Source organism: Macrosteles quadrilineatus, unplaced genomic scaffold, assembly GCF_028750875.1.
Source record: "Macrosteles quadrilineatus isolate MER2022 unplaced genomic scaffold, UCM_ALF_1.0 Scaffold_1__1_contigs__length_201487025, whole genome shotgun sequence".
NCBI lineage: Eukaryota > Metazoa > Arthropoda > Insecta > Hemiptera > Cicadellidae > Macrosteles > Macrosteles quadrilineatus.
In genome coordinates, this window is record NW_026542594.1 from 198,832,951 (window position 1) to 198,905,039 (window position 72,089).

The following is a 72,089-nucleotide window of genomic DNA, read 5'->3' on the forward strand; positions in this document are numbered from 1 at the left end:
TATATGGGTGTATATCAAATATATAAAATTCTCGTGTCACAGTGTTTGTCTGCAAACTCCTCCGGAACGACTTCACCGATCGTTTTGAAATTTGGTGTGTAAATTCTGTAGGTATGCGAATCGGACGTAAACTATTTCCCGTTTCGAAATTCTTAAAAGGGCTCCGCCCCAGTGGCTCTGGAGTTTCCCATGTTAACCTTATGAGAAATGGAATTAATGAATCTTAACAGCTGTTTCAATTAAACAAGTTGGTTCTGTTCTATGATGTTCAATAGCATTAAAGTTACAAGGATTACCAACAGGGTGCAGCACTATTATTTCTTTTACGTTTATGACAACAGCTAATTTGCAACCAAAAGGTGAGTGAGCGTAGTGAACGAACTTCAACCTGGATGCGAGTGAGCGTAGCGAACGAGCTCCAACCCAAAGGTGAGTGAGCGTAGCGAACGAACTTCAACCTGGAGGCGAGTTAGCGTAGCGAACGAGCTAACCTGAAGGCAAGTGAGCGCAGCGAACGAGCTCCAACCTAAAGGTGAGTGAGCGTAGCGAACGAGCTCCAACCCAAAGGTGAGTGAGTGTAGCGAACGAACTTCAACCAGGACGTGATTGAGCGATGCGAACGAGATCATCTAGAAAATTAAACGTAACGGTACTTTCGTTCCATCGGTCTGTCTTAGGGGAAACCTATAACTTAGGCGATACGAAGTTCGCCGGGTCAGCTAGTAAATATATAAATATATATATATATGAATTTGAACAGATGGTGTTTTTGGCCTCTAGGAACCTCAAAATGAAAAAAAAATTCGTCCCGCGTCCAGGTCTTACCATGAGTACTACGGTAATAGCTTATTCCCTATATGGGAAATTAGCTAAAAAGTTGGGAAAAGGTGAAAAAGATTAGGGATAAAGGGAAAAAATTATTGGGAAAATGGGATGAATGGAAATAGGGTTGGGAAAAAGGGAAAAAGTGAAAAAGATTTGGGATAAAGGGGAAAAAAATTGGAAAACGGGATGAAGGGTAATAAAATTGAAAAACGGGATGAAGGGTAAAAAAGTTGGGGAAAGGTGAAAACGATTAAGGATATAGGGAAAAAGTAATTGAAAAAAAAAAAACGGGATAAAAGGAAAAATGATTCGGAAAAGGGGATAAAGGGAAGTAGAGTCGGGAAAAAGGGAAAACGATTTGGGATAAAAAGAAAAAGAGTTGGGAAATCCCCAAGGGGGAAAAGAGTTGGGAAAGGGGGATAAAGGGAAAAAGTGAAAACGATTTGGGATAAAGAGAAAAAATAATTGGAAAAAGGAATTAAGGGAAAAATAGTTGGAACAAATGGAATAAAGGGAAAAGAGTTGGGAAAGGGGGAAAACGATTTGGGATTTAGTCCCCTTTCCCAAATCGTTTTCCCTTCTATCCAGTTTTCCTAATAATTTTTTCTCTTTATCCCAAATTGTTTTCACTTTTTCCCTTTTTATCAACTTCATTTCCCTTTATCCCGGTTTTCCTTTTATATTTTTCCTTTATCCCAAATCGTTTTCACTTTTTTCCCTTTTTCCCAACCCTATTTCCCTTCATCCCGTTTTCCCAATTATTTTTTCCCTTTATCCAAAATCGTTTTTACCTTTTCCCAACTTTTTTACCCTCCATCCCGTTTTTCAAAACTTTTCCCCTCTATCCCAAATCGTTTTCACTTTTTCCCTTTTTCCCGACTCTACTTCCCTTTACCCCCTTTTCCGAATCATTTTTCCTTTTATCCCGTTTTTTTTTCAATTACTTTTTCCCTATATCCTTAATCGTTTTCACCTTTCCCCAACTTTTTTACCCTTCATCCCGTTTTTCAATTTTATTACCCTTCATCCCGTTTTCCCGGGAATAAAGGGCAAAAGAGTTGGGAAAGGGGGATAAAGGGAAAAAGAGTTGGAAAAAATGGAATAAAGGGCAAGGAAAACGGGATAAATGGAAAAAGAATTCGGAAAATGGGATAAAGGGAAGTAGAGTTGGGAAAAAGGGAAAAAGTGAAAACGATTTGGTATAAAGTGGGAAAATATTGAAAACGGGATGAAGGGTAAAATAATTCGGAAAATAGGATGAAGGGAAGTAGAGTTGGGAAAAAGGGATAAAGTGAAAACGATTTGGGCAAAGGGGAAAAAGTTGAAAAACGGGATGAAGGGTAAAAAGTTGGGAAAAGGTGAAAACGATTCGGGATAAAGGGGAAAAAATAATTGGGAAAAGGAATAAAGGAAAAAGAGTTGGGAAAGAGGGAAAACGATTTGGGATAAAAAGAAAAAGAGTTGGGAAATCCCCAAGGGGGAAAAGAGTTGGGAAAGGGGGATAAAGGGAAAAAGTGAAAACGATTTGGGATAAAGAGAAAAAATAATTGGAAAAAGGAATTAAGGGAAAAATAGTTGGAACAAATGGAATAAAGGGAAAAGAGTTGGCAAAGGGGGAAAACGATTTGGGATAAAGGGAAAAAAATATTGAAAAACGGGGTAAAGGGAATCAAGGTTTTAAAAAGGGAGTGATTTGAAAAACGGGATGGAGGAAAAAAATAATTAGGAAAAGGGATAATGGGAAAAAGAGTTGAGAAAAAGGGAAAAAAATAATTGGAAAATCAAGATTAAAGGGAAAAATAACTAAAAAAAAAGAAAAAAAAAAAACGGGATAAAGGGATAAAAAACGGGATAAAGGGAAAATTAATTGGAAAACGGGATAAAGGGAAATAAAGTTGGGAAAAAGGGACAAAGTGAAAACAATTTATCCCGTTTTTCCAACAATTTTTTGCTCTATCCCAACTCGTTTCACTTTCCCTTTATCCCCCTTTACCAACTCTTTTTCCCATTATCCCCATTTCCTCACCTGACCTGACCTGACCCGACCTGACCCAACCCGACCATACCTAACCCAACCTGACCCGACCCGACCTGACCTAAACTGACCTGACCTGAAATGACCTGACCTGACTTGAACTGACCTGACCTTTACCTGACCTGACCTGAACTGACCTGACCTTACCTGACCTGACCTGAACTGACCTGACGTGACCTGAATTTACCTGAACTTACATGACATGACCTGAAATGTCCTAACCTAAACTGACCTAATCTTACCTGACCTGACCTGAAATGTCCTAACCAAAACTGACCTAATCTTACCTGACCTGACCTGAAATGTCCTAACCTGAACTGACCTGACCTGACCTGACCCGACCTGACTAAACATGACCCGGCCTGACCCGACCTGAAATGTCCTGACCTGACCTGACCTGGACCTGACCTCACCTGACCTGATCTAACCTCACCTGACCTGACCTGACCCGACCTGACCCAACCCGACCTTACCTAACCCAACCTGACCCGACCCGACCTGACCTAAACTGACCTGACCTGACTTGACCTGACCTTACCTGGCCTGACCTCACCTGACCTGATCTAACCTCACCTGACCTGACCTGACCCGACCTTACCTAACCCAACCTGACCCGACCCGACCTGACCTACCCCAACCCGACCTTACCTAACCCAACCTGACCCGACCCGACCTGACCTAAACTGACCTGACCTGAAATGACCTGACCTGACTTGACCTGACCTTACCTGATCTGGACCTGACCTCACCTGACCTGATCTAACCTCACCTGACCTGACCTGACCCGACCTGACCTAACCCGACCTTACCTAACCCAACCTGACCCGACCCGACCTGACCTAAACTGACCTGACCTGAAATGACCTGACCTGACTTGACCTGACCTTACCTGACCTGACCTGACTTGACCTGACCTTACCTGACCTGACCTGACCTGAACTGACCTGACCTGTCCTTAACTTACCTCAACTTACCTGACCTGAACTGACCTGAACTGACCTGACGTGACCTTACCTGAACTTAACTGACCTGACCTGACCTGACCTGTAATGACCTGACCCGACCTGACCCGCGCTGACCAGACCTGAACTGACCTGACCTGACATGAACTGACCTGACCTGACCTAACCTGACCTGACCTAACCTAACCCGACCTGACCTGAAATGTCCTAGCCTAAACTGACCTGACCAGACCTGACCTGACCTGACCCGACCTGACCTGAAATGTCCTAGCCTAAACTTACCTGACCTGACCCGACCTGAACAGACATGACCCGACCTGACCCGACCTGGAATGTGCTGATCTGATCCGACCCGACCTGACCTATACTGTCCTGACCTGAAATGACCTGACCTGACTTGAACTGACCTGACCTGGACCTGACCTGACCTGAACTGACCTGACCTTACCTGACCTGTCCTGAACTTACCTGAACTGACCTGACGTGACCTGAAATTACCTGAACTTACATGACCTGACCTGAAATGTCCTAACCTAAACTGACCTAATCTTACCTGACCTGACCTGAAATGTCCTAACCTGAACTTACCTGACCTGACCTGACCCGACCTGACCAAACATGACCCGGCCTGACCTAACCTGAAATGTCCTGACCTGACCTGACCTGGACTTGACCTCACCTGACCTGACCTCACCTGACCTGATCTAACCTCACCTGACCTGACCTGACCCGACCTGACCTAACCCGACCTTACCTAACCCAACCTGACCCGACCCGACCTGACCTACCCCAACCCGACCTTACCTAACCCAACCTGACCCGACCCGACCTGACCTAAACTGACCTGACCTGAAATGACCTGACCTGACTTGACCTGACCTTACCTGACCTGGACCTGACCTGACCTGGACCTGACCTCACCTGACCTGACTTAACCTCACCTGACCTGACCTGACCCGACCTGACCTAACCCGACCTTACCTAACCCAACCTGACCCGACCCGACCTGACCTAAACTGACCTGACCTGAAATGACCTGACCTGACTTGACCTGACCTTACCTGACCTGACCTGGACCTGATCTGACCTGAACTGACCTGACCTGTCCTTAACTTACCTCAACTTACCTGACCTGACCTGACCTGAACTGACCTGACGTGACCTTACCTGGTTAAAATGTAACATATTAAAATGTAACATATTAAAATGTAACATGCTAAAATGTAACAGTTTATCATGTAAAAATGCAACATAATAAGATGTAGAATATTAAGATGTAACATTTTAAAATGTTACATTTTATCATGTTAAAATGCAACATGTTAAAATGTAACATATTAAAATGTAACATGTTAAAATGTAACATGTTAAAATGTAATATGCTAAAATGTAACATGCTAAAATGTAACATCGTAAAATGTAACATTTTAAAATAAAACATGTTAAAATGTAACATTTTATCATGTTAAAATGCAACATGTTATAATGTAACATATTAAAATGTAACATGTTAAAATGTAACATTTTATCATGTTAAAATGTAACATGTAAAAACGTAATATGCTAAAATATACCATGTTAAAATGTAACATCGTAAAATGTAACATTTTTAAATGTAACGTGTTAAAATGTAACATTTTATTATGTTAAAATGCAACATGTTAAAATGTAACATTTTATCATGTTAAAATGTAACATGTTAAAATGTAACATTTTATCATGTTAAAATGCAACATGTTTAAATGTAACATATTAAAATGTAACATGTTAAAATGTAACATGTTAAAATGTAATATGTTAAAATGTTACATGTTAAAATGTAACGTCGTAAAATGTAACATGTTAAAATGTAACATGTTAAAATGTAACATTTTAAAATGTAACATGTTAAAATGTAACATTTTAAAATGTAACATGTTAAATTTAACATTTTAAAATGTAACATGTTAAAATGTAACATTTTAAAATGAAACATGTTAAAATGTAACATTTTAAAATGTAACATGTTTAAATGTAACATTTTAAAATGTAACATGTTAAAATGTAACATTTTAAAATGTAACATGTTTAAATGTAACATTTTAAAATGTAACATGTTAAATGTAACATTTTATCATGTTAAAATGCAACATGTTAAAATGTAACATATTAAAATGTAACATGTTAAAATGTAACATATTAAAATGTATTATGTTAAAATGTAACATGTTAAAATGTAACATGTTAAAATGTAATATGTTAAAATGTAACATGTTAAAATGTAACATCCTAAAATGTAACATTTTTAAATGTAACGTGTTAAAATGTAACATTTTATTATGTTAAAATGCAACATGTTAAAATGTAACATTTTATCATGTTAAAATGCAACATGTTAAAATGTAACATATTAAAATTTAACATGTTAAAATGTAACATGTTAAAATGTAATATGTTAAAATGTTACATGTTAAAATGTAACGTCGTAAAATGTAACATTTTAAAATGTAACATGTTAAAATGTAACATTTTAAAATGTAACATGTTAAAATGTAACATTTTAAAATGTAACATGTTAAAATGTAACATTTTAAAATGTAACATGTTAAATGTAACATGTTAAATGTAACATTTTATCATGTTAAAATGCAACATGTTAAAATGTAACATATTAAAATGTAACACGTTAAAATGTAACTTTTTATCATGTTAAAATGTAATATGCTAAAATGTAACATGTTAAAATGTAACATTTTAAAATGTAACATGTTAAAATGTAACATTTTAAAATGTAACATGTTAAAATGTAACATTTTAAAATGTAACATGATAAAATGTAACATTTTATCATGTTAAAATGCAACATGTTAAAATGTAACATATTAAAATGTAACATGTTAAAATGTAATATATTAAAATTTAACATGTTAAAATTTCACATTTTATCATGTTAAAATGCAACATGTTAAAATGTAACATATTAAAATGTAACATGTTAAAATGTAACACGTTAAAATGTAATATGCTAAAATGTAACATGTTAAAATGTAACATCGTAAAATGTAACATTTTTAAATGTAACGTGTTAAAATGTAACATTTTATTATGTTAAAATGCAACATGTTAAAATGTAACATTTTATCATGTTAAAATGCAACATGTTAAAATGTAACATGTTAAAATGTAACATATTAAAATGTAACACGTTAAAATGTAACATTTTATCATGTTAAAATGTAATATGCTAAAATGTAACATGTTAAAATGTAACACATTAAAATGTAACATGTTAAAATGTAACATTTTATCATGTTAAAATGCAACATGTTGAAATGTAACATATTAAAATGTATTATGTTAAAATGTAACATGTTAAAATGTAATATGTTAAAATGTAACATGTTAAAATGTAACATCCTAAAATGTAACATTTTAAAATGTAACATGGTAAAATGTAACATTTTATCATGTTAAAATGCAACATGTTAAAATGTAACATCCTAAAATGTAACATTTTATCATGTTAAAAAGCAACATTTTAAAATGTAACATATTAAAATATAACATGTTAAAATGTAACATATTAAAATGTATTATGTTAAAAAGTAACATGTTAAAATGCAACATGTTAAAATGTAACATATTAAAATGTAACTAGTTAAAATGTAACTTTTTATCATGTTAAAATGTAATATGCTAAAATGTAACATGTTAAAATGTAACATTTTAAAATGTAACATGTTAAAATGTAACATATTAAAATGTAACATGTTAAAATGTAATATATTAAAATGTAACTAGTTAAAATGTAACATTTTATCATGTTAAAATGCAACATGTTAAAATGTAACATATTAAAATGTAACATGTTAAAATGTAATATATTAAAATGTAACATGTTAAAATTTCACATTTTATCATGTTAAAATGCAACATGTTAAAATGTAACATATTAAAATGTAACATGTTAAAATGTAACACGTTAAAATGTAATATGCTAAAATGTAACATGTTAAAATGTAACATCGTAAAATGTAACATTTTTAAATGTAACGTGTTAAAATGTAACATTTTATTATGTTAAAATGCAACATGTTAAAATGTAACATTTTATCATGTTAAAATGCAACATGTTAAAATGTAACATATTAAAATTTAACATGTTAAAATGTAACATGTTAAAATGTAACATATTAAAATGTAACACGTTAAAATGTAACATTTTATCATGTTAAAATGTAATATGCTAAAATGTAACATGTTAAAATGTAACACATTAAAATGTAACATGTTAAAATGTAACATTTTATCATGTTAAAATGCAACATGTTAAAATGTAACATATTAAAATGTATTATGTTAAAATGTAACATGTTAAAATGTAATATGTTAAAATGTAACATGTTAAAATGTAACATCCTAAAATGTAACATTTTAAAATGTAACATGGTAAAATGTAACATTTTATCATGTTAAAAAGCAACATTTTAAAATGTAACATATTAAAATATAACATGTTAAAATGTAACATATTAAAATGTATTATGTTAAAAAGTAACATGTTAAAATGTAATATGTTAAAATGTAACATGATAAAATGTAACATCGTAAAATGTAACATTTTAAAATGTAACATGTTAAAATGTAACATTTTATCTTGTTAAAATATAACATATTAAAATGTAACATATTAAAATGTAACATATTAAAATGTAACAAGTTAAAATGTAACATGTTAAAATGTAATATGTTAAAATGTAACATGTTAAAATGTAACGTCGTAAAATGTAACATGTTAAAATGTAACATGTTAAAATTGTAACATGTTAAAATGTAACATTTTAAAATAAAAAATGTTAAAATGTAACATTTTAAAATGTAACAAGTTAAAATGTAACATTTTAAAATGTAACATGTTAAAATGTAACATATTAAAATGTAACACGTAAAATGTAACATTTTATCATGTTAAAATGTAATATGCTAAAATGTAACATGTTAAAATGTAACACATTAAAATGTAACATGTTAAAATGTAACATTTTATCATGTTAAAATGCAACATGTTAAAATGTAACATATTAAAATGTATTATGTTAAAATGTAACATGTTAAAATGTAATATGTTAAAATGTAACATGTTAAAATGTAACATCCTAAAATGTAACATTTTAAAATGTAACATGGTAAAAATTTTATCATGTTAAAAAGCAACATTTTAAAATGTAACATATTAAAATATAACATGTTAAAATGTAACATATTAAAATGTATTATGTTAAAAAGTAACATGTTAAAATGTAATATGTTAAAATGTAACATGATAAAATGTAACATCGTAAAATGTAACATTTTAAAATGTAACATGTTAAAATGTAACATTTTATCTTGTTAAAATGTAACATATTAAAATGTAACATATTAAAATGTAACAAGTTAAAATGTAACATGTTAAAATGTAATATGTTAAAATGTTACATGTTAAAATGTAACGTCGTAAAATGTAACATGTTAAAATGTAACATGTTAAAATTGTAACATGTTAAAATGTAACATTTTAAAATAAAAAATGTTAAAATGTAACATTTTAAAATGTAACAAGTTAAAATGTAACATTTTAAAATGTAACATGTTAAAATGTAACATTTTAAAATGTATCATGTTAAAATGTAACATTTTTAAATGTAACATGTTAAAATGTAACTTGTTAAAATGTAACATATTAAAATGTAACATGTTAAAATGAAACATTTGATCATGTTAAAATGCAACATGTTAAAATGTAACATATTAAAATGTATTATGTTAAAATGTAACATGTTAAAATGTAACATGTTAAAATGTAATATGTTAAAATGTAACATGTTAAAATGTAACATTTTAAAATGTAACATTTTATCATGTTAAAAAGCAACATTTTAAAATGTAACATATTAAAATATAACATGTTAAAATGTAACATATTAAAATGTATTATGTTAAAAAGTAACATGTTAAAATGTAATATGTTAAAATGTAACATGATAAAATGTAACATCGTAAAATGTAACATTTTAAAATGTAACATGTTAAAATGTAACATTTTATCTTGTTAAAATGTAACATATTAAAATGTAACATATTAAAATGTAACAAGTTAAAATGTAACATGTTAAAATGTAATATGTTAAAATGTAACATGTTAAAATGTAACGTCGTAAAATGTAACATGTTAAAATGTAACATGTAAAAAATTGTAACATGTTAAAATGTAACATTTTAAAATAAAAAATGTTAAAATGTAACATTTTAAAATGTAACAAGTTAAAATGTAACATTTTAAAATGTAACATGTTAAAATGTAACATATTAAAATGTAACACGTTAAAATGTAACATTTTATCATGTTAAAATGTAATATGCTAAAATGTAACATGTTAAAATGTAACACATTAAAATGTAACATGTTAAAATGTAACATTTTATCATGTTAAAATGCAACATGTTAAAATGTAACATATTAAAATGTATTATGTTAAAATGTAACATTTTAAAATGTAATATGTTAAAATGTAACATGTTAAAATGTAACATCCTAAAATGTAACATTTTAAAATGTAACATGGTAAAATGTAACATTTTATCATGTTAAAAAGCAACATTTTAAAATGTAACATATTAAAATATAACATATTAAAATATAACATGTTAAAATGTAACATATTAAAATGTATTATGTTAAAAAGTAACATGTTAAAATGTAATATGTTAAAATGTAACATGATAAAATGTAACATCGTAAAATGTAACATTTTAAAATGTAACATGTTAAAATGTAACATTTTATCTTGTTAAAATGTAACATATTAAAATGTAACATATTAAAATGTAACAAGTTAAAATGTAACATGTTAAAATGTAATATGTTAAAATGTTACATGTTAAAATGTAACGTCGTAAAATGTAACATGTTAAAATGTAACATGTTAAAATTGTAACATGTTAAAATGTAACATTTTAAAATAAAAAATGTTAAAATGTAACATTTTAAAATGTAACAAGTTAAAATGTAACATTTTAAAATGTAACATGTTAAAATGTAACATTTTAAAATGTATCATGTTAAAATGTAACATTTTTAAATGTAACATGTTAAAATGTAACTTGTTAAAATGTAACATATTAAAATGTAACATGTTAAAATGAAACATTTGATCATGTTAAAATGCAACATGTTAAAATGTAACATATTAAAATGTATTATGTTAAAATATAACATGTTAAAATGTAATATGTTAAAATGTAACATGTTAAAATGTAACATCCTAAAATGTAACATTTTAAAATGTAACATGGTAAAATGTAACATTTTATCATGTTAAAAAGCAACATTTTAAAATGTAACATATTAAAATATAACATGTTAAAATGTAACATATTAAAATGTATTATGTTAAAAAGTAACATGTTAAAATGTAATATGTTAAAATGTAACATGATAAAATGTAACATCGTAAAATGTAACATTTTAAAATGTAACATGTTAAAATGTAACATTTTAGGGTTAGGTTAGGTTAGGTTAGGTTAGGTTAGGTTAGGTTAGGTTAGGTTAGGTTAGGTTAGGTTAGGTAACCTAACCTAACCTAACCTAACCTAACCCTAAAATGCTACATTTTAACATGTTACATTTTAAAATGTTACATTTTACGATGTTACATTTTATCATGTTACATTTTAACATATTACATTTTAACATGTTACTTTTTAACATAATACATTTTAATATGTTACATTTTAACATGTTATATTTTAATATGTTACATTTTAAAATGTTGCTTTTTAACATGATAAAATGTTACATTTTACCATGTTACATTTTAAAATGTTACATTTTAGGATGTTACATTTTAACATGTTACATTTTAACATAATACATTTTAACATGTTATATTTTAACATAATACATTTTAATATGTTACATTTTAACATGTTGCATTTAAACATGATCAAATGTTTCATTTTAACATGTTACATTTTAATATGTTACATTTTAACAAGTTACATTTTAACATGTTACATTTAAAAATGTTACATTTTAACATGATACATTTTAAAATGTTACATTTTAACATGTTACATTTTAAAATGTTACATTTTAACTTGTTACATTTTAAAATGTTACATTTTAACATTTTTTATTTTAAAATGTTACATTTTAACATGTTACAATTTTAACATGTTACATTTTAACATGTTACATTTTACGACGTTACATTTTAACATGTAACATTTTAACATATTACATTTTAACATGTTACATTTGAACTTGTTACATTTTAATATGTTACATTTTAATATGTTACATTTTAACAAGATAAAATGTTACATTTTAACATGTTACATTTTAAAATGTTACATTTTACGATGTTACATTTTATCATGTTACATTTTAACATATTACATTTTAACATGTTACTTTTTAACATAATACATTTTAATATGTTACATTTTAACATGTTATATTTTAATATGTTACATTTTAAAATGTTGCTTTTTAACATGATAAAATGTTACATTTTACCATGTTACATTTTAAAATGTTACATTTTAGGATGTTACATTTTAACATGTTACATTTTAACATATTACATTTTAAAATGTTACATTTTAACATAATACATTTTAATATGTTACATTTTAACATGTTGCATTTTAACATGATAAAATGTTACATTTTAACATGTTACATTTTAATGTGTTACATTTTAACATGTTACATTTTAGCATATTACATTTTAACATGATAAAATGTTACATTTTAACGTGTTAAATTTTAATATGTTACATTTTAACATGTTACATTTTAAAATGTTACATTTTAAGTTGTTACATTTTAAAATGTTACATTTTAACATTTTTTATTTTAAAATGTTACATTTTAACATGTTACAATTTTTTACATGTTACATTTTAACATGTTACATTTTACGACGTTACATTTTAACATGTTACATTTTAACATATTACATTTTAACATGTTACATTTTAACTTGTTACATTTTAATATGTTACATTTTAATATGTTACATTTTAACAAGATAAAATGTTACATTTTAACATGTTACATTTTAAAATGTTACATTTTACGATGTTACATTTTATCATGTTACATTTTAACATATTACATTTTAACATGTTACTTTTTAACATAATACATTTTAATATGTTACATTTTAACATGTTATATTTTAATATGTTACATTTTAAAATGTTGCTTTTTAACATGATAAAATTTTTACCATGTTACATTTTAAAATGTTACATTTTAGGATGTTACATTTTAACATGTTACATTTTAACATATTACATTTTAACATGTTACATTTTAACATAATACATTTTAATATGTTACATTTTAACATGTTGCATTTTAACATGATAAAATGTTACATTTTAACATGTTACATTTTAATGTGTTACATTTTAACATGTTACATTTTAGCATATTACATTTTAACATGATAAAATGTTACATTTTAACGTGTTACATTTTAATATGTTACATTTTAACATGTTACATTTTAAAATGTTACATTTTAACTTGTTACATTTTAAAATGTTACATTTTAACATTTTTTATTTTAAAATGTTACATTTTAACATGTTACAATTTTAACATGTTACATTTTAACATGTTACATTTTACGACGTTACATTTTAACATGTTACATTTTAACATATTACATTTTAACATGTTACATTTTAACTTGTTACATTTTAATATGTTACATTTTAATATGTTATATTTTAACAAGATAAAATGTTACATTTTAACATGTTACATTTTAAAATGTTACATTTTACGATGTTACATTTTATCATGCTACATTTTAACATATTACATTTTAACATGTTACTTTTTAACATAATACATTTTAATATGTTACATTTTAACATGTTATATTTTAATATGTTACATTTTAAAATGTTGCTTTTTAACATGATAAAATGTTTCATTTTAAAATGTTACATTTTAGGATGTTACATTTTAACATGTTACATTTTAACATATTACATTTTGACATGTTACATTTTAACATAATACATTTTAATATGTTACATTTTAACATGTTGCATTTTAACATGATAAAATGTTACATTTTAACATGTTACATTTTAATGTGTTACATTTTAACATGTTACATTTTAGCATATTACATTTTAACATGATAAAATGTTACATTTTAACGTGTTACATTTTAATATGTTACATTTTAACATGTTACATTTTAACATGTTAAATTTTAATATGTTACATTTTAACATGTTGCATTTTAACATGATAAAATGTTACATTTTAACATGTTGCATTTTAACATAATAAAATGTTACATTTTAACACGTTACATTTAAAAATGTTACATTTTACGATGTTACATTTTAACATGTTACATTTTAGCATATTACATTTTAACGTGTTACATTTTAACATGTTACATTTTAATATGTTACATTTTAACATGTTGCATTTTAACATGATAAAATGTGAAATTTTAACATGTTACATTTTAATATATTACATTTTAACATGTTACATTTTAATATGTTACATTTTAACATGTTGCATTTTAACATGATAAAATGTTACATTTTATCATGTTACATTTTAAAATGTTACATTTTAACATGTTACATTTTAAAATGTTACATTTTAACATGTTACATTTTAGCATATTACATTTTAACATGATACAAAGTTACATTTTAACTAGTTACATTTTAATATGTTACATTTTAACATGTTGCATTTTAACATGTTACTTTTTAACATAATACATTTTAATATGTTACATTTTAACATGTTATATTTTAATATGTTACATTTTAACATGATAAAATGTTACATTTTACCATGTTACATTTTAAAATGTTACATTTTAGGATGTTACATTTTAACATGTTACATTTTAACATATTACATTTTAACATGTTACATTTTAACATAATACATTTTAATATGTTACATTTTAACATGTTGCATTTTAACATGATAAAATGTTACATTTTAGGATGTTACATTTTAACATGTTGCATTTTAACATGATAAAATGTTACATTTTACCATGTTACATTTTAAAATGTTACATTTTAGGATGTTACATTTTAACATGTTACATTTTAACATATTACATTTTAACATGTTACATTTTAACATAATACATTTTAATATGTTACATTTTAACATGTTGCATTTTAACATGATAAAATGTTACATTTTAACATGTTACATTTTAATGTGTTACATTTTAACATGTTACATTTTAGCATATTACATTTTAACATGATAAAATGTTACATTTTAACGTGTTACATTTTAATATGTTACATTTTAACATGTTACATTTTAACATGTTGCATTTTAACATAATAAAATGTTACATTTTAACACGTTACATTTAAAAATGTTACATTTTACGATGTTACATTTTAACATGTTACATTTTAGCATATTACATTTTAACGTGTTACATTTTAACATGTTACATTTTAATATGTTACATTTTAACATGTTGCATTTTAACATGATAAAATGTGAAATTTTAACATGTTACATTTTAATATATTACATTTTAACATGTTACATTTTAATATGTTACATTTTAACATGTTGCATTTTAACATGATAAAATGTTACATTTTATCATGTTACATTTTAAAATGTTACATTTTAACATGTTACATTTTAAAATGTTACATTTTAACATGTTACATTTTAGCATATTACATTTTAACATGATAAAAAGTTACATTTTAACGTGTTACATTTTAATATGTTACATTTTACTATGTTGCATTTTAACATGATAAAATGTTACATTTAACATGTTACATTTAACATGTTACATTTTAAAATGTTACATTTTAACATGTTACATTTTAAAATGTTACATTTTAACATGTTACATTTTAAAATGTTACATTTTAACATGTTACATTTTAAAATGTTACATTTTACGACGTTACATTTTAACATGTAACATTTTAACATATTACATTTTAACATGTTACATTTTAACATGTTAAATTTTAATATGTTACATTTTAACATGTTGCATTTTAACATGATAAAATGTTACATTTTAACATGTTGCATTTTAACATAATAAAATGTTACATTTTAACACGTTACATTTAAAAATGTTACATTTTAGGATGTTACATTTTAACATGTTACATTTTAACATATGACATTTTAACATGTTACATTTTAACATGTTACATTTTAACATAATACATTTTAATATGTTACATTTTAACATGTTACATTTTAATATGTTACATTTTAACATGTTGCATTTTAACATGATAAAATGTTACATTTAACATGTTACATTTTAAAATGTTACATTTAAACATGTTACATTTTAAAATGTTACATTTTAACATGTTACATTTTAAAATGTTACATTTAAACATGTTACATTTTAAAATGTTACATTTTAACATGTTACATTTTAAAATGTTACATTTTAACATGTTACATTTTAAAATGTTACATTTTAACATGTTACATTTTAAAATGTTACATTTTAACATGTTACATTTTAAAATGTTACATTTTAACATGTTACATTTTAAAATGTTACATTTTAACATGTTACATTTTAAAATGTTACATTTTAACATGTTACATTTTAAAATGTTACATTTTAACATGTTACATTTTAACATGTTACATTTTACGACGTTACATTTTAACATGTAACATTTTAACATATTACATTTTAACATGTTACATTTTAACATGTTACATTTTAATATGTTACATTTAAACATGTTGCATTTTAACATGATAAAATGTTACATTTTATCATGTTACATTTTAAAATGTTACATTTTAACATGTTACATTTTAAAATGTTACATTTTAACATGTTACATTTTAGCATATTACATTTTAACATGATAAAAAGTTACATTTTAACGTGTTACATTTTAATATGTTACATTTTACTATGTTGCATTTTAACATGATAAAATGTTACATTTAACATGTTACATTTAACATGTTACATTTTAAAATGTTAAATTTTAACATGTTACATTTTAAAATGTTACATTTTAACATGTTACATTTTAAAATGTTACATTTTAACATGTTACATTTTAAAATGTTACATTTTACGACGTTACATTTTAACATGTAACATTTTAACATATTACATTTTAACATGTTACATTTTAACATGTTAAATTTTAATATGTTACATTTTAACATGTTGCATTTTAACATGATAAAATGTTACATTTTAACATGTTGCATTTTAACATAATAAAATGTTACATTTTAACACGTTACATTTAAAAATGTTACATTTTAGGATGTTACATTTTAACATGTTACATTTTAACATATGACATTTTAACATGTTACATTTTAACATGTTACATTTTAACATAATACATTTTAATATGTTACATTTTAACATGTTACATTTTAATATGTTACATTTTAACATGTTGCATTTTAACATGATAAAATGTTACATTTAACATGTTACATTTTAAAATGTTACATTTAAACATGTTACATTTTAAAATGTTACATTTTAACATGTTACATTTTAAAATGTTACATTTAAACTTGTTACATTTTAAAATGTTACATTTTAACATGTTACATTTTAAAATGTTACATTTTAACATGTTACATTTTAAAATGTTACATTTTAACATGTTACATTTTAAAATGTTACATTTTAACATGTTACATTTTAAAATGTTACATTTTAACATGTTACATTTTAAAATGTTACATTTTAACATGTTACATTTTAAAATGTTACATTTTAACATGTTACATTTTAAAATGTTACATTTTAACATGTTACATTTTAACATGTTACATTTTACGACGTTACATTTTAACATGTAACATTTTAACATATTACATTTTAACATGTTACATTTTAACATGTTACATTTTAATATGTTACATTTAAACATGTTGCATTTTAACATGATAAAATGTTACATTTTAACATGTTACATTTTAACATGATAAAATGTTACATTTTAACATGTTGCATTTTAACATAATAAAATGTTACATTTTAACGCGTTACATTTAAAAATGTTACATTTTACGATGTTACATTTTAACATGGTATATTTTAGCATATTACGTTTTTACATGTTACATTTTAACATGATAAAATGTTACATTTTAACATGTTACATTTTAATATGTTACATTATAACATGTTGCATTTTAACATGATAAAATGTTACATTTTAACATGTTTTATTTTAAAATGTTACATTTTACGATGTTACATTTTAGCATGTTACATTTTAGCATATTACATTTTAACATGTTACATTTTAACATGTTACATTTTAATATGTTACATTTTAACATGTTGCATTTTAACATGATAAAATGTAACATTTTAAAATGTTACATCTTAATATTCTACATCTTATTATGTTGCATTTTTACATGATAAACTGTTACATTTTAGCATGTTACATTTTAATATGTTACATTTTAACATGTTATATTTTAACATGTTGCATTTTAACATGATAAAATGTTATATTTAAACATGTTACATTTAAAAATGTTACATTTTACGATGTTACATTTTAACATGTTACATTTTAGCATATTACGTTTTTACATGTTACATTTTAACATGATAAAATGTTACATTTTAACATGTTACATTTTAATATGTTACATTTTATCATGTTACATTTTAAAATGTTACATTTTAACATGTTACATTTTAAAATGTTACATTTTAACATGTTACATTTTAGCATATTACATTTTAACATGATAAAATGTTACATTTTAACGTGTTACATTTTAATATGTTACATTTTAACATGTTGCATTTTAACATGATAAAATGTTACATTTTATCATGTTACATTTTAAAATGTTACTTTTTAACATGTTACATTTTAAAATGTTACATTTTAACATGTTACATTTTAACATGTTACATTTTACGACGTTACATTTTAACATGTAACATTTTAACATATTACATTTTAACATGTTACATTTTAACATGTTAAATTTTAATATGTTACATTTTAACATGTTACATTTTAAAATGTTACATTTTAACATGTTACATTTTAAAATGTTACATTTTAACTTGTTACATTTTAAAATGTTACATTTTAACATTTTTTATTTTAAAATGTTACATTTTAACATGTTACAATTTTAACATGTTACATTTTAACATGTTACATTTTACGACGTTACATTTTAACATGTTACATTTTACAATGTTACATTTTAGGATGTTACATTTTAACATGTAACATTTTAACATATTACATTTTAACATGTTACATTTTAACTTGTTACATTTTAATATTCTACATCTTAACATGTTGCATTTTAACACGATAAACTGTTACATTTTAGCATGTTACATTTTAATATGTTACATTTTAACATGTTACATTTTAACATGTTACATTTTAACATGTTGCATTTTAACATGATAAAATGTTATATTTTAACATGTTACATTAAAAAATGTTACATTTTACGACGTTACATTTTAACATGTTACATTTTAGCATATTACGTTTTTACATGTTACATTTTAACATGATAAAATGTTACATTTTAATATGTTACATTATAACATGTTGCATTTTAACATGTTACATTTTACGATGTTAAATTTTAGCATGTTACATTTTAGCATATTACATTTTAACATGTTACATTTTAACATGTTACATTTTTAAATGTTACTTTTTAGGATGTTACATTTTAACATGTTACATTTTAACATATTACATTTTAACATGTTACATTTTAACATAATACATTTTAGCATATTACATTTTAACATGTTACATTTTTACATGTTACATTTTAAAATGTTACATTTTAAAATGTTACATTTTAGGATGTTACATTTTAACATGTTACATTTTAGGATGTTACATTTTAACATGTTACATTTTAACGTATTACATTTTAACATGTTACATTTTAACATAATACGTTTTAATATGTTACATTTTAACATGCTGCATTTTAATATGATAGAATGTTACATTTAACATGTTACATTTTAAAATGTTACATTTTAACATGTTACATTTTAAAATGTTACATTTTAACATGTTACATTTTAAAATGTTACATTTCAGGATGTTACATTTTAACATGTTATATTTTAACATGATAAAATGTTACATTTTAACATGTTACATTTTAAAATGTTACATTTTAGGATGTTACATTTTAACATGTTACATTTTATCGTATTACATTTTAACATGATACATTTTAATATCTTACATTTTAACATGTTGCATTTTAACATGATAAAATGTTACATTTAACATGTTACATTTTAAAATGTTACATTTTAACATGTTACATTTTAAAATGTTACATTTTAACATTTTACATTTTAAAATGTTACATTTTAACATTTTACATTTTAAAATGTTACATTTTAACATTTTACATTTTAAAATGTTACATTTTAACATGTTACATTTTACAATGTTACATTTTAAAATGTTACATTTTAACATGTTACATTTTACAATGTTACATTTTAAAATGTTACATTTTAGGATGTTACATTTTAACATGTAACATTTTAAAATGTTACATTTTAACATTTTACATTTTAAAATGTTACATTTTAACATTTTACATTTTAAAATGTTACATTTTAACATGTTACATTTTACAATGTTACATTTTAAAATGTTACATTTTAGGATGTTACATTTTAACATGTAACATTTTAACATATTACATTTTAACATGTTACATTTTTAACATGTTACATTTTAACATGTTACATTTTAACATGTTACATTTTGTGCCGGAAATTCACCAGAAATTTTTGAATTTTTTCCGTCACCAGTTTTTTTGGGTCATAAGAGAACTTAATCAATGATGAGAGTTTTCTCTAAAACATTCTTATAGTGCGAGAACACCGAGTTTCTGAGATTTTATTTTGCGTGTGTGGTAGAACTGGGAGCATCGGCAATGACAACCCGAAAATTGACAACGTTATAGGAAATCAAGTGGAAGTTTATTTGTTTGAGATATTTAATATTACTTTGGTTTAGAATTTAAGGCGTATTGGAAATCATGTTGGTGGACGATATTAATTTTGTGTTACTTTTTCCAGTCGTTTGACTATGTTTAAATCCGCTACTGTTGTTTAAGTTTCGGTTTTGGTTTCAGTCGTTAGTTGAGTCGGCGTCCCGGTTTCTTTTTCTCTTGCCTCGCCATCTTGCAGAGAAGTACCATGTAGTTTTTCTCACTCTAGAACTTTTACCTAAGTCTTTTGAATTTTGTTTCCTTAAATATGTTTGAGTGATATCATTTTAAATTTCATGTTTGACTGACTCACCCACAACCCCATTATAATGGTAAGTTGAATTTGTATTAACTACTAATTAAGATCTCAAAACTGACTCAGAGAAAAATGCTGATTAGTTCGTTTCGCCGGTAGGAAGTTTCATACCTGTTAAAATGTTACACATTTTTTAAGATTCAAAAGTTCTGTTAATCTCATTTTAATCCCTGACTTGTAAAATTTCTTTTCTTTTGTTTAATGAGTATAAAATAAACTGTATCATACCCACTAGCCTAGGCCTACACTTGAATTATTTGGCAGGTATATTTTTGAAAGAAATCTCTGTATTGGTATCTAGTAACGATTAATTATTGTTTATTGCATTGCTGTAACTTTGTCAGACATCCAGGAGGCTCTGTGTTTAAGATAAATTTAATTTCTGGTCTTTTAGTTAGCTGGAAGGATAGGACTAAAGATTGCAGGCTAGGCCTACCAGATCCAATGACTGGTTAACGGCACATGTGGCGATTTGGTTTTGCAGATAAAGGAAAAACACTGTTATTGTTTCACACAGGCATAAATATTTTGGTTTCTATAAATTTTGTAAATTTTAATAAAATAGTGAGTTATACTACTTAGGCCTATTATGGAAACACTTGTAAAAAAAAAGGAAACTTATCTTTGTCAGTTCAGATTTGGTTTTAGTAGGTTTTATTTCCAATTGTATGTAGCTATTTTTTTTTAAATATCAAAATGTTCTAACATGTAATGTGAACTAAATGAATCTCAAATTTTGAGTGTTAAAGATGTAACGAATTTCACTTTCATTTAAAACTTAGACCTATTGTATACAGATTACTATGTATGAAGTTTTTCGTAACAGGGGTTCGACTTCCTGGGACGAACACGCTGAGGTCATCGTAGAACTAACTTGAAGCCGCAGGCCTACTAGCCTAGACACCTGGGTATGGGAAAGCAACACCACTTAGAGGAACCTCTTGTCTACCCTGTGTTTGGAGGCGAGGACCCTTTTTGAGTCTGTCGGACCTGGAGTTTTTCAACGCTAGAGTACATCCATGGGCAACTACCTACTTCTGTCCACCTCGCCAACACACCTCAAAATTGCTCGATACTCAGGTGACTTCTAAACTTTTTGGAAATTATTTTGCTTCAGCGGATGGACTGATCTACAACTTTCAAAGTGAAATCTAAATTAGGCCTAGGCCTATTTGAACTTAGTGGGTGCACCCATGGACTCAAATTAACTTCATGTATACAACTTTATAAATTTTGGTTATTATTTCTGGCCTAACTTTAACTTGGTGATTTCCAGCGAATTTTTGGTAGAGATTCTTGTAACGTTAAACTGTTTTATCTGTTCTGAATTTTAGCTTTAACTTTAACTCATTTTATATTGAATTTTATTCTGTAAACCCATACTGGGAAGAATTAAAAGATGTTTTGATTAAATTTCACTTAACTTTAACTTTTATAAATTTTTTGGCCAAGCTTCAATAGGTTACAGCACAGACTTGGTGTCCCAGGAATTACTGTTTAGATTTATAGTTAGTTTCTTTATTGCAGGTTGTAATTTTATTTAAGTATTTGTATCTTTTAAGAGTTTTGGGCCCAAAATCTCGTCTTGTGTTAAGGTTGGCGAAACAAAGGTTTTAGTTGATAAGTAATTCAACATTTTGACTTTTCAGGTGTTAATTATTTAGGAATTTGTCTACGCTTTTATCATACTTGTAGTAAATTTGTCATTTATGGTTTGAACCAGTTTGTAAAAGGGTATTTGTTTTTCTTTTAATAAATCAGGGTGAGTCAGTTACGATGTGTTATCATTTCCCGGTCCTGCTGACCTGTTTGAGATTGTCCCACCCTTCAGGTGGTACAAATTCTGCGCCACTCTGCTAACAGGTCGAGGAACGGGCTGTGATAAAGTAAATTTTTAAAGTTTTTCCTTTTTGTAGAGGAGTGGAAAGTAAAGATGTGCTAGGTAAAAGAAAAGACGCTTTATTTAGTTTGTGTTAGGTTGTTGTTAAATTAGGGCGAACCAACATGGCTTTCAATCCGGACCTTTTGTTGAAAGAGGATCTTATTTTTGAGTTAGCGGTACGTGGACTGGATTTTGAGAAATTAGATGTGAACTCGATGAGGCGTAATTTGCGTCAAGCTTTTTCGGACAATGTTGATTCTGATGCAAAGAACCTTGAGGGTGTAAGTTATTTTAAGGTCACAGATGAGGTGAATCGTTGTTATCGCAGGTACGAAGAGTTTTCTGGTATAGTAGAGGGAATTGATGTAGAAAGTTCACACAGTGCCCTGAAACGATACAAAGCTAGACTTGAACATTTGTTGAGGCGGCTAGGGATCCTCGTAAGTTTAGGGGAGGGTATGGATGCTAAGGAAAAGAAGGCTGTACAAGGTATGCAATCTCTAACGCCTAACCTTCTTAAGGTAATCGAAGACAGATTGAGAGAATTAGAGAGGATAGAGGCAGCCTCTAATGAACCAACAACGAAGGCTGGGGAAGAAGAAAAGGAGCAGCAGGAATTAAAGATTTTGCAGCCACTGGTGGTACATCATGAACAGCATAGGCCTATAGAGAATACTGTAGAGGGGGGAAGTATTGAAAGTCCCCAGAGTAAAACCGAACCTAACCTAAACCAAGCCACATCCCACAGTCTAATAAATTTGAGTTCACCGAACCAGCATTTCAACGCTAGGGAAGAGGTAAACAGAGTAACTAGCCAGGTTAGTAAGGTATCATTGTATAGTAAATTACCCCACCCAATGGATAGATTTTTGAAGGAAATACCTGAGACTGATGGATTGTTTTTGCCTAAACTAATGGATTTCTTAAGGCGAGTTCTCAAAATGAAACAGCAACCGGGTGCTACTGACTTGGAACTATTGCACTTAATTTATCCTTTCACCCGAGGACCTCTGGCCGAGAGAACAAAATTAGCCTTAAGCGAGGGGTGGTCTTTCGATAAGTACCATGGGGACATCATTGAATTTTTTATCCCAAACCGGCAATATCAGGGAATGAAACAAGAACTTTTTCATAGGCTCCAACGGAATGGGGAACCACTGCCATGTTACATAGCTGATATAAAAGGATCCGCTGAGCTCTTACGCGTACCAGTGAATGAGGCGGAATTGGTAAATGTTATCCTTGAGGGATTAAACCCGGTCGAAAGGTCCCGCTTTGTATTTTCAACTAGGCCTACCAATCTTCAAGAACTAGACAGATTGTGCATTTACTCTCAGAACCTAGGGTATGCCGATAGACACCGTACCCCGATTCAGAACTTTTCAGGGGGAAAATTTTTGGGACAACGAAGCGCAGTCAATGCTGTCAGAGAATCAACTTCAAAGCCACCAAGTACTACTGGTCAAGAACACTTCCCAAGACAAGATGGTGCACGGGGACCACCTCGATGTTACAACTGCGGTCAAGTCGGACATATTTGGAGGTTTTGTAGGCAAGGTCGTAGTGATCCAAAAAACTAGTTGGCGTGAGGGCGTTTGGCCGGCACGTACCTCAAAACGTTTCACGGCGTCATAAACCCAAGAGAAAGTACAGGCGACAATGGACCAGGGCTAAAACAAACAAGTTGTCAGCTAACATTTCTACAGTTTCTAGGAGTAACTATGGAGTCCCCTGGGTCAGAGTAAATTTTGGAGGATTGTGTGTAAATGCTTTAATGGATTCAGGTTCTTCTAGATGTTTGATCAGCCATGACCTTTATGCTACTTTACAAAAAAGGGATCTTGTGTATGAATGGGTTTTTACAGACATAACTTGTGTCACGGCCACCAGTTCACCTATTGCAATTGAAGGATTAGCCACTGTTAAAGTAAGAATTTCAGATTTTACATGGAAACTGAAGTTTTTAGTTTCAAGAAATTTAGGAATGGGATGTATATTAGGAGCTGATTTTATAAGTAAGGCTGGGTTAGTTTTGGATATTCAATCACAATACTTGTACTTTAAGTTTAACCGCAAAGTAAAGATTCCGTTAGCCAATTGTAGTGATCCTGACTTAGTCACCCATACTTCCCAGGGCAAAGTTTCAAAAAACAATTTAATTGTGAGTGATAGCAAGACCAAGGATTTGTTAACTCCCAGTGAAAGGAAGGCTGTAGAAGATCTTTGTGCTAAATTTCCAGATGTCCTTACTAAGAAGTTAGGATTGACGCATCTAATCGAATACGACATAAAACTGAAGGAAAACGTGGTAGTTAAGTCACATCCCTATAAGTTATCCCCACCTAAGATGGAAGTTATGAGGAATCATATTGACGAATTACTATCAAAAAATATAATTGAGCCTTCTATTTCCCCTCACTCTAGTGCTGCCTTCCTGGTTCCCAAAGGGACGCAAAGTGAAAATCCTACTGAACAACAATGGCGTTGTGTTATTGACTTTCGTAAATTAAATCAATATATTGAGATTGAACAAGTTCCACTCCCCGATCTGCACTCTGCATTTCATTGGTTTAGTAAGGCTAGGTATTTCAGTTGTATCGATTTGAATCAGGCCTACCATCAAATTCCTCTCTCTGACCGATCCAAAGCATTGACGGCTTTCTGTGTGCCTTGGAACCTATACCAATTCACTAGGGTGCCTTTTGGGTTAGCAACAGGAGCTCAAGTTTTGACACGACTGTTAGACCACATTTTCAGTGACATTAAGTTCAGATATGTTTTAAATTTTTTGGATGATTGTGTGATATATTCAGAGTCTTTTGAAGACCATCTCAAACATTTAGAGGAAGTCTTTACCCGTTTAAGAACAGCAGGATTGACAGTAAATCCCAAGAAGTTAAATTTAGCTGTAAAGGAGATCTCTTTCCTTGGACACATCGTTTCTCATCGTGGCGTATCCATTGATGCTAATAGAACTCAAAGCATTAGGGACTATCAACCTCCCAAAGATGTTAAAGGTGTGTCACGCTTCGTGGGAATGGTGAATTTCTACTCTAAATTCATACCTAAGTATGCGGAAATATGTGCACCCTTGAATAAGTTGCGGAAGAAAGGAGCTATCTTCAAGTGGGGAGAAGAAGAGGACCAGGCCTTCGTAGCTCTCAAGGAAGCTCTGATGAACCCCCCAGTACTCAGGATGGTTGATTTCTCAAAGGAACTAATTCTAACAACGGACAGCAGCGGGATTGCTATCGCGGCGGTATTGCAACAAGAGACAGATGGAGTTAGACAGCCTGTGGCTTACTATTCTAGGACCCTTTCGGAAAGTGAGCGCAAGTTCTCCATTTATGAACTTGAGGGGTTAGCGGTTGTTGAAGCGATTGAAAAGTTTCGATCTTACCTGGAACATGCACCTTTTCTCTTGGAGACCGATAACCAGGCCTTGTCATGGATTTTAGCTCACCCAAAACAGATTGGAAGGATAGGGAGATGGGTTATGAGAATAATGTCTTTAAAGTTTAGGGTTCAACATATCAGGTCAACTATGAATGTGGTGGCAGATGCGCTTTCACGGATGTATGACTCATGCAATCAGGAGACGTCAAGTAGGGAAACCAAAGAGGGAGAAGTAGAAAATCTAGTGGGAGGTTTGTTGGTAGATTTTCCTTTGGCCTTTTCTGATTTGATTTCACACCAGCGTAAGGATGAGGAAATACAAAGAATTGTGGAGAAAGTAAAAGAAGGAAATGCCCCTCCAGCGTTTACGTTGAACAAGGGAATTTTGTATTGGCAAGGTGGAAAAGGCATTAAGAAAATTGAATTGCCCTTGAGTTTGGTACCTTTGGTTTTTGATTATTTTCACTGCTCGGCTGTAGGAGGACATCTTGGTAAGCACAAAACCACGTTAAAGATAGGAGAGTTCTTTCATTGGCCGAATTGGCGTGATGAGATAGCGGAACGAGTAAAAGGATGCGAAATTTGTAGTTTGAGTAAACCTGCCCAAGATTCTCACATAGGAAAGTTGGCGTCAGATGTTTCCGATTATGTAATGGAGAAGATTTATGTGGATTTTGTTGGCCCTTACCCTAGGAGTCGGCAAGGAAACCAGTACTTATTGACAGCCACAGATTCTTTCAGTAAATTTGTTTGGATTTTCCCGATTAGGCAGGCTAAAGCTGAGATTGCGTGTCGGACTCTAAAGGAGAGACTTTTCCAGCATTTCTCTTATCCAAAATGGATTGTGTCAGACAATGGCACGCCTTTCACTAGCAAGCTTTTTAAGAATTTCTGTTTCACTCATGGGATACGACATATTACTACCTCACCTTATAGGCCACATGGTAACCAAGTTGAGCGTTTTCACAGAAATTTAAGATCTGCACTAATCGCTTTCCACGCTGAAAGTCAAAACAGGTGGGATGAGAATATTCCGTGGTTGGAGTTGGCTTTCAATTCAGCCGTAAATGAAGCCAATAACGACACACCTTTCAAATTGATGTGTTTCCATAATAGGCCTAAGTAGTATAACTCACTATTTTATTAAAATTTACAAAATTTATAGAAACCAAAATATTTATGCCTGTGTGAAACAATAACAGTGTTTTTCCTTTATCTGCAAAACCAAATCGCCACATGTGCCGTTAACCAGTCATTGGATCTGGTAGGCCTAGCCTGCAATCTTTAGTCCTATCCTTCCAGCTAACTAAAAGACCAGAAATTAAATTTATCTTAAACACAGAGCCTCCTGGATGTCTGACAAAGTTACAGCAATGCAATAAACAATAATTAATCGTTACTAGATACCAATACAGAGATTTCTTTCAAAAATATATCTGCCAAATAATTAAAGTGTAGGCCTAGGCTAGTGGGTATGATACAGTTTATTTTATACTCATTAAACAAAGGAAAAGAAATTTTACAAGTCAGGGATTAAAATGAGATTAACAGAACTTTTGAATCTTAAAAAATGTGTAACATTTTAACAGGTATGACACTTCCTACCGGCGAAACGAACTAATCAGCATTTTTCTCTGAGTCAGTTTTGAGATCTTAATTAGTAGTTAATACAAATTCAACTTACCATTATAATGGGGTTGTGGGTGAGTCAGTCAAACATGAAATTTAAAATGATATCACTCAAACATATTTAAGGAAACAAAATTCAAAAGACTTAGGTAAAAGTTCTAGAGTGAGAAAAACTACATGGTACTTCTCTGCAAGATGGCGAGGCAAGAGAAAAAGAAACCGGGACGCCGACTCAACTAACGACTGAAACCAAAACCGAAACTTAAACAACAGTAGCGGATTTAAACATAGTCAAACGACTGGAAAAAGTAACACAAAATTAATATCGTCCACCAACATGATTTCCAATACGCCTTAAATTCTAAAACAAAGTAATATTAAATATCTCAAACAAATAAACTTCCACTTGATTTCCTATAACGTTGTCAATTTTCGGGTTGTCATTGCCGATGCTCCCAGTTCTACCACACACGCAAAATAAAATCTCAGAAACTCGGTGTTCTCGCACTATAAGAATGTTTTAGAGAAAACTCTCATCACTGATTAAGTTCTCTTATGACCCAAAAAAACTGGTGACGGAAAAAATTCAAAAATTTCTGGTGAATTTCCGGCACATACTCCCTCCTCCAAAACAATGAACCCCGGTTCATTGAAACCTATGAAAACTTAAATTCTAAATACTAATATCTACTGCCATGGTCTTTTATAGTTTTTCATCGATGAAATAATTTTTATTTACACATTTGTAGTACTACTTTCTTGTCTCGTTATGCCTGCATAACGGAAATTGTCTGAGCCGGGTAAATAATGAAAACAAGAAGTTGATCAGGCTTCTTATCTTACATTTAAGTCCAAATAGTAAACACTTGTTTGTACCTAACCATTGTTAGATTTATGGTAACACTTTAAATGAGAGACGTGACTTTTCCTGTAAACTCGGTTTGTTTTCATGTCCCACAGTTCCGCGGTAACTGGGGATAAGAAACGTATAATCCTAAACGGTCCCTTCCACCTATAACTGAGTTTGGCAGCTACTTTGTCCTTTCCTCTACTTTGTGGAAAATCTTTGCACCACACTAATTGTCCTACTACAAAAGGGGAATCTCTATGTTCTCTGTCATATTTTACTCTGACCCTCTCATGAGCCCTGACTAGATTTCTTTTAGCCCGAAGCCAATGCTCTTTAATTTCTCCAGTTGTTGGTCTGTCCGGTAGCAGTGTGTCGATGTTCCAGAGATTGGATAATGGGTAGTTGGGTCGGAAACCAAACATCAATTTGAAAGGTGTGTCGTTATTGGCTTCATGTACGGCTGAATTGAAAGCCAACTCCAACCACGGAATATTCTCATCCCACCTGTTTTGACTTTCAGCGTGGAAAGCGATTAGTGCAGATCTTAAATTTCTGTGAAAACGCTCAACTTGGTTACCATGTGGCCTATAAGGTGAGGTAGTAATATGTCGTATCCCATGAGTGAAACAGAAATTCTTAAAAAGCTTGCTAGTGAAAGGCGTGCCATTGTCTGACACAATCCATTTTGGATAAGAGAAATGCTGGAAAAGTCTCTCCTTTAGAGTCCGACACGCAATCTCAGCTTTAGCCTGCCTAATCGGGAAAATCCAAACAAATTTACTGAAAGAATCTGTGGCTGTCAATAAGTACTGGTTTCCTTGCCGACTCCTAGGGTAAGGGCCAACAAAATCCACATAAATCTTCTCCATTACATAATCGGAAACATCTGACGCCAACTTTCCTATGTGAGAATCTTGGGCAGGTTTACTCAAACTACAAATTTCGCATCCTTTTACTCGTTCCGCTATCTCATCACGCCAATTCGGCCAATGAAAGAACTCTCCTATCTTTAACGTGGTTTTGTGCTTACCAAGATGTCCTCCTACAGCCGAGCAGTGAAAATAATCAAAAACCAAAGGTACCAAACTCAAGGGCAATTCAATTTTCTTAATGCCTTTTCCACCTTGCCAATACAAAATTCCCTTGTTCAACGTAAACGCTGGAGGGGCATTTCCTTCTTTTACTTTCTCCACAATTCTTTGTATTTCCTCATCCTTACGCTGGTGTGAAATCAAATCAGAAAAGGCCAAAGGAAAATCTACCAACAAACCTCCCACTAGATTTTCTACTTCTCCCTCTTTGGTTTCCCTACTTGACGTCTCCTGATTGCATGAGTCATACATCCGTGAAAGCGCATCTGCCACCACATTCATAGTTGACCTGATATGTTGAACCCTAAACTTTAAAGACATTATTCTCATAACCCATCTCCCTATCCTTCCAATCTGTTTTGGGTGAGCTAAAATCCATGACAAGGCCTGGTTATCGGTCTCCAAGAGAAAAGGTGCATGTTCCAGGTAAGATCGAAACTTTTCAATCGCTTCAACAACCGCTAACCCCTCAAGTTCATAAATGGAGAACTTGCGCTCACTTTCCGAAAGGGTCCTAGAATAGTAAGCCACAGGCTGTCTAACTCCATCTGTCTCTTGTTGCAATACCGCCGCGATAGCAATCCCGCTGCTGTCCGTTGTTAGAATTAGTTCCTTTGAGAAATCAACCATCCTGAGTACTGGGGGGTTCATCAGAGCTTCCTTGAGAGCTACGAAGGCCTGGTCCTCTTCTTCTCCCCACTTGAAGATAGCTCCTTTCTTCCGCAACTTATTCAAGGGTGCACATATTTCCGCATACTTAGGTATGAATTTAGAGTAGAAATTCACCATTCCCACGAAGCGTGACACACCTTTAACATCTTTGGGAGGTTGATAGTCCCTAATGCTTTGAGTTCTATTAGCATCAATGGATACGCCACGATGAGAAACGATGTGTCCAAGGAAAGAGATCTCCTTTACAGCTAAATTTAACTTCTTGGGATTTACTGTCAATCCTGCTGTTCTTAAACGGGTAAAGACTTCCTCTAAATGTTTGAGATGGTCTTCAAAAGACTCTGAATATATCACACAATCATCCAAAAAATTTAAAACATATCTTAACTTAATGTCACTGAAAATGTGGTCTAACAGTCGTGTCAAAACTTGAGCTCCTGTTGCTAACCCAAAAGGCACCCTAGTGAATTGGTATAGGTTCCAAGGCACACAGAAAGCCGTCAATGCTTTGGATCGGTCAGAGAGAGGAATTTGATGGTAGGCCTGATTCAAATCGATACAACTGAAATACCTAGCCTTACTAAACCAATGAAATGCAGAGTGCAGATCGGGGAGTGGAACTTGTTCAATCTCAATATATTGATTTAATTTACGAAAGTCAATAACACAACGCCATTGTTGTTCAGTAGGATTTTCACTTTGCGTCCCTTTGGGAACCAGGAAGGCAGCACTAGAGTGAGGGGAAATAGAAGGCTCAATTATATTTTTTGATAGTAATTCGTCAATATGATTCCTCATAACTTCCATCTTAGGTGGGGATAACTTATAGGGATGTGACTTAACTACCACGTTTTCCTTCAGTTTTATGTCGTATTCGATTAGATGCGTCAATCCTAACTTCTTAGTAAGGACATCTGGAAATTTAGCACAAAGATCTTCTACAGCCTTCCTTTCACTGGGAGTTAACAAATCCTTGGTCTTGCTATCACTCACAATTAAATTGTTTTTTGAAACTTTGCCCTGGGAAGTATGGGTGACTAAGTCAGGATCACTACAATTGGCTAACGGAATCTTTACTTTGCGGTTAAACTTAAAGTACAAGTATTGTGATTGAATATCCAAAACTAACCCAGCCTTACTTATAAAATCAGCTCCTAATATACATCCCATTCCTAAATTTCTTGAAACTAAAAACTTCAGTTTCCATGTAAAATCTGAAATTCTTACTTTAACAGTGGCTAATCCTTCAATTGCAATAGGTGAACTGGTGGCCGTGACACAAGTTATGTCTGTAGAAACCCATTCATACACAAGATCCCTTTTTTGTAAAGTAGCATAAAGGTCATGGCTGATCAAACATCTAGAAGAACCTGAATCCATTAAAGCATTTACACACAATCCTCCAAAATTTACTCTGACCCAGGGGACTCCATAGTTACTCCTAGAAACTGTAGAAATGTTAGCTGACAACTTGTTTGTTTTAGCCCTGGTCCATTGTCGCCTGTACTTTCTCTTGGGTTTATGACGCCGTGAAACGTTTTGAGGTACGTGCCGGCCAAACGCCCTCACGCCAACTAGTTTTTTGGATCACTACGACCTTGCCTACAAAACCTCCAAATATGTCCGACTTGACCGCAGTTGTAACATCGAGGTGGTCCCCGTGCACCATCTTGTCTTGGGAAGTGTTCTTGACCAGTAGTACTTGGTGGCTTTGAAGTTGATTCTCTGACAGCATTGACTGCGCTTCGTTGTCCCAAAAATTTTCCCCCTGAAAAGTTCTGAATCGGGGTACGGTGTCTATCGGCATACCCTAGGTTCTGAGAGTAAATGCACAATCTGTCTAGTTCTTGAAGATTGGTAGGCCTAGTTGAAAATACAAAGCGGGACCTTTCGACCGGGTTTAATCCCTCAAGGATAACATTTACCAATTCCGCCTCATTCACTGGTACGCGTAAGAGCTCAGCGGATCCTTTTATATCAGCTATGTAACATGGCAGTGGTTCCCCATTCCGTTGGAGCCTATGAAAAAGTTCTTGTTTCATTCCCTGATATTGCCGGTTTGGGATAAAAAATTCAATGATGTCCCCATGGTACTTATCGAAAGACCACCCCTCGCTTAAGGCTAATTTTGTTCTCTCGGCCAGAGGTCCTCGGGTGAAAGGATAAATTAAGTGCAATAGTTCCAAGTCAGTAGCACCCGGTTGCTGTTTCATTTTGAGAACTCGCCTTAAGAAATCCATTAGTTTAGGCAAAAACAATCCATCAGTCTCAGGTATTTCCTTCAAAAATCTATCCATTGGGTGGGGTAATTTACTATACAATGATACCTTACTAACCTGGCTAGTTACTCTGTTTACCTCTTCCCTAGCGTTGAAATGCTGGTTCGGTGAACTCAAATTTATTAGACTGTGGGATGTGGCTTGGTTTAGGTTAGGTTCGGTTTTACTCTGGGGACTTTCGATACTTCCCCCCTCTACAGTATTCTCTATAGGCCTATGCTGTTCAGGATGTACCACCAGTGGCTGCAAAATCTTTAATTCCTGCTGCTCCTTTTCTTCTTCCCCAGCCTTCGTTGTTGGTTCATTAGAGGCTGCCTCTATCCTCTCTAATTCTCTCAATCTGTCTTCGATTACCTTAAGAAGGTTAGGCGTTAGAGATTGCATACCTTGTACAGCCTTCTTTTCCTTAGCATCCATACCCTCCCCTAAACTTACGAGGATCCCTAGCCGCCTCAACAAATGTTCAAGTCTAGCTTTGTATCGTTTCAGGGCACTGTGTGAACTTTCTACATCAATTCCCTCTACTATACCAGAAAACTCTTCGTACCTGCGATAACAACGATTCACCTCATCTGTGACCTTAAAATAACTTACACCCTCAAGGTTCTTTGCATCAGAATCAACATTGTCCGAAAAAGCTTGACGCAAATTACGCCTCATCGAGTTCACATCTAATTTCTCAAAATCCAGTCCACGTACCGCTAATTTAAAAAATAAGATCCTCTTTCAACAAAAGGTCCGGATTGAAAGCCATGTTGGTTCGCCCTAATTTAACAACAACCTAACACAAACTAAATAAAGCGTCTTTTCTTTTACCTAGCACATCTTTACTTTCCACTCCTCTACAAAAAGGAAAAACTTTAAAAATTTACTTTATCACAGCCCGTTCCTCGACCTGTTAGCAGAGTGGCGCAGAATTTGTACCACCTGAAGGGTGGGACAATCTCAAACAGGTCAGCAGGACCGGGAAATGATAACACATCGTAACTGACTCACCCTGATTTATTAAAAGAAAAACAAATACCCTTTTACAAACTGGTTCAAACCATAAATGACAAATTTACTACAAGTATGATAAAAGCGTAGACAAATTCCTAAATAATTAACACCTGAAAAGTCAAAATGTTGAATTACTTATCAACTAAAACCTTTGTTTCGCCAACCTTAACACAAGACGAGATTTTGGGCCCAAAACTCTTAAAAGATACAAATACTTAAATAAAATTACAACCTGCAATAAAGAAACTAACTATAAATCTAAACAGTAATTCCTGGGACACCAAGTCTGTGCTGTAACCTATTGAAGCTTGGCCAAAAAATTTATAAAAGTTAAAGTTAAGTGAAATTTAATCAACACATCTTTTAATTCTTCCCAGTATGGGTTTACAGAATAAAATTCAATATAAAATGAGTTAAAGTTAAAGCTAAAATTCAGAACAGATAAAACAGTTTAACGTTACAAGAATCTCTACCAAAAATTCGCTGGAAATCACCAAGTTAAAGTTAGGACAGAAATAATAACCAAAATTTATAAAGTTGTATACATGAAGTTAATTTGAGTCCATGGGTGCACCCACTAAGTTCAAATAGGCCTAGGCCTAATTTAGATTTCACTTTGAAAGTTGTAGATCAGTCCATCCGCTGAAGCAAAATAATTTCCAAAAAGTTTAGAAGTCACCTGAGTATCGAGCAATTTTGAGGTGTGTTGGCGAGGTGGACAGAAGTAGGTAGTTGCCCATGGATGTACTCTAGCGTTGAAAAACTCCAGGTCCGACAGACTCAAAAAGGGTCCTCGCCTCCAAACACAGGGTAGACAAGAGGTTCCTCTAAGTGGTGTTGCTTTCCCATACCCAGGTGTCTAGGCTAGTAGGCCTGCGGCTTCAAGTTAGTTCTACGATGACCTCAGCGTGTTCGTCCCAGGAAGTCGAACCCCTGTTACGAAAAACTTCATACATAGTAATCTGTATACAATAGGTCTAAGTTTTAAATGAAAGTGAAATTCGTTACATCTTTAACACTCAAAATTTGAGATTCATTTAGTTCACATTACATGTTAGAACATTTTGATATTTAAAGAAAATAGCTACATACAATTGGAAATAAAACCTACTAAAACCAAATCTGAACTGACAAAGATAAGTTTCCTTTTTTTTTTTACAAGTGTTTCCATAATAGGCCTAAGTAGTATAACTCACTATTTTATTAAAATTTACAAAATTTATAGAAACCAAAATATTTATGCCTGTGTGAAACAATAACAGTGTTTTTCCTTTATCTGCAAAACCAAATCGCCACATGTGCCGTTAACCAGTCATTGGATCTGGTAGGCCTAGCCTGCAATCTTTAGTCCTATCCTTCCAGCTAACTAAAAGACCAGAAATTAAATTTATCTTAAACACAGAGCCTCCTGGATGTCTGACAAAGTTACAGCAATGCAATAAACAATAATTAATCGTTACTAGATACCAATACAGAGATTTCTTTCAAAAATATACCTGCCAAATAATTCAAGTGTAGGCCTAGGCTAGTGGGTATGATACAGTTTATTTTATACTCATTAAACAAAGGAAAAGAAATTTTACAAGTCAGGGATTAAAATGAGATTAACAGAACTTTTGAATCTTAAAAAATGTGTAACATTTTAACAGGTATGAAACTTCCTACCGGCGAAACGAACTAATCAGCATTTTTCTCTGAGTCAGTTTTGAGATCTTAATTAGTAGTTAATACAAATTCAACTTACCATTATAATGGGGTTGTGGGTGAGTCAGTCAAACATGAAATTTAAAATGATATCACTCAAACATATTTAAGGAAACAAAATTCAAAAGACTTAGGTAAAAGTTCTAGAGTGAGAAAAACTACATGGTACTTCTCTGCAAGATGGCGAGGCAAGAGAAAAAGAAACCGGGGCGCCGACTCAACTAACGACTGAAACCAAAACCGAAACTTAAACAACAGTAGCGGATTTAAACATAGTCAAAACGACTGGAAAAAGTAACACAAAATTAATATCGTCCACCAACATGATTTCCAATACGCCTTAAATTCTAAACCAAAGTAATATTAAATATCTCAAACAAATAAACTTCCACTTGATTTCCTATAACGTTGTCAATTTTCGGGTTGTCATTGCCGATGCTCCCAGTTCTACCACACACGCAAAATAAAATCTCAGAAACTCGGTGTTCTCGCACTATAAGAATGTTTTAGAGAAAACTCTCATCATTGATTAAGTTCTCTTATGACCCAAAAAAACTGGTGACGGAAAAAATTCAAAAATTTCTGGTGAATTTCCGGCACAAAATGTAACATGTTAAAATGTAACATGTTAAAATGTAACATGTTAAAAATGTAACATGTTAAAATGTAATATGTTAAAATGTTACATGTTAAAATGTAACATCCTAAAATGTAACATTTTAAAATGTAACATTGTAAAATGTAACATGTTAAAATGTAACATTTTAAAGTGTAAAATGTTAAAATGTAACATTTTAAAATGTAAAATGTTAAAATGTAACATTTTAAAATGTAAAATGTTAAAATGTAACATTTTAAAATGTAAAATGTTAAAATGTAACATTTTAAAATGTAACATGTTAAAATGTAACATTTTAAAATGTAACATGTTAAATGTAACATTTTATCATGTTAAAATGCAACATGTTAAAATGTAACATATTAAAATGTATTATGTTAAAATGTAATACGTTAAAATGTAACATGTTAAAATGTAACATCCTAAAATGTAACATTTTAAAATGTATTATGTTAAAATGTAACATCCTGAAATGTAACATTTTAAAATGTAACATGTTAAAATGTAACATTTTAAAATGTAACATGTTAAAATGTAACATTTTAAAATGTAACATGTTAAATGTAACATTCTATCATATTAAAATGCAACATGTTAAAATGTAACATATTAAAACGTATTATGTTAAAATGTAACATGTTAAAATGTAATACGTTAAAATGTAACATGTTAAAATGTAACATCCTAAAATGTAACATGTTAAAATGTAACATCCTAAAATGTAACATTTTAAAATGTAACATTTTAAAATGTAACATGTAAAAATGTAACATGTTAAAATGTAATATGCTAAAATGTATTATGTTAAAATGTAACATGTTAAAATGTAATATGTTAAAATGTAACATGTTAAAATGTAACATCCTAAAAAGTAACATTTAAAAATGTAACATGTTAAAATGTAACATGTTAAAATGTAATATGCTAAAATGTAACATGCTAAAATTTAACATCGTAAAATGTAACATGTTAAAATGCAACATGTTATAATGTAACATATTAAAATGTAACATTTTATCATGTTAAAATGTAACATGTAAAAACGTAATATGCTAAAATGTAACATGTTAAAATGTAACGTCGTAAAATGTAACATTTTTTAATGTAACATGTTAAAATATAACATTTTATCATGTTAAAATGCAACATGTTAAAATGTAACATGTTAAAATGTAACATATTAAAATGTAACATGCTAAAATGTAACAGTTTATCGTGTTAAAATGCAACATGTTAAGATGTAGAATATTAAAATGTAACAAGTTAAAATGTAACATGTTAAAATGTAATATGTTAAAATGTTACATGTTAAAATGTAACATCCTAAAATGTAACATTTTAAAATGTAACATTGTAAAATGTAACATGTTAAAATGTAACGTCGTAAAATGTAACATGTTAAAATGTAACATGTTAAAATTGTAACATGTTAAAATGTAACATTTTAAAATAAAAAATGTTAAAATGTAACATTTTAAAATGTAACAAGTTAAAATGTAACATTTTAAAATGTAACATGTTAAAATGTAACATTTTAAAATGTAACATGTTAAAATGTAACATATTAAAATTTAACATGTTAAAATGTAACATGTTAAAATGTAATATGTTAAAATGTTACATGTTAAAATGTAACGTCGTAAAATGTAACATGTTAAAATGTAACATGTTAAAATGTAACATTTTAAAATGTAACATGTTAAAATGTAACATTTTAAAATGTAACATGATAAAATGTAACATTTTATCATGTTAAAATGCAACATGTTAAAATGTAACATATTAAAATGTAACACGTTAAAATGTAACATTTTATCATGTTAAAATGTAATATGCTAAAATGTAACATGTTAAAATATAACATTTTAAAATGTAACATGTTAAAATGTAACATTTTAAAATGTAACATGATAAAATGTAACATTTTATCATGTTAAAATGCAACATGTTAAAATGTAATATATTAAAATTTAACATGTTAAAATGTAACATGTTAAAATGTAATATGTTAAAATGTTACATGTTAAAATGTAACGTCGTAAAATGTAACATGTTAAAATGTAACATGTTAAAATGTAACATTTTAAAATGTAACATGTTAAATTGTAATATTTTAAAATAAAAAATGTTAAAATGTAACATTTTAAAATGTAACAAGTTAAAATGTAACATTTTAAAATAAAAAAAAGTTAAAATGTAACATTTTAAAATAAAAAAAAGTTAAAATGTAACATTTTAAAATGTAACATGTTAAAATGTAACTTGTTAAAATGTAACATATTAAAATGTAACATGTTAAAATGAAACATTTGATCATGTTAAAATGCAACATGTTAAAATGTAACATATTAAAATGTATTATGTTAAAATGTAACATGTTAAAATGTAATATGTTAAAATGTAACATGTTAAAATGTAACATCCTAAAATGTAACATTTTAAAATGTAACATGTTAAAATGTAACATGTTAAAATGTAATATGCTAAAATGTAACATGCTAAAATTTAACATCGTAAAATGTAACATGTTAAAATGCAACATGTTATAATGTAACATATTAAAATGTAACATGTTAAAATGTAACATTTTATCATGTTAAAATGTAACATGTAAAAACGTAATATGCTAAAATGTAACATGTTAAAATGTAACATCGTAAAATGTAACATTTTTAAATGTAACGTGTTAAAATGTAACATTTTATTATGTTAAAATGCAACATGTTAAAATGTAACATTTTATCATGTTAAAATGCAACATGTTAAAATGTAACATATTAAAATTTAACATGTTAAAATTTAACATGTTAAAATGTAATATGTTAATATGTTATATGTTAAAATGTAACGTCGTAAAATGTAACATGTTAAAATGTAACATGTTAAAATGTAACATTTTAAAATATAACATGTTAAAATGTAACATTTTAAAATGTAACATGTTAAATGTAACATTTTATCATGTTAAAATGCAACATGTTAAAATGTAACATATTAAAATGTAACACGTTAAAATGTAACTTTTTATAATGTTAAAATGTAATATGCTAAAATGTAACATGTTAAAATGTAACATTTTAAAATGTAACACGTTAAAATGTAACATTTTAAAATGTAAAATGTTAAAATGTAACATTTTAAAATGTAAAATGTTAAAATGTAACATTTTAAAATGTAACATGTTAAAATGTAACATTTTAAAATGTAACATGTTAAATGTAACATTTTATCATGTTAAAATGCAACATGTTAAAATGTAACATATTAAAATGTATTATGTTAAAATGTAACATGTTAAAATGTAATACGTTAAAATGTAACATGTTAAAATGTAACATCCTAAAATGTAACATTTTAAAATGTAACATGTTAAAATGTAACATTTTATCATGTTAAAATGTAACATGTTAAAATGTAACATCCTGAAATGTAACATTTTAAAATGTAACATGTTAAAATGTAACATTTTAAAATGTAACATTTTAAATGTAACATTCTATCATATTAAAATGCAACATGTTAAAATGTAACATATTAAAACGTATTATGTTAAAATGTAACATGTTAAAATGTAATACGTTAAAATGTAACATGTTAAAATGTAACATCCTAAAATGTAACATGTTAAAATGTAACATCCTAAAATGTAACATGTTAAAATGTAACATCCTAAAAAGTAACATTTAAAAATGTAACATGTTAAAATGTAACATGTTAAAATGTAATATGCTAAAATGTAACATGCTAAAATTTAACATCGTAAAATGTAACATGTTAAAATGCAACATGTTATAATGTAACATATTAAAATGTAACATTTTAAAATGTAACATTTTATCATGTTAAAATGTAACATGTAAAAACGTAATATGCTAAAATGTAACATGTTAAAATGTAACGTCGTAAAATGTAACATTTTTTAATGTAACATGTTAAAATATAACATTTTATCATGTTAAAATGCAACATGTTAAAATGTAACATGTTAAAATGTAACATATTAAAATGTAACATGCTAAAATGTAACAGTTTATCGTGTTAAAATGCAACATGTTAAGATGTAGAATATTAAAATGTAACAAGTTAAAATGTAACATGTTAAAATGTAATATGTTAAAATGTTACATGTTAAAATGTAACATCCTAAAATGTAACATTTTAAAATGTAACATTGTAAAATGTAACATGTTAAAATGTAACGTTGTAAAATGTAACATGTTAAAATGTAACATGTTAAAATTGTAACATGTTAAAATGTAACATTGTAAAATAAAAAATGTTAAAATGTAACAAGTTAAAATGTAACATTTTAAAATGTTACATGTTAAAATGTAACATTTTAAAATGTAACATGTTAAAATGTAACATATTAAAATTTAACATGTTAAAATGTAACATGTTAAAATGTAATATGTTAAAATGTTACATGTTAAAATGTAACGTCGTAAAATGTAACATGTTAAAATGTAACATGTTAAAATGTAACATTTTAAAATGTAACATGTTAAAATGTAACATTTTAAAATGTAACATGTTAAAATGTAACATTTTAAAATGTAACATGTTATAATGTAACATTTTAAAATGTAACATGTTAAATGTAACATTTTATCATGTTAAAATGCAACATGTTAAAATGTAACATATTAAAATGTAACACGTTAAAATGTAACATTTTATCATGTTAAAATGTAATATGCTAAAATGTAACATGTTAAAATGTAACATTTTAAAATGTAACATGTTAAAATGTAACATGTTAAAATGTAATATGTTAAAATGTTACATGTTAAAATGTAACATCCTAAAATGTAACATTTTAAAATGTAACATTGTAAAATGTAACATGTTAAAATGTAACGTCGTAAAATGTAACATGTTAAAATGTAACATGTTAAAATTGTAACATGTTAAAATGTAACATTGTAAAATAAAAAATGTTAAAATGTAACAAGTTAAAATGTAACATTTTAAAATGTTACATGTTAAAATGTAACATTTTAAAATGTAACATGTTAAAATGTAACATATTAAAATTTAACATGTTAAAATGTTACATGTTAAAATGTAACGTCGTAAAATGTAACATGTTAAAATGTAACATGTTAAAATGTAACATTTTAAAATGTAACATGTTAAAATGTAACATTTTAAAATGTAACATGTTAAAATGTAACATTTTAAAATGTAACATGTTATAATGTAACATTTTAAAATGTAACATGTTAAATGTAACATTTTATCATGTTAAAATGCAACATGTTAAAATGTAACATATTAAAATGTAACACGTTAAAATGTAACATTTTATCATGTTAAAATGTAATATGCTAAAATGTAACATGTTAAAATGTAACATTTTAAAATGTAACATGTTAAAATGTAACATGTTAAAATGTAACATTTTAAAATGTAACATGATAAAATGTAACATGTTATAATGTAACATATTAAAATGTAACATTTTAAAATGTAACATTTTATCATGTTAAAATGTAACATGTAAAAACGTAATATGCTAAAATGTAACATGTTAAAATGTAACGTCGTAAAATGTAACATTTTTTAATGTAACATGTTAAAATATAACATTTTATCATGTTAAAATGCAACATGTTAAAATGTAACATGTTAAAATGTAACATATTAAAATGTAACATGCTAAAATGTAACAGTTTATCGTGTTAAAATGCAACATGTTAAGATGTAGAATATTAAAATGTAACAAGTTAAAATGTAACATGTTAAAATGTAATATGTTAAAATGTTACATGTTAAAATGTAACATCCAAAAATGTAACATTTTAAAATGTAACATTGTAAAATGTAACATGTTAAAATGTAACGTTGTAAAATGTAACATGTTAAAATGTAACATGTTAAAATTGTAACATGTTAAAATGTAACATTGTAAAATAAAAAATGTTAAAATGTAACAAGTTAAAATGTAACATTTTAAAATGTTACATGTTAAAATGTAACATTTTAAAATGTAACATGTTAAAATGTAACATATTAAAATTTAACATGTTAAAATGTAACATGTTAAAATGTAATATGTTAAAATGTTACATGTTAAAATGTAACGTCGTAAAATGTAACATGTTAAAATGTAACATGTTAAAATGTAACATTTTAAAATGTAACATTTAAAAATGTAACATTTTAAAATGTAACATGTTAAAATGTAACATTTTAAAATGTAACATGTTATAATGTAACATTTTAAAATGTAACATGTTAAATGTAACATTTTATCATGTTAAAATGCAACATGTTAAAATGTAACATATTAAAATGTAACACGTTAAAATGTAACATTTTATCATGTTAAAATGTAATATGCTAAAATGTAACATGTTAAAATGTAACATTTTAAAATGTAACATGTTAAAATGTAACATGTTAAAATGTAATATGTTAAAATGTTACATGTTAAAATGTAACATCCTAAAATGTAACATTTTAAAATGTAACATTGTAAAATGTAACATGTTAAAATGTAACGTCGTAAAATGTAACATGTTAAAATGTAACATGTTAAAATTGTAACATGTTAAAATGTAACATTGTAAAATAAAAAATGTTAAAATGTAACAAGTTAAAATGTAACATTTTAAAATGTTACATGTTAAAATGTAACATTTTAAAATGTAACATGTTAAAATGTAACATATTAAAATTTAACATGTTAAAATGTTACATGTTAAAATGTAACGTCGTAAAATGTAACATGTTAAAATGTAACATGTTAAAATGTAACATTTTAAAATGTAACATGTTAAAATGTAACATTTTAAAATGTAACATGTTAAAATGTAACATTTTAAAATGTAACATGTTAAAATGTAACATTTTAAAATGTAACATGTTATAATGTAACATTTTAAAATGTAACATGTTAAATGTAACATTTTATCATGTTAAAATGCAACATGTTAAAATGTAACATATTAAAATGTAACACGTTAAAATGTAACATTTTATCATGTTAAAATGTAATATGCTAAAATGTAACATGTTAAAATGTAACATTTTAAAATGTAACATGTTAAAATGTAACATGTTAAAATGTAACATGTTAAAATGTAACATTTTAAAATGTAACATGATAAAATGTAACATTTTATCATGTTAAAATGCAACATGTTAAAATGTAACATATTAAAATTTTACATGTTAAAATGTAACATGTTAAAATGTAATATGTTAAAATGTTACATGTTAAAATGTAACGTCGTAAAATGTAACATGTTAAAATGTAACATGTTAAAATGTAACATTTTAAAATGTAACATGTTAAAATGTAACATTTTAAAATAAAAAATGTTAAAATGTAACATTTTAAAATGTAACAAGTTAAAATGTAACATTTTAAAATAAAAAATGTTAAAATGTAACATTTTAAAATGTAAAATGTTAAAATGTAACTTGTTAAAATGTAACATATTAAAATGTAACATGTTAAAATGAAACATTTGATCATGTTAAGATGCAACATGTTAAAATGTAACATATTAAAATGTATTATGTTAAAATGTAACATGTTAAAATGTAATATGTTAAAATGTAACATGTTAAAATGTAACATCCTAAAATGTAACATTTTAAAATGTAACATGTTAAAATGTAACATGTTAAAATGTAATATGCTAAAATGTAACATGTTAAAATGTAATATGCTAAAATGTAACATGCTAAAATTTAACATCGTAAAATGTAACATGTTAAAATGCAACATGTTATAATGTAACATATTAAAATGTAACATGTTAAAATGTAACATTTTATCATGTTAAAATGTAACATGTAAAAACGTAATATGCTAAAATGTAACATGTTAAAATGTAACATCGTAAAATGGAACATTTTTAAATGTAACGTGTTAAAATGTAACATTTTATTATGTTAAAATGCAACATGTTAAAATGTAACATTTTATCATGTTAAAATGCAACATGTTAAAATGTAACATATTAAAATTTAACATGTTAAAATGTAACATGTTAAAATGTAATATGTTAAAATGTTACATGTTAAAATGTAACGTCGTAAAATGTAAGATGTTAAAATGTAACATATTAAAATGTAACACGTTAAAATGTAACTTTTTATCATATTAAAATGTAATATGCTAAAATGTAACATGTTAAAATGTAACATTTTAAAATGTAACATGTTAAAATGTAACATTTTAAAATGTAACATGATAAAATGTAACATTTTATCATGTTAAAATGCAACATGTTAAAATGTAACATATTAAAATGTAACATGTTAAAATGTAATATATTTAAATGTAACATGTTAAAATTTCACATTTTATCATGTTAAAATGTAACATGTTAAAATGTAACACGTTAAAATGTAATATGCTAAAATGTAACATGTTAAAATGTAACATCGTAAAATGTAACATTTTTAAATGTAACGCGTTAAAATGTAACATTTTATTATGTTAAAATGCAACATGTTAAAATGTAACATTTTATCATGTTAAAATGCAACATGTTAAAATGTAACATATTAAAATTTAACATGTTAAAATGTAACATGTTAAAATGTAACATATTAAAATGTAACACGTTAAAATGTAACATTTTATCATGTTAAAATGTAATATGCTAAAATGTAACATGTTAAAATGTAACACATTAAAATGTAACATGTTAAAATGTAACATTTTATCATGTTAAAATGCAACATGTTAAAATGTAACATATTAAAATGTATTATGTTAAAATGTAACATGTTAAAATGTAATATGTTAAAATGTAACATGTTAAAAAGTAACATCCTAAAATGTAACATTTTAAAATGTAACATGTTATAATGTAACATTTTAAAATGTAACATGTTAAATGTAACATTTTATCATGTTAAAATGCAACATGTTAAAATGTAACATATTAAAATGTAACACGTTAAAATGTAACATTTTATCATGTTAAAATGTAATATGCTAAAATGTAACATGTTAAAATGTAACATTTTAAAATGTAACATGTTAAAATGTAACATGTTAAAATGTAATATGTTAAAATGTTACATGTTAAAATGTAACATCCTAAAATGTAACATTTTAAAATGTAACATTGTAAAATGTAACATGTTAAAATGTAACGTCGTAAAATGTAACATGTTAAAATGTAACATGTTAAAATTGTAACATGTTAAAATGTAACATTGTAAAATAAAAAATGTTAAAATGTAACAAGTTAAAATGTAACATTTTAAAATGTTACATGTTAAAATGTAACATTTTAAAATGTAACATGTTAAAATGTAACATATTAAAATTTAACATGTTAAAATGTTACATGTTAAAATGTAACGTCGTAAAATGTAACATGTTAAAATGTAACATGTTAAAATGTAACATTTTAAAATGTAACATGTTAAAATGTAACATTTTAAAATGTAACATGTTAAAATGTAACATTTTAAAATGTAACATGTTAAAATGTAACATTTTAAAATGTAACATGTTATAATGTAACATTTTAAAATGTAACATGTTAAATGTAACATTTTATCATGTTAAAATGCAACATGTTAAAATGTAACATATTAAAATGTAACACGTTAAAATGTAACATTTTATCATGTTAAAATGTAATATGCTAAAATGTAACATGTTAAAATGTAACATTTTAAAATGTAACATGTTAAAATGTAACATGTTAAAATGTAACATGTTAAAATGTAACATTTTAAAATGTAACATGATAAAATGTAACATTTTATCATGTTAAAATGCAACATGTTAAAATGTAACATATTAAAATTTTACATGTTAAAATGTAACATGTTAAAATGTAATATGTTAAAATGTTACATGTTAAAATGTAACGTCGTAAAATGTAACATGTTAAAATGTAACATGTTAAAATGTAACATTTTAAAATGTAACATGTTAAAATGTAACATTTTAAAATAAAAAATGTTAAAATGTAACATTTTAAAATGTAACAAGTTAAAATGTAACATTTTAAAATAAAAAATGTTAAAATGTAACATTTTAAAATGTAAAATGTTAAAATGTAACTTGTTAAAATGTAACATATTAAAATGTAACATGTTAAAATGAAACATTTGATCATGTTAAGATGCAACATGTTAAAATGTAACATATTAAAATGTATTATGTTAAAATGTAACATGTTAAAATGTAATATGTTAAAATGTAACATGTTAAAATGTAACATCCTAAAATGTAACATTTTAAAATGTAACATGTTAAAATGTAACATGTTAAAATGTAATATGCTAAAATGTAACATGTTAAAATGTAATATGCTAAAATGTAACATGCTAAAATTTAACATCGTAAAATGTAACATGTTAAAATGCAACATGTTATAATGTAACATATTAAAATGTAACATGTTAAAATGTAACATTTTATCATGTTAAAATGTAACATGTAAAAACGTAATATGCTAAAATGTAACATGTTAAAATGTAACATCGTAAAATGGAACATTTTTAAATGTAACGTGTTAAAATGTAACATTTTATTATGTTAAAATGCAACATGTTAAAATGTAACATTTTATCATGTTAAAATGCAACATGTTAAAATGTAACATATTAAAATTTAACATGTTAAAATGTAACATGTTAAAATGTAATATGTTAAAATGTTACATGTTAAAATGTAACGTCGTAAAATGTAAGATGTTAAAATGTAACATATTAAAATGTAACACGTTAAAATGTAACTTTTTATCATATTAAAATGTAATATGCTAAAATGTAACATGTTAAAATGTAACATTTTAAAATGTAACATGTTAAAATGTAACATTTTAAAATGTAACATGTTAAAATGTAATATATTTAAATGTAACATGTTAAAATTTCACATTTTATCATGTTAAAATGTAACATGTTAAAATGTAACACGTTAAAATGTAATATGCTAAAATGTAACATGTTAAAATGTAACATCGTAAAATGTAACATTTTTAAATGTAACGCGTTAAAATGTAACATTTTATTATGTTAAAATGCAACATGTTAAAATGTAACATTTTATCATGTTAAAATGCAACATGTTAAAATGTAACATATTAAAATTTAACATGTTAAAATGTAACATGTTAAAATGTAACATATTAAAATGTAACACGTTAAAATGTAACATTTTATCATGTTAAAATGTAATATGCTAAAATGTAACATGTTAAAATGTAACACATTAAAATGTAACATGTTAAAATGTAACATTTTATCATGTTAAAATGCAACATGTTAAAATGTAACATATTAAAATGTATTATGTTAAAATGTAACATGTTAAAATGTAATATGTTAAAATGTAACATGTTAAAAAGTAACATCCTAAAATGTAACATTTTAAAATGTAACATGGTAAAATGTAACATTTTATCATGTTAAAATGCAACATGTTAAAATGTAACATCCTAAAATGTAACATTTTATCATGTTAAAAAGCAACATTTTAAAATGTAACATATTAAAATATAACATGTTAAAATGTAACATATTAAAATGTATTATGTTAAAAAGTAACATGTTAAAATGCAACATGTTAAAATGTAACATCCTAAAATGTAACATTTTATCATGTTAAAAAGCAACATGTTAAAATGTAACACATTAAAATGTAACATGTTAAAATGTAACATTTTATCATGTTAAAATGCAACATGTTAAAATGTAACATATTAAAATGTATTATGTTAAAATGTAACATGTTAAAATGTAATATGTTAAAATGTAACATGTTAAAAAGTAACATCCTAAAATGTAACATTTTAAAATGTAACATGATAAAATGTAACATCGTAAAATGTAACATTTTAAAATGTAACATGTTAAAATGTAACATTTTATCATGTTAAAATGTAACATATTAAAATGTAACATATTAAAATGTAACAAGTTAAAATGTAACATGTTAAAATGTAATATGTTAAAATGTTACATGTTAAAATGTAACATCCTAAAATGTAACATTTTAAAATGTAACATTTTAAATGTAACATTCTATCATATTAAAATGCAACATGTTAAAATGTAACATATTAAAACGTATTATGTTAAAATGTAACATGTTAAAATGTAATACGTTAAAATGTAACATGTTAAAATGTAACATCCTAAAATGTAACATGTTAAAATGTAACATCCTAAAATGTAACATGTTAAAATGTAACATCCTAAAATGTAACATTTTAAAATGTAACATTTTAAAATGTAACATGTAAAAATGTAACATGTTAAAATGTAATATGCTAAAATGTATTATGTTAAAATGTAACATGTTAAAATGTAATATGCTAAAATGTAACATTTTAAAATGTAACATTGTAAAATGTAACATGTTAAAATGTAATATGTTAAAATGTTACATGTTAAAATGTAACATCCTAAAATGTAACATTTTAAAATGTAACATTGTAAAATGTAACATGTTAAAATGTAACGTTGTAAAATGTAACATGTTAAAATGTAACATGTTAAAATTGTAACATGTTAAAATGTAACATTGTAAAATAAAAAATGTTAAAATGTAACAAGTTAAAATGTAACATTTTAAAATGTTACATGTTAAAATGTAACATTTTAAAATGTAACATGTTAAAATGTAACATATTAAAATTTAACATGTTAAAATGTAACATGTTAAAATGTAATATGTTAAAATGTTACATGTTAAAATGTAACGTCGTAAAATGTAACATGTTAAAATGTAACATGTTAAAATGTAACATTTTAAAATGTAACATGTTAAAATGTAACATTTTAAAATGTAACATGTTAAAATGTAACATTTTAAAATGTAACATGTTATAATGTAACATTTTAAAATGTAACATGTTAAATGTAACATTTTATCATGTTAAAATGCAACATGTTAAAATGTAACATATTAAAATGTAACACGTTAAAATGTAACATTTTATCATGTTAAAATGTAATATGCTAAAATGTAACATGTTAAAATGTAACATTTTAAAATGTAACATGTTAAAATGTAACATGTTAAAATGTAATATGTTAAAATGTTACATGTTAAAATGTAACATCCTAAAATGTAACATTTTAAAATGTAACATTGTAAAATGTAACATGTTAAAATGTAACGTCGTAAAATGTAACATGTTAAAATGTAACATGTTAAAATTGTAACATGTTAAAATGTAACATTGTAAAATAAAAAATGTTAAAATGTAACAAGTTAAAATGTAACATTTTAAAATGTTACATGTTAAAATGTAACATTTTAAAATGTAACATGTTAAAATGTAACATATTAAAATTTAACATGTTAAAATGTTACATGTTAAAATGTAACGTCGTAAAATGTAACATGTTAAAATGTAACATGTTAAAATGTAACATTTTAAAATGTAACATGTTAAAATGTAACATTTTAAAATGTAACATGTTAAAATGTAACATTTTAAAATGTAACATGTTAAAATGTAACATTTTAAAATGTAACATGTTATAATGTAACATTTTAAAATGTAACATGTTAAATGTAACATTTTATCATGTTAAAATGCAACATGTTAAAATGTAACATATTAAAATGTAACACGTTAAAATGTAACATTTTATCATGTTAAAATGTAATATGCTAAAATGTAACATGTTAAAATGTAACATTTTAAAATGTAACATGTTAAAATGTAACATGTTAAAATGTAACATGTTAAAATGTAACATTTTAAAATGTAACATGATAAAATGTAACATTTTATCATGTTAAAATGCAACATGTTAAAATGTAACATATTAAAATTTTACATGTTAAAATGTAACATGTTAAAATGTAATATGTTAAAATGTTACATGTTAAAATGTAACGTCGTAAAATGTAACATGTTAAAATGTAACATGTTAAAATGTAACATTTTAAAATGTAACATGTTAAAATGTAACATTTTAAAATAAAAAATGTTAAAATGTAACATTTTAAAATGTAACAAGTTAAAATGTAACATTTTAAAATAAAAAATGTTAAAATGTAACATTTTAAAATGTAAAATGTTAAAATGTAACTTGTTAAAATGTAACATATTAAAATGTAACATGTTAAAATGAAACATTTGATCATGTTAAGATGCAACATGTTAAAATGTAACATATTAAAATGTATTATGTTAAAATGTAACATGTTAAAATGTAATATGTTAAAATGTAACATGTTAAAATGTAACATCCTAAAATGTAACATTTTAAAATGTAACATGTTAAAATGTAACATGTTAAAATGTAATATGCTAAAATGTAACATGTTAAAATGTAATATGCTAAAATGTAACATGCTAAAATTTAACATCGTAAAATGTAACATGTTAAAATGCAACATGTTATAATGTAACATATTAAAATGTAACATGTTAAAATGTAACATTTTATCATGTTAAAATGTAACATGTAAAAACGTAATATGCTAAAATGTAACATGTTAAAATGTAACATCGTAAAATGGAACATTTTTAAATGTAACGTGTTAAAATGTAACATTTTATTATGTTAAAATGCAACATGTTAAAATGTAACATTTTATCATGTTAAAATGCAACATGTTAAAATGTAACATATTAAAATTTAACATGTTAAAATGTAACATGTTAAAATGTAATATGTTAAAATGTTACATGTTAAAATGTAACGTCGTAAAATGTAAGATGTTAAAATGTAACATATTAAAATGTAACACGTTAAAATGTAACTTTTTATCATATTAAAATGTAATATGCTAAAATGTAACATGTTAAAATGTAACATTTTAAAATGTAACATGTTAAAATGTAACATTTTAAAATGTAACATGTTAAAATGTAATATATTTAAATGTAACATGTTAAAATTTCACATTTTATCATGTTAAAATGTAACATGTTAAAATGTAACACGTTAAAATGTAATATGCTAAAATGTAACATGTTAAAATGTAACATCGTAAAATGTAACATTTTTAAATGTAACGCGTTAAAATGTAACATTTTATTATGTTAAAATGCAACATGTTAAAATGTAACATTTTATCATGTTAAAATGCAACATGTTAAAATGTAACATATTAAAATTTAACATGTTAAAATGTAACATGTTAAAATGTAACATATTAAAATGTAACACGTTAAAATGTAACATTTTATCATGTTAAAATGTAATATGCTAAAATGTAACATGTTAAAATGTAACACATTAAAATGTAACATGTTAAAATGTAACATTTTATCATGTTAAAATGCAACATGTTAAAATGTAACATATTAAAATGTATTATGTTAAAATGTAACATGTTAAAATGTAATATGTTAAAATGTAACATGTTAAAAAGTAACATCCTAAAATGTAACATTTTAAAATGTAACATGGTAAAATGTAACATTTTATCATGTTAAAATGCAACATGTTAAAATGTAACATCCTAAAATGTAACATTTTATCATGTTAAAAAGCAACATTTTAAAATGTAACATATTAAAATATAACATGTTAAAATGTAACATATTAAAATGTATTATGTTAAAAAGTAACATGTTAAAATGCAACATGTTAAAATGTAACATCCTAAAATGTAACATTTTATCATGTTAAAAAGCAACATGTTAAAATGTAACACATTAAAATGTAACATGTTAAAATGTAACATTTTATCATGTTAAAATGCAACATGTTAAAATGTAACATATTAAAATGTATTATGTTAAAATGTAACATGTTAAAATGTAATATGTTAAAATGTAACATGTTAAAAAGTAACATCCTAAAATGTAACATTTTAAAATGTAACATGATAAAATGTAACATCGTAAAATGTAACATTTTAAAATGTAACATGTTAAAATGTAACATTTTATCATGTTAAAATGTAACATATTAAAATGTAACATATTAAAATGTAACAAGTTAAAATGTAACATGTTAAAATGTAATATGTTAAAATGTTACATGTTAAAATGTAACATCCTAAAATGTAACATTTTAAAATGTAACATTTTAAATGTAACATTCTATCATATTAAAATGCAACATGTTAAAATGTAACATATTAAAACGTATTATGTTAAAATGTAACATGTTAAAATGTAATACGTTAAAATGTAACATGTTAAAATGTAACATCCTAAAATGTAACATGTTAAAATGTAACATCCTAAAATGTAACATGTTAAAATGTAACATCCTAAAATGTAACATTTTAAAATGTAACATTTTAAAATGTAACATGTAAAAATGTAACATGTTAAAATGTAATATGCTAAAATGTATTATGTTAAAATGTAACATGTTAAAATGTAATATGCTAAAATGTAACATTTTAAAATGTAACATTGTAAAATGTAACATGTTAAAATGTAATATGTTAAAATGTTACATGTTAAAATGTAACATCCTAAAATGTAACATTTTAAAATGTAACATTGTAAAATGTAACATGTTAAAATGTAACGTTGTAAAATGTAACATGTTAAAATGTAACATGTTAAAATTGTAACATGTTAAAATGTAACATTGTAAAATAAAAAATGTTAAAATGTAACAAGTTAAAATGTAACATTTTAAAATGTTACATGTTAAAATGTAACATTTTAAAATGTAACATGTTAAAATGTAACATATTAAAATTTAACATGTTAAAATGTAACATGTTAAAATGTAATATGTTAAAATGTTACATGTTAAAATGTAACGTCGTAAAATGTAACATGTTAAAATGTAACATGTTAAAATGTAACATTTTAAAATGTAACATGTTAAAATGTAACATTTTAAAATGTAACATGTTAAAATGTAACATTTTAAAATGTAACATGTTATAATGTAACATTTTAAAATGTAACATGTTAAATGTAACATTTTATCATGTTAAAATGCAACATGTTAAAATGTAACATATTAAAATGTAACACGTTAAAATGTAACATTTTATCATGTTAAAATGTAATATGCTAAAATGTAACATGTTAAAATGTAACATTTTAAAATGTAACATGTTAAAATGTAACATGTTAAAATGTAATATGTTAAAATGTTACATGTTAAAATGTAACATCCTAAAATGTAACATTTTAAAATGTAACATTGTAAAATGTAACATGTTAAAATGTAACGTCGTAAAATGTAACATGTTAAAATGTAACATGTTAAAATTGTAACATGTTAAAATGTAACATTGTAAAATAAAAAATGTTAAAATGTAACAAGTTAAAATGTAACATTTTAAAATGTTACATGTTAAAATGTAACATTTTAAAATGTAACATGTTAAAATGTAACATATTAAAATTTAACATGTTAAAATGTTACATGTTAAAATGTAACGTCGTAAAATGTAACATGTTAAAATGTAACATGTTAAAATGTAACATTTTAAAATGTAACATGTTAAAATGTAACATTTTAAAATGTAACATGTTAAAATGTAACATTTTAAAATGTAACATGTTAAAATGTAACATTTTAAAATGTAACATGTTATAATGTAACATTTTAAAATGTAACATGTTAAATGTAACATTTTATCATGTTAAAATGCAACATGTTAAAATGTAACATATTAAAATGTAACACGTTAAAATGTAACATTTTATCATGTTAAAATGTAATATGCTAAAATGTAACATGTTAAAATGTAACATTTTAAAATGTAACATGTTAAAATGTAACATGTTAAAATGTAACATGTTAAAATGTAACATTTTAAAATGTAACATGATAAAATGTAACATTTTATCATGTTAAAATGCAACATGTTAAAATGTAACATATTAAAATTTTACATGTTAAAATGTAACATGTTAAAATGTAATATGTTAAAATGTTACATGTTAAAATGTAACGTCGTAAAATGTAACATGTTAAAATGTAACATGTTAAAATGTAACATTTTAAAATGTAACATGTTAAAATGTAACATTTTAAAATAAAAAATGTTAAAATGTAACATTTTAAAATGTAACAAGTTAAAATGTAACATTTTAAAATAAAAAATGTTAAAATGTAACATTTTAAAATGTAAAATGTTAAAATGTAACTTGTTAAAATGTAACATATTAAAATGTAACATGTTAAAATGAAACATTTGATCATGTTAAGATGCAACATGTTAAAATGTAACATATTAAAATGTATTATGTTAAAATGTAACATGTTAAAATGTAATATGTTAAAATGTAACATGTTAAAATGTAACATCCTAAAATGTAACATTTTAAAATGTAACATGTTAAAATGTAACATGTTAAAATGTAATATGCTAAAATGTAACATGTTAAAATGTAATATGCTAAAATGTAACATGCTAAAATTTAACATCGTAAAATGTAACATGTTAAAATGCAACATGTTATAATGTAACATATTAAAATGTAACATGTTAAAATGTAACATTTTATCATGTTAAAATGTAACATGTAAAAACGTAATATGCTAAAATGTAACATGTTAAAATGTAACATCGTAAAATGGAACATTTTTAAATGTAACGTGTTAAAATGTAACATTTTATTATGTTAAAATGCAACATGTTAAAATGTAACATTTTATCATGTTAAAATGCAACATGTTAAAATGTAACATATTAAAATTTAACATGTTAAAATGTAACATGTTAAAATGTAATATGTTAAAATGTTACATGTTAAAATGTAACGTCGTAAAATGTAAGATGTTAAAATGTAACATATTAAAATGTAACACGTTAAAATGTAACTTTTTATCATATTAAAATGTAATATGCTAAAATGTAACATGTTAAAATGTAACATTTTAAAATGTAACATGTTAAAATGTAACATTTTAAAATGTAACATGATAAAATGTAACATTTTATCATGTTAAAATGCAACATGTTAAAATGTAACATATTAAAATGTAACATGTTAAAATGTAATATATTTAAATGTAACATGTTAAAATTTCACATTTTATCATGTTAAAATGTAACATGTTAAAATGTAACACGTTAAAATGTAATATGCTAAAATGTAACATGTTAAAATGTAACATCGTAAAATGTAACATTTTTAAATGTAACGCGTTAAAATGTAACATTTTATTATGTTAAAATGCAACATGTTAAAATGTAACATTTTATCATGTTAAAATGCAACATGTTAAAATGTAACATATTAAAATTTAACATGTTAAAATGTAACATGTTAAAATGTAACATATTAAAATGTAACACGTTAAAATGTAACATTTTATCATGTTAAAATGTAATATGCTAAAATGTAACATGTTAAAATGTAACACATTAAAATGTAACATGTTAAAATGTAACATTTTATCATGTTAAAATGCAACATGTTAAAATGTAACATATTAAAATGTATTATGTTAAAATGTAACATGTTAAAATGTAATATGTTAAAATGTAACATGTTAAAAAGTAACATCCTAAAATGTAACATTTTAAAATGTAACATGGTAAAATGTAACATTTTATCATGTTAAAATGCAACATGTTAAAATGTAACATCCTAAAATGTAACATTTTATCATGTTAAAAAGCAACATTTTAAAATGTAACATATTAAAATATAACATGTTAAAATGTAACATATTAAAATGTATTATGTTAAAAAGTAACATGTTAAAATGCAACATGTTAAAATGTAACATCCTAAAATGTAACATTTTATCATGTTAAAAAGCAACATGTTAAAATGTAACACATTAAAATGTAACATGTTAAAATGTAACATTTTATCATGTTAAAATGCAACATGTTAAAATGTAACATATTAAAATGTATTATGTTAAAATGTAACATGTTAAAATGTAATATGTTAAAATGTAACATGTTAAAAAGTAACATCCTAAAATGTAACATTTTAAAATGTAACATGATAAAATGTAACATCGTAAAATGTAACATTTTAAAATGTAACATGTTAAAATGTAACATTTTATCATGTTAAAATGTAACATATTAAAATGTAACATATTAAAATGTAACAAGTTAAAATGTAACATGTTAAAATGTAATATGTTAAAATGTTACATGTTAAAATGTAACATCCTAAAATGTAACATTTTAAAATGTAACATTTTAAATGTAACATTCTATCATATTAAAATGCAACATGTTAAAATGTAACATATTAAAACGTATTATGTTAAAATGTAACATGTTAAAATGTAATACGTTAAAATGTAACATGTTAAAATGTAACATCCTAAAATGTAACATGTTAAAATGTAACATCCTAAAATGTAACATGTTAAAATGTAACATCCTAAAATGTAACATTTTAAAATGTAACATTTTAAAATGTAACATGTAAAAATGTAACATGTTAAAATGTAATATGCTAAAATGTATTATGTTAAAATGTAACATGTTAAAATGTAATATGCTAAAATGTAACATGCTAAAATTTAACATCGTAAAATGTAACATGTTAAAATGCAACATGTTATAATGTAACATATTAAAATGTAACATTTTATCATGTTAAAATGTAACATGTAAAAACGTAATATGCTAAAATGTAACATGTTAAAATGTAACGTCGTAAAATGTAACATTTTTTAATGTAACATGTTAAAATATAACATTTTATCATGTTAAAATGCAACATGTTAAAATGTAACATGTTAAAATGTAACATATTAAAATGTAACATGCTAAAATGTAACAGTTTATCGTGTTAAAATGCAACATGTTAAGATGTAGAATATTAAAATGTAACAAGTTAAAATGTAACATGTTAAAAAGTAATATGTTAAAATGTTACATGTTAAAATGTAACATCCTAAAATGTAACATTTTAAAATGTAACATTGTAAAATGTAACATGTTAAAATGTAACGTCGTAAAATGTAACATGTTAAAATGTAACATGTTAAAATTGTAACATATTAAAATGTAACATTGTAAAATAAAAAATGTTAAAATGTAACAAGTTAAAATGTAACATTTTAAAATGTTACATGTTAAAATGTAACATTTTAAAATGTAACATGTTAAAATGTAACATATTAAAATTTAACATGTTAAAATGTAACATGTTAAAATGTAATATGTTAAAATGTTACATGTTAAAATGTAACGTCGTAAAATGTAACATGTTAAAATGTAACATGTTAAAATGTAACATTTTAAAATGTAACATGTTAAAATGTAACATTTTAAAATGTAACATGTTAAAATGTAACATTTTAAAATGTAACATGTTATAATGTAACATTTTAAAATGTAACATGTTAAATGTAACATTTTATCATGTTAAAATGCAACATGTTAAAATGTAACATATTAAAATGTAACACGTTAAAATGTAACATTTTATCATGTTAAAATGCAACATGTTAAAATGTAACATATTAAAATTTAACATGTTAAAATGTAACATGTTAAAATGTAATATGTTAAAATGTTACATGTTAAAATGTAACGTCGTAAAATGTAACATGTTAAAATGTAACATGTTAAAATGTAACATTTTAAAATGTAACATGTTAAAATGTAACATTTTAAAATAAAAAATGTTAAAATGTAACATTTTAAAATGTAAAATGTTAAAATGTAACTTGTTAAAATGTAACATATTAAAATGTAACATGTTAAAATGAAACATTTGATCATGTTAAGATGCAACATGTTAAAATGTAACATATTAAAATGTATTATGTTAAAATGTAACATGTTAAAATGTAATATGTTAAAATGTAACATGTTAAAATGTAACATCCTAAAATGTAACATTTTAAAATGTAACATGTTAAAATGTAACATGTTAAAATGTAATATGCTAAAATGTAACATGTTAAAATGTAATATGCTAAAATGTAACATGCTAAAATTTAACATCGTAAAATGTAACATGTTAAAATGCAACATGTTATAATGTAACATATTAAAATGTAACATGTTAAAATGTAACATTTTATCATGTTAAAATGTAACATGTAAAAACGTAATATGCTAAAATGTAACATGTTAAAATGTAACATCGTAAAATGGAACATTTTTAAATGTAACGTGTTAAAATGTAACATTTTATCATGTTAAAATGCAACATGTTAAAATGTAACATATTAAAATTTAACATGTTAAAATGTAACATGTTAAAATGTAATATGTTAAAATGTTACATGTTAAAATGTAACGTCGTAAAATGTAACATGTTAAAATGTAACATGTTAAAATGTAACATTTTAAAATGTAACAAGTTAAAATGTAACATTTTAAAATAAAAAATGTTAAAATGTAACATTTTAAAATGTAAAATGTTAAAATGTAACTTGTTAAAATGTAACATATTAAAATGTAACATGTTAAAATGAAACATTTGATCATGTTAAGATGCAACATGTTAAAATGTAACATATTAAAATGTATTATGTTAAAATGTAACATGTTAAAATGTAATATGTTAAAATGTAACATGTTAAAATGTAACATCCTAAAATGTAACATTTTAAAATGTAACATGTTAAAATGTAACATGTTAAAATGTAATATGCTAAAATGTAACATGTTAAAATGTAATATGCTAAAATGTAACATGCTAAAATTTAACATCGTAAAATGTAACATGTTAAAATGCAACATGTTATAATGTAACATATTAAAATGTAACATGTTAAAATGTAACATTTTATCATGTTAAAATGTAACATGTAAAAACGTAATATGCTAAAATGTAACATGTTAAAATGTAACATCGTAAAATGGAACATTTTTAAATGTAACGTGTTAAAATGTAACATTTTATTATGTTAAAATGCAACATGTTAAAATGTAACATTTTATCATGTTAAAATGCAACATGTTAAAATGTAACATATTAAAATTTAACATGTTAAAATGTAACATGTTAAAATGTAATATGTTAAAATGTTACATGTTAAAATGTAACGTCGTAAAATGTAAGATGTTAAAATGTAACATATTAAAATGTAACACGTTAAAATGTAACTTTTTATCATATTAAAATGTAATATGCTAAAATGTAACATGTTAAAATGTAACATTTTAAAATGTAACATGTTAAAATGTAACATTTTAAAATGTAACATGATAAAATGTAATATGCTAAAATGTAACATGTTAAAATGTAACATCGTAAAATGTAACATTTTTAAATGTAACGCGTTAAAATGTAACATTTTATTATGTTAAAATGCAACATGTTAAAATGTAACATTTTATCATGTTAAAATGCAACATGTTAAAATGTAACATATTAAAATTTAACATGTTAAAATGTAACATGTTAAAATGTAACATATTAAAATGTAACACGTTAAAATGTAACATTTTATCATGTTAAAATGTAATATGCTAAAATGTAACATGTTAAAATGTAACACATTAAAATGTAACATGTTAAAATGTAACATTTTATCATGTTAAAATGCAACATGTTAAAATGTAACATATTAAAATGTATTATGTTAAAATGTAACATGTTAAAATGTAATATGTTAAAATGTAATATGTTAAAATGTAACATGTTAAAAAGTAACATCCTAAAATGTAACATTTTAAAATGTAACATGGTAAAATGTAACATTTTATCATGTTAAAATGCAACATGTTAAAATGTAACATCCTAAAATGTAACATTTTATCATGTTAAAAAGCAACATTTTAAAATGTAACATATTAAAATATAACATGTTAAAATGTAACATATTAAAATGTATTATGTTAAAAAGTAACATGTTAAAATGCAACATGTTAAAATGTAACATCCTAAAATGTAACATTTTATCATGTTAAAAAGCAACATGTTAAAATGTAACACATTAAAATGTAACATGTTAAAATGTAACATTTTATCATGTTAAAATGCAACATGTTAAAATGTAACATATTAAAATGTATTATGTTAAAATGTAACATGTTAAAATGTAATATGTTAAAATGTAACATGTTAAAAAGTAACATCCTAAAATGTAACATTTTAAAATGTAACATGATAAAATGTAACATCGTAAAATGTAACATTTTAAAATGTAACATGTTAAAATGTAACATTTTATCATGTTAAAATGTAACATATTAAAATGTAACATATTAAAATGTAACAAGTTAAAATGTAACATGTTAAAATGTAATATGTTAAAATGTTACATGTTAAAATGTAACATCCTAAAATGTAACATTTTAAAATGTAACATTTTAAATGTAACATTCTATCATATTAAAATGCAACATGTTAAAATGTAACATATTAAAACGTATTATGTTAAAATGTAACATGTTAAAATGTAATACGTTAAAATGTAACATGTTAAAATGTAACATCCTAAAATGTAACATGTTAAAATGTAACATCCTAAAATGTAACATGTTAAAATGTAACATCCTAAAATGTAACATTTTAAAATGTAACATTTTAAAATGTAACATGTAAAAATGTAACATGTTAAAATGTAATATGCTAAAATGTATTATGTTAAAATGTAACATGTTAAAATGTAATATGCTAAAATGTAACATGCTAAAATTTGACATCGTAAAATGTAACATGTTAAAATGCAACATGTTATAATGTAACATATTAAAATGTAACATTTTATCATGTTAAAATGTAACATGTAAAAACGTAATATGCTAAAATGTAACATGTTAAAATGTAACGTCGTAAAATGTAACATTTTTTAATGTAACATGTTAAAATATAACATTTTATCATGTTAAAATGCAACATGTTAAAATGTAACATGTTAAAATGTAACATATTAAAATGTAACATGCTAAAATGTAACAGTTTATCGTGTTAAAATGCAACATGTTAAGATGTAGAATATTAAAATGTAACAAGTTAAAATGTAACATGTTAAAATGTAATATGTTAAAATGTTACATGTTAAAATGTAACATCCTAAAATGTAACATTTTAAAATGTAACATTGTAAAATGTAACATGTTAAAATGTAACGTCGTAAAATGTAACATGTTAAAATGTAACATGTTAAAATTGTAACATGTTAAAATGTAACATTGTAAAATAAAAAATGTTAAAATGTAACAAGTTAAAATGTAACATGTTAAAATGTAACATATTATAATGTAACATATTAAAATGTAACATGTTAAAATGTAACATTTTATCATGTTAAAATGTAACATGTAAAAACGTAATATGCTAAAATGTAACATGTTAAAATGTAACATCGTAAAATGTAACATTTTTAAATGTAACGTGTTAAAATGTAACATTTTATTATGTTAAAATGCAACATGTTAAAATGTAACATTTTATCATGTTAAAATGCAACATGTTAAAATGTAACATATTAAAATTTAACATGTTAAAATGTAACATGTTAAAATGTAATATGTTAAAATGTTACATGTTAAAATGTAACGTCGTAAAATGTAACATGTTAAAATGTAACATGTTAAAATGTAACATTTTAAAATGTAACATGTTAAAATGTAACATTTTAAAATGTAACATGTTAAAATGTAACATTTTAAAATGTAACATGTTAAAATGTAACATTTTAAAATGTAACATGTTAAATGTAACATTTTATCATGTTAAAATGCAACATGTTAAAATTTAACATATTGAAATGTAACACGTTAAAATGTAACTTTTTATCATGTTAAAATGTAATATGCTAAAATGTAACATGTTAAAATGTAACATTTTAAAATGTAACATGTTAAAATGTAACATTTTAAAATGTAACATGATAAAATGTAACATTTTTATCATGTTAAAATGCAACATGTTAAAATGTAACATATTAAAATGTAACATGTTAAAATGTAATATATTTAAATGTAACATGTTAAAATTTCACATTTTATCATGTTAAAATGCAACATGTTAAAATGTAACATATTAAAATGTAACATGTTAAAATGTAACACGTTAAAATGTAATATGCTAAAATGTAACATGTTAAAATGTAACATCGTAAAATGTAACATTTTTAAATGTAACGTGTTAAAATGTAACATTTTATTATGTTAAAATGCAACATGTTAAAATGTAACATTTTATCATGTTAAAATGCAACATGTTAAAATGTAACATATTAAAATTTAACATGTTAAAATGTAACATGTTAAAATGTAACATATTAAAATGTAACACGTTAAAATGTAACATTTTATCATGTTAAAATGTAATATGCTAAAATGTAACATGTTAAAATGTAACACATTAAAATGTAACATGTTAAAATGTAACATTTTATCATGTTAAAATGCAACATGTTAAAATGTAACATATTAAAATGTATTATGTTAAAATGTAACATGTTAAAATGTAATATGTTAAAATGTAACATGTTAAAAAGTAACATCCTAAAATGTAACATTTTAAAATGTAACATGGTAAAATGTAAAATGTAACATTTTATCATGTTAAAATGCAACATGTTAAAATGTAACATCCTAAAATGTAACATTTTATCATGTTAAAAAGCAACATTTTAAAATGCAACATGTTAAAATGTAACATCCTAAAATGTAACATTTTATCATGTTAAAAAGCAACATGTTAAAATGTAACACATTAAAATGTAACATGTTAAAATGTAACATTTTATCATGTTAAAATGCAACATGTTAAAATGTAACATATTAAAATGTATTATGTTAAAATGTAACATGTTAAAATGTAATATGTTAAAATGTAACATGTTAAAAAGTAACATCCTAAAATGTAACATTTTAAAATGTAACATGATAAAATGTAACATCGTAAAATGTAACATTTTAAAATGTAACATGTTAAAATGTAACATTTTATCATGTTAAAATGTAACATATTAAAATGTAACATATTAAAATGTAACAAGTTAAAATGTAACATGTTAAAATGTAATATGTTAAAATGTTACATGTTAAAATGTAACATCCTAAAATGTAACATTTTAAAATGTAACATTTTAAATGTAACATTCTATCATATTAAAATGCAACATGTTAAAATGTAACATATTAAAACGTATTATGTTAAAATGTAACATGTTAAAATGTAATACGTTAAAATGTAACATGTTAAAATGTAACATCCTAAAATGTAACATGTTAAAATGTAACATCCTAAAATGTAACATGTTAAAATGTAACATCCTAAAATGTAACATTTTAAAATGTAACATTTTAAAATGTATCATGTAAAAATGTAACATGTTAAAATGTAATATGCTAAAATGTATTATGTTAAAATGTAACATGTTAAAATGTAATATGCTAAAATGTAACATGCTAAAATTTAACATCGTAAAATGTAACATGTTAAAATGCAACATGTTATAATGTAACATATTAAAATGTAACATTTTATCATGTTAAAATGTAACATGTAAAAACGTAATATGCTAAAATGTAACATGTTAAAATGTAACGTCGTAAAATGTAACATTTTTTAATGTAACATGTTAAAATATAACATTTTATCATGTTAAAATGCAACATGTTAAAATGTAACATGTTAAAATGTAACATATTAAAATGTAACATGCTAAAATGTAACAGTTTATCGTGTTAAAATGCAACATGTTAAGATGTAGAATATTAAAATGTAACAAGTTAAAATGTAACATGTTAAAATGTAATATGTTAAAATGTTACATGTTAAAATGTAACATCCTAAAATGTAACATTTTAAAATGTAACATTGTAAAATGTAACATGTTAAAATGTAACGTCGTAAAATGTAACATGTTAAAATGTAACATGTTAAAATTGTAACATGTTAAAATGTAACATTGTAAAATAAAAAATGTTAAAATGTAACAAGTTAAAATGTAACATGTTAAAATGTAACATATTATAATGTAACATATTAAAATGTAACATGTTAAAATGTAACATTTTATCATGTTAAAATGTAACATGTAAAAACGTAATATGCTAAAATGTAACATGTTAAAATGTAACATCGTAAAATGTAACATTTTTAAATGTAACGTGTTAAAATGTAACATTTTATTATGTTAAAATGCAACATGTTAAAATGTAACATTTTATCATGTTAAAATGCAACATGTTAAAATGTAACATATTAAAATTTAACATGTTAAAATGTAACATGTTAAAATGTAATATGTTAAAATGTTACTTGTTAAAATGTAACGTCGTAAAATGTAACATGTTAAAATGTAACATGTTAAAATGTAACATTTTAAAATGTAACATGTTAAAATGTAACATTTTAAAATGTAACATGTTAAAATGTAACATTTTAAAATGTAACATGTTAAAATGTAACATTTTAAAATGTAACATGTTAAATGTAACATTTTATCATGTTAAAATGCAACATGTTAAAATTTAACATATTGAAATGTAACACGTTAAAATGTAACTTTTTATCATGTTAAAATGTAATATGCTAAAATGTAACATGTTAAAATGTAACATTTTAAAATGTAACATGTTAAAATGTAACATTTTAAAATGTAACATGATAAAATGTAACATTTTTATCATGTTACAATGCAACATGTTAAAATGTAACATATTAAAATGTAACATGTTAAAATGTAATATATTTAAATGTAACATGTTAAAATTTCACATTTTATCATGTTAAAATGCAACATGTTAAAATGTAACATATTAAAATGTAACATGTTAAAATGTAACACGTTAAAATGTAATATGCTAAAATGTAACATGTTAAAATGTAACATCGTAAAATGTAACATTTTTAAATGTAACGTGTTAAAATGTAACATTTTATTATGTTAAAATGCAACATGTTAAAATGTAACATTTTATCATGTTAAAATGCAACATGTTAAAATGTAACATATTAAAATTTAACATGTTAAAATGTAACATGTTAAAATGTAACATATTAAAATGTAACACGTTAAAATGTAACATTTTATCATGTTAAAATGTAATATGCTAAAATGTAACATGTTAAAATGTAACACATTAAAATGTAACATGTTAAAATGTAACATTTTATCATGTTAAAATGCAACATGTTAAAATGTAACATATTAAAATGTATTATGTTAAAATGTAACATGTTAAAATGTAATATGTTAAAATGTAACATGTTAAAAAGTAACATCCTAAAATGTAACATTTTAAAATGTAACATGATAAAATGTAACATCGTAAAATGTAACATTTTAAAATGTAACATGTTAAAATGTAACATTTTATCATGTTAAAATGTAACATATTAAAATGTAACATATTAAAATGTAACAAGTTAAAATGTAACATGTTAAAATGTAATATGTTAAAATGTTACATGTTAAAATGTAACATCCTAAAATGTAACATTTTAAAATGTAACATTTGAAATGTAACATTCTATTATATTAAAATGCAACATGTTAAAATGTAACATATTAAAACGTATTATGTTAAAATGTAACATGTTAAAATGTAATACGTTAAAATGTAACATGTTAAAATGTAACATCCTAAAATGTAACATGTTAAAATGTAACATCCTAAAATGTAACATGTTAAAATGTAACATCCTAAAATGTAACATTTTAAAATGTAACATTTTAAAATGTATCATGTAAAAATGTAACATGTTAAAATGTAATATGCTAAAATGTATTATGTTAAAATGTAACATGTTAAAATGTAATATGCTAAAATGTAACATGCTAAAATTTAACATCGTAAAATGTAACATGTTAAAATGCAACATGTTATAATGTAACATATTAAAATGTAACATTTTATCATGTTAAAATGTAACATGTAAAAACGTAATATGCTAAAATGTAACATGTTAAAATGTAACGTCGTAAAATGTAACATTTTTTAATGTAACATGTTAAAATATAACATTTTATCATGTTAAAATGCAACATGTTAAAATGTAACATGTTAAAATGTAACATATTAAAATGTAACATGCTAAAATGTAACAGTTTATCGTGTTAAAATGCAACATGTTAAGATGTAGAATATTAAAATGTTACAAGTTAAAATGTAACATGTTAAAATGTAATATGTTAAAATGTTACATGTTAAAATGTAACATCCTAAAATGTAACATTTTAAAATGTAACATTGTAAAATGTAACATGTTAAAATGTAACGTCGTAAAATGTAACATGTTAAAATGTAACATGTTAAAATTGTAACATGTTAAAATGTAACATTGTAAAATAAAAAATGTTAAAATGTAACAAGTTAAAATGTAACATTTTAAAATGTTACATGTTAAAATGTAACATTTTAAAATGTAACATGTTAAAATGTAACATATTATAATGTAACATATTAAAATGTAACATGTTAAAATGTAACATTTTATCATGTTAAAATGTAACATGTAAAAACGTAATATGCTAAAATGTAACATGTAAAAACGTAATATGCTAAAATGTAACATGTTAAAATGTAACATCGTAAAATGTAACATTTTTAAATGTAACGTGTTAAAATGTAACATTTTATTATGTTAAAATGCAACATGTTAAAATGTAACATTTTATCATGTTAAAATGCAACATGTTAAAATGTAACATATTAAAATTTAACATGTTAAAATGTAACATGTTAAAATGTAATATGTTAAAATGTTACATGTTAAAATGTAACGTCGTAAAATGTAACATGTTAAAATGTAACATGTTAAAATGTAACATTTTAAAATGTAACATGTTAAAATGTAACATTTTAAAATGTAACATGTTAAAATGTAACATTTTAAAATGTAACATGTTAAAATGTAACATTTTAAAATGTAACATGTTAAATGTAACATTTTATCATGTTAAAATGCAATGTTAAAATGTAACATGTTAAAAAGTAACATCCTAAAATGTAACATTTTAAAATGTAACATGGTAAAATGTAAAATGTAACATTTTATCATGTTAAAATGCAACATGTTAAAATGTAACATCCTAAAATGTAACATTTTATCATGTTAAAAAGCAACATGTTAAAATGTAACACATTAAAATGTAACATGTTAAAATGTAACATTTTATCATGTTAAAATGCAACATGTTAAAATGTAACATATTAAAATGTATTATGTTAAAATGTAACATGTTAAAATGTAATATGTTAAAATGTAACATGTTAAAAAGTAACATCCTAAAATGTAACATTTTAAAATGTAACATGATAAAATGTAACATGATAAAATGTAACATCGTAAAATGTAACATTTTAAAATGTAACATGTTAAAATGTATTATTTTATCATGTTAAAATGTAACATATTAAAATGTAACATATTAAAATGTAACAAGTTAAAATGTAACATGTTAAAATGTAATATGTTAAAATGTTACATGTTAAAATGTAACATCCTAAAATGTAACATTTTAAAATGTAACATTGTAAAATGTAACATGTTAAAATGTAACGTCGTAAAATGTAACATGTTAAAATGTAACATGTTAAAATTGTAACATATTAAAATGTAACATTTAAAAATAAAAAATGTTAAAATGTAACATTTTAAAATGTAACAAATAAAATGTAACATTTTAAAATGTAACATATTAAAATGTATTATGTTAAAATGTAACATGTTAAAATGTAATATGTTAAAATGTAACATGTTAAAATGTAACATCCTAAAATGTAACATTTTTAAATGTAACATGTTAAAATGTAACATGTTAAAATGTAATATGCTAAAATGTAACATGCTAAAATTAAACATCGTAAAATGTAACATGTTAAAATGCAACATGTTATAATGTAACATATTAAAATGTAACATGTTAAAATGTAACATTTTATCATGTTAAAATGTAACATGTAAAAACGTAATATGCTAAAATGTAACATGTTAAAATGTAACATCGTAAAATGTAACATTTTTAAATGTAACATGTTAAAATATAACATTTTATCATGTTAAAATGCAACATGTTAAAATATAACATGTTAAAATGTAACATATTAAAATGTAACATGCTAAAATGTAACAGTTTATCATGTTAAAATGCAACATAATAAGATGTAGAATATTAAGATGTAACATTTTAAAATGTAACATTTTATCATGTTAAAATGCAACATGTTAAAATGTAACATATTAAAATGTAACATGTTAAAATGTAACATGTTAAAATGTAATATGCTAAAATGTAACATGCTAAAATAAAACATGTTAAAATGTAACATTTTATCATGTTAAAATGCAACATGTTATAATGTAACATATTAAAATGTAACATGTTAAAATGTAACATTTTATCATGTTAAAATGTAACATGTAAAAACGTAATATGCTAAAATGTAACGTGTTAAAATGTAACATTTTATTATGTTAAAATGCAACATGTTAAAATGTAACATTTTATCATGTTAAAATGTAACATGTTAAAATGTAACATTTTATCATGTTAAAATGCAACATGTTTAAATGTAACATTTTAAAATGTAACATGTTAAAATGTAACATTTTAAAATGTAACATGTTTAAATGTAACATTTTAAAATGTAACATGTTAAATGTAACATTTTATCATGTTAAAATGCAACATGTTAAAATGTAACATATTAAAATGTAACATGTTAAAATGTAACATATTAAAATGTATTATGTTAAAATGTAACATGTTAAAATGTAATATGTTAAAATGTAACATGTAAAAATGTAACATCCTAAAATGTAACATTTTTAAATGTAACGTGTTAAAATGTAACATTTTATTATGTTAAAATGCAACATGTTAAAATGTAACATTTTATCATGTTAAAATGCAACATGTTAAAATGTAACATATTAAAATTTAACATGTTAAAATGTAACATGTTAAAATGTAATATGTTAAAATGTTACATGTTAAAATGTAACGTCGTAAAATGTAACATGTTAAAATGTAACATGTTAAAATGTAACATTTTAAAATGTAACATGTTAAAATGTAACATTTTAAAATGTAACATGTTAAAATGTAACATTTTAAAATGTAACATGTTAAAATGTAACATTTTAAAATGTAACATGTTAAAATGTAACATTTTAAAATGTAACATGTTAAAATGTAACATTTTAAAATGTAACATGTTAAAATGTAACATTTTAAAATGTAACATGTTAAATGTAACATTTTATCATGTTAAAATGCAACATGTTAAAATGTAACATATTAAAATGTAACACGTTAAAATGTAACTTTTTATCATGTTAAAATGTAATATGCTAAAATGTAACATGTTAAAATGTAAAATTTTAAAATGTAACATGTTAAAATGTAACATTTTAAAATGTAACATGATAAAATGTAACATTTTATCATGTTAAAATGCAACATGTTAAAATGTAACATATTAAAATGTAACATGTTAAAATGTAATATATTAAAATGTAACATGTTAAAATTTCACATTTTATCATGTTAAAATGCAACATGTTAAAATGTAACATATTAAAATGTAACATGTTAAAATGTAACACGTTAAAATGTAATATGGTAACATGTTAAAATGTAACATCGTAAAATGTAACATTTTTAAATGTAACGTGTTAAAATGTAACATTTTATTATGTTAAAATGCAACATGTTAAAATGTAACATTTTATCATGTTAAAATGCAACATGTTAAAATGTAACATATTAAAATTTAACATGTTAAAATGTAACATGTTAAAATGTAACATATTAAAATGTAACACGTTAAAAAATAACATTTTATCATGTTAAAATGTAATATGCTAAAATGTAACATGTTAAAATGTAACACATTAAAATGTAACATGTTAAAATGTAACATTTTATCATGTTAAAATGCAACATGTTAAAATGTAACATATTAAAATGTATTATGTTAAAATGTAACATGTTAAAATGTAATATGTTAAAATGTAACATGTTAAAATGTAACATCCTAAAATGTAACATTTTAAAATGTAACATTTTAAAATGTAACATTTTATCATGTTAAAATGTAACATGTAAAAACGTAATATGCTAAAATGTAACATGTTATAATGTAACGTCGTAAAATGTAACATTTTTTAATGTAACATGTTAAAATATAACATTTTATCATGTTAAAATGCAACATGTTAAAATGTAACATGTTAAAATGTAACATATTAAAATGTAACATGCTAAAATGTAACAGTTTATCGTGTTAAAATGCAACATGTTAAGATGTAGAATATTAAAATGTAACAAGTTAAAATGTAACATGTTAAAATGTAATATGTTAAAATGTTACATGTTAAAATGTAACATCCTAAAATGTAACATTTTAAAATGTAACATTGTAAAATGTAACATGTTAAAATGTAACGTCGTAAAATGTAACATGTTAAAATGTAACATGTTAAAATTGTAACATGTTAAAATGTAACATTGTAAAATAAAAAATGTTAAAATGTAACAAGTTAAAATGTAACATTTTAAAATGTTACATGTTAAAATGTAACATTTTAAAATGTAACATGTTAAAATGTAACATATTAAAATTTAACATGTTAAAATGTAACATGTTAAAATGTAATATGTTAAAATGTTACATGTTAAAATGTAACATCGTAAAATGTAACATGTTAAAATGTAACATTTTAAAATGTAACATGTTAAAATGTAACATTTTAAAATGTAACATGTTAAAATGTAACATTTTAAAATGTAACATGTTATAATGTAACATTTTAAAATGTAACATGTTAAATGTAACATTTTATCATGTTAAAATGCAACATGTTAAAATGTAACATATTAAAATGTAACACGTTAAAATGTAACATTTTATCATGTTAAAATGTAATATGCTAAAATGTAACATGTTAAAATGTAACATTTTAAAATGTAACATGTTAAAATGTTACATTTTAAAATGTAACATGATAAAATGTAACATATTAAAATTTAACATGTTAAAATGTAACATGGTAAAATGTAATATGTTAAAATGTTACATTTTAAAATGTAACGTCGTAAAATGTAACATGTTAAAATGTAACATGTTAAAATGTAACATTTTAAAATGTAACAAGTTAAAATGTAACATTTTAAAATAAAAAATGTTAAAATGTAACATTTTAAAATGTAAAATGTTAAAATGTAACTTGTTAAAATGTAACATATTAAAATGTAACATGTTAAAATGAAACATTTGATCATGTTAAGATGCAACATGTTAAAATGTAACATATTAAAATGTATTATGTTAAAATGTAACATGTTAAAATGTAATATGTTAAAATGTAACATGGTAAAATGTAACATCCTAAAATGTAACATTTTAAAATGTAACATGTTAAAATGTAACATGTTAAAATGTAATATGCTAAAATGTAACATGTTAAAATGTAATATGCTAAAATGTAACATGCTAAAATTTAACATCGTAAAATGTAACATGTTAAAATGCAACATGTTATAATGTAACATATTAAAATGTAACATGTTAAAATGTAACATTTTATCATGTTAAAATGTAACATTTTATCATGTTAAAATGTAACATGTAAAAACGTAACATGCTAAAATTTAACATCGTAAAATGTAACATGTTAAAATGCAACATGTTATAATGTAACATATTAAAATGTAACATGTTAAAATGTAACATTTTATCATGTTAAAATGTAACATGTAAAAACGTAATATGCTAAAATGTAACATGTTAAAATGTAACATCGTAAAATGTAACATTTTTAAATGTAACATGTTAAAATATAACATTTTATCATGTTAAAATGCAACATGTTAAAATATAACATGTTAAAATGTAACATATTAAAATGTAACATGCTAAAATGTAACAGTTTATCATGTTAAAATGCAACATAATAAGATGTAGAATATTAAGATGTAACATTTTAAAATGTAACATTTTATCATGTTAAAATGCAACATGTTAA

At 24.9% G+C, this 72,089-nt stretch overlaps 1 long non-coding RNA gene across 1 annotated transcript; it reads left to right on the plus strand.

Moving 5' to 3' along the window:
- The first annotated feature begins 21,141 nt into the window (after nt 1-21,141).
- On the plus strand, nt 21,142-22,980 carry LOC128983497 (uncharacterized). Its single transcript, XR_008489855.1, has 2 exons — nt 21,142-21,222; nt 22,033-22,980. It is a non-coding gene; the product is annotated as an uncharacterized LOC128983497 (long non-coding RNA).
- The last annotated feature ends 49,109 nt before the right edge of the window (nt 22,981-72,089 follow it).